The following is a 72,089-nucleotide window of genomic DNA, read 5'->3' as shown; positions in this document are numbered from 1 at the left end:
CACGACCCCTTTTCAAATAAAAAACCCTTTATGCTTCCAAGACACAAGCTCGCGTACGAGTAGCAACTGTGGTAGAAGGGCATTTTCGTCATCATAAAAATGAGAAAGTATCCTTGGGGCTAAAAAACAAAGGTTAAGTATGAAAAGAAAAGGCTAAAGCCAAGACCATGTCAAACTATGGGGTAATTGGCATTGTTGGTCCTTGCTATGTTGACCCATTATGATTCATATGTTTTATCCACACATGGCATGGAAAACAAATAATAAAAAATAAAAATAAAAAAGGCATATCCAAATATCAAGTGGACCACACCATAGGAAATAGTGGAAATAGTGGTGATTGAATGCCCACCATTAAAAACTTCTTCCGGGCCACAAAGTATCAAGTTGATATTTGTGTTTTCCCTTTGTCGTAAGTCTATGTGACCTAATTAATATAGGTTTGGTGGCAAACCAACGTTACAGTGGGCCTATATAGTTTTCAACGGTGGTGGTCGTTCAATCACCACTATTTCTTCCGGATCTGTCTCAATTCTAGGCTCATGGTGCCATAAGATAAGCTGGAAAAATGAATAGACCGCATAGATATAATAAATGCAATATAGTAGGGTTATAGAACACAAACCAATCCTAACCCTTGGCCTCATGTTAAAACTCAAGTGAGTCTACCATCGAGGCAAAAGTAAGACGACCCTATGGAATTAGGCAAGAGTGGTCACATGGCATGTAATGGAAATCTCACTAAATGCGCAGATTAGGTACCGTGGGGATTCTGCACCAGTCATCTCAAATCCAAGGCTCAAGTGGAGCACTACCGTTGAAAACTATCGGGGCCACAGAAGTTATGGATCAAGTTGATATTTGTGCCTTCCCTTCATTTAGTTTCCCGTAACCTTACGAAGAGGCTGGATGGCAAGTGAACATCCTAATGGACCTTAGGAAGGTTTCAATGGTGAGCATCATTATCAACACTACTTCCTGTAGTGTGGTCCACTCAAGGCTTGGATTTGCCTCCTTGATTGGTTTATATCTTATAATGATAGGGAAAAATGGATGGATGTGATGGATAAAACTCACACATCATAATGGCCCCTCATAGCCCCAGCCTGCGCTAGGCAGGTAGCTTCGGCCGGGGTACCCCTGAATATAGGCCCACCATAATGCATGTTTACACCCCATCCATCCATCCATTTTGACATGACTATGGGCCCACAGTAATGTATATGCCTTACACACCCACACACACGATAATGGAGCTGTACACGAATTGAGTTAGCTCGGTTAACTAGCTCAACTCGGCTCGAAAAAGCTCGATTCAACTCGGTTTGAAACTAAGAGCCGAGTTGAGTTGACTTTTGAATCTCGAACAAATTTCGAGCGGAGTTCGAGCTTGTCCGAGCTCGAATCAACTCAGATCAAACCTCAACTCAAATCAAACTCAGATCGAATCAGTTTAGTGACTCGGTTATTTTGATTTGACGTTACTCACCAAGTGTTTGATGAAATGACTCAACGAAGTGTTGTTTCGGGTGGATACATTCTCTGCTGGATCTGTTGGTGGTGAGGAAGGTATGGATACGAAACAAATTACTAAAAAAAAAGAGTTTACATGATAAAAGTAGCCGGTAATTTTGATTTTGATGCTGCCTATGAAGTGTTTGATGAAATACTTGTAAGCGACTGTTGTTGTTTTTCATTATGTGAGAAATTTAAGGTGCCCCCCATGTATTTGAGAAAATGCCGCACAGGCTCGAACTCGGCTCAAACCGGCCCGAACTGCTAACCGAACCGAGTCGATCTGGCCAATCAGGCTCAAGGACCGAGCCAAATCAAGTACGAGCTGGGGTCAACTAATGGCCGAGCCGAGCCAAGTCGAGTTCAAGCTAGGGTCAGCTATTGGCCGAGCACAGTCGAGGTGTGCCAAGCTGGACTCGGTTACAGGGGCGTTCAGCTCTACAGTCCATCATGGTATTAGAATTTATTACCACCGAGCCATGAGCAACGCCTTATCAGCGGATTGAATATAAATAAGTATTTCTAAAATTCTTTCGAGAATTTTTTAACCGTAGGCATTCAATCACCACTAATTTTTCTAATCGTGGTGTGGTGAGATTTAGACCTGCTACCGTTTTCATATTGATATTACGTCCGAACAGCGTCTGTCAGAATGGATGGCGCATATACGTACAAGATATACATCATAGTGTCCTCCGTAGTCAGGAATCCAAGGAAGCGGATTGGCTGGTGTACCACACACAAGCTATATAGCTCCTGTAGCAAGTTATGTGGGTCCTATCTTGAAGTATGTGTTATATCCAAACCGTCCATACATCTGGTGAGCTCGTTGTAAGTGCCGAGACAAAATAAAACAGAATAAAGATCAAGTGGACCACACTGCAAAAAGCAGCGGGGGATTGAACGTCTACCATTGAAACCCTTTTGGGGTCACAGAAGTTTAACAATATGAAATTTACTTTTACTGTTCATCCAGGTATTTTTGACCTTATGAACATGTTTGATGGGAAATAAACATTATTGTGTGCCCTAAGAATTTTTTTACAATGAAAATCATTATCCCACTGCTATTTTTGGTGTGGTCCATTTGAGCTTTGGATATGATTCATTTTTTTAGATAATGCTCTAAAATAATCTTGAAAAATGGATGAACGGTGTGGATATAATAACTACATCATTATGGGGCCCACGTAATTTTGATATCCTTTGAACTGTTAGTACAACTCGGAGCTTAAAAGAGCGTCGCGCTCGTTTTCGCAATACACGTATCTACACCGGCTATATAGCTGGTCTGTGGTACACCAGCCAATCCGCTTCCACTTCGGATTCACTGGAGCCGCGGGATGTTAAGAAAGGACACTTGTGGACCACGTTATGTTTATAGCGAAGAAAACAAAAAAGCAGAGCCGTAGAAAGATCACGTGATAGGAGGAACAATGGAAGCGGATCTCCACACACCACCAACTTTCATGGTGTGTTAACGTCACTAAGTTCTGTGTGCCCACCAAGATTGATGTATTATATCCATCCCATCCATTCATTTTAACATATCGTTTTAGTATATGAATGTAAATATTTGGCATATCCTAATCTCAAGTAGGCTATACCATAGAAAGCAGTGGGAATTGGCCATTTATCCTTGAAAACTTTTAAAAGGCTACAAAAGTTTTGGATCAATCACATATTTGTTTTTTCCTGTCATCCATATCTATATGGCTTCTTGAATAAGTTTACATGATTGAGTTACGAAAACTTCTAGATAGGTATCTTACATCTGAACTGAATTCTTTCTAATTAAAGAATCTCTTTCTAGTTAATGCAGGAACAATTATGAGATTCTCTAGAAGAACTACGGGGTTCTGCCTCTGGCGGCAACATGCTATTAGGTGGTAGTCCTGCTTATGGGGTCAAATCAATACATTCCAAGAAATTACTCCTTCCAATCCCTTCTAATACAATCTAATCCAATCCAGCCTGCCTGGCCAAACAGGCCCTAAACTATAAAATTATTGGGCACATGGCCCACTAATGATATCCCAAAACAACTAGATTGTCGATTGCATCATTATAATTACTTTAATATGATGATCAGCGCCATCCAAACATTGTCCATTTAAATTAATGGTTAAAAATCATTAGTTAGTCACTTGGACATAATTTTGTGTTTGGGGCCCATCCAAGACCTGAAATTTCATCATTTTTGGGAAAAGCATATATTTCAGAGGACTTATTGTAACCATTGTGTTAAAGATTAAATACGTTCCGCACCGAGATCCAGGCAAATAAACGTTCTCATGGCATGCAAGTAGTTTTTAATGTGGCTATTCGGTCTAGAAACTTATGATTTGGATCTGCTTCATTAAGGATTATACAGTAAAATGATCTGTCAAAATGGATGGACAGCGTGGATGTCGGGTACTTACATCAAGGTGGGCCCCACAGTCAGGGAACCACCCACCTCGGTGGATCCACCGAAGCCGCACACTCGCGTGGGTGCATCTCCCTCACATTTTGACGGACAGGGATTCTGTACTGCCCCGTCCTGAGCTGGGAACAGGCAGCGCTCTGTGGGGCCCACTGTGATGTATGGGTTTAATCCATACCGTCCATCCATTTTTCCATATCATTATAGGTACAAATGGAAAATTGAGGCAGACCAAGGCTCAAGCGGGCCATGCAGTGAGGATTGAATGTCCACCACTAAAAGCTTCTCGAGAGCTGCAGAAGTTTTGGTCAAAGGTGACATTTGCATTTTCCCTTCATCCAGGTATATGCGATCTTATGAACAAGTTGGATGGAAAATAAACATAACAGTTGGATGGAAAATAACAATAACGGTGGGCCCTAGGAAGGTTTCAACCGTGAGCGTCATCTTCCTTTGCGTGGTCCACTTGAGCCTTGGATCTACCTCCCTTTGGGCTTTTACCATTAAATGATATAGAAAAATGGATGGACGGTGTGGATAAAACCCATACATCACAGTGGATTCCTCAGAGGTCAGACTGTTCCGAGCTCAGAACAGTTGGGGTGGTGCCCAATCCACGTCCCATGCTCTCACATACAGATGGTCGGATTGCTAGGACAGTACATCATATAGGTGGGGCATGGCTCAATAATCCAGCAGAAAGGATGACCCTCACGGTAGTTTTGTGAACTTGGCAGGAAGAAATTTTGATTTTCAAGGGTACCACTTCATCTGCAAATTTCTGCAGTCAGCATAATTCGTTTTCCAGGGTCCACATTCATCTGCAAATATCTACGGTCATCCTGCATGGTTCGTCGATTATTGATCATCCATCGTAGCTTCAAGATGAAAATTTCCAATGATCGGTCGATGTGTGGATGTGGCTCCATGATTCATCCCAAGGTTAAGGTCCAAAACGCCCCATGTTTGGTTTTCTATACCAAAAGCCTACTTCTCTTGTTTTTATTTGGGCCTTCTCTGATTCACTAAGGCCCGTTTGGATACCACCAAATAAGTTGCTTTTCAACTCATGTTAAGTAATTTAGTTACTTTTTTAATTTAAGTTATAAAAGATGGGCCCCACATGATAATGATCCTGTATTAATGTGGGCATGGATGGTCCACATGAAAGTTTAGTCTATAATTATAAAAAATCCACGTTCAAAGTCGGCTGGTATGATGGACGGACCACTTCAAAGGTGGGGCTTAAATAATGGATGCTCCATATCTAAGGTGGACTCCACATGATGGGCAGTGGACATTGAAGTTGGGCCCACATGATGGATGGCCCATATTGAAGTAGCCCCACATGATGGATGGTCCACATTAAAGGTTGGCCCATAGTGATGAATCACCCACATCCAACGCGAGCCTTGCATGATGGGCAACCCACATTCAAGGTGGGGCCCACATGATGGACAATCCACGTCAAAAGTGGGCTCCACATGATGGGCAACTAATAATGATGGACAATCCACATCAAGGTAGGCCCCACATACTGGACAATCCACATCAAAGGTCAACCCTAATGATGAGTGGCATATATAAGGTGGGCCCTGCATGAAGGACGGCCTACATCAAACGTCAGGACCATATGATGGGCGGTGGATGTTAAAGGTGGGCTTCACATGGTAAACATTGATGGTGGGCTCCACTTGATGGATGACCAACTTCAAAGGTGAGCCCTACATAATGAATGGTGCACAGTAAAGGTCGGGCCATAATGTTGAATGGCTCACATCTAAGATGGGCCCCATATGATGGACAACCCACATCAAAGGTGGGGCCCACACAATGAATGGTCCACGTCGAAGGTTAGCCCTACATGATAGATGGTGGATGTGAGAGGGACCAAAAAAACTTGTGGGATAATTACTTATTATGTTGGAAACCAAACATGCTTTTCTACTTTTTTTGTTAATAAGCATATTTGTTACCAACTTACTTATTGGTTAAATAAGTAGAAAGCAAGATAAGCTACTTATGGTATTAGTAGCTTGTCCAAAGTAACTTACGATTCAAATGCTTTCTTACCAAACATACTTATTTGCTTAATAAGTAGAAACAAGCATAAGTAGCTTATCTTAAGTAACTTACTATCCAAACGCCCCCTTGGTGTTTGCTCGCACATAGCTGCTTTGATGTATTTTACTTGTGTCTTCTATCAAGTCTCACATGAAAATTAGAGGAGAATGTCCACTTGGTTACTTATCTACATAAAGAGCAAAGTCCCGTTGCATGTTTTAGAAGATTGGCTAACATTTGTTTCTTCTTTCGGTAGCTGACCAACTACAATCTCTTCATGCATTATGACATCTTTCACATAGTAATACTTGCCTCAACATGCTTTTATCTAGCATTTTATATGTGGTCTTTCATGCATAGCCCTCTGGAGATAGTAAACTTCTATCCTTGTGAGTATCCTATTAAGACCCTTCTCAAATTGGTAAATAAAACAGAATGCGAATGCTTACCTTCCCGAAGGCCGATGGATTTTTGGAAGAACATTGCTACAATTCTAATGGTTGAAATTGAGAGAGAAGCAGTAGAAATGCATTCTTTCATCCATATGGGCCTAAGGAAGTGTCACACGTTAAAAGTTGAGTTGTGTGTTACGGTAAAAGAGCATGCGGTCAAATAAAGACTCTAGGATTTATTTTATATATATATATATATATATTAGTTTGCTGAGTGTGGGATTCACCATTAAGCTAGACCACAGTCGCAAGTAAAAAATTTCATTGTTAATTAATAGGCCCTTAAGTTAGTTTCCTAATCACAGTGTAAAAGTAACTTATGTGATATCCTTGTTGGTGTTTAATTTTTGCTTTTCAACTTCTTACTTTTCTACTTCTCTCTCTCCATGTGATGGATGGCTCATATCATAGGAGGCTTCAGATGATGGATACTCCACATCAAAGGTGAGGCCCACATGATGGACGGTTCACATCAAAGGTGGACCTACATAATGGATCGTCCACATCAAAGGTAGGCCCCTAATGATGAATGGCCCACATCCAAAGCAAGCTCGCATGATGGATGACTCACATTAAATGTGTGGCCCACACGATGGATGTTCTATATCAAAGGTGGGCTTCACATGAAGGGCAATGGATACTGAAGGTAGCCCCACATGATAGAAATTAGCATTGAAGGTGGACCCCACATGATGGATGACCCACATCAAGGTGGACCCCACATAATGCACAATCCACATTAATGTCAGCCCCTAATGATGAATGGCCCATATGATGGATCGTTCACATCAAAGGTGGGTCCCACACAATGGATGGCTCACATCAAAGGTGGCTTCCACATGATGGGCATTGGGTATCGAAGGTGGGCCCCTTGTGATGGACGACCCACATTGAAGGTGGGGCCCACGTGATGGATGGTCCACATCAAAGTTGGGCTCCACATGATGAGCGGTGGATATTAAAGGTGGGTCCTACATGATGGACAATAACATTGATGGTGGGCCCCACATGATAGATGACCCATATTAGGCTGGGCCTCATATGAGGACAATGCACATCAAAGGTCACCTTATAATGATGAATGACGCACATCCAAGGTAGGCCCCACTTGATGGACAGCACACTTCAAAGTTGGGCCCTACTTGATGGACGACCCACATTAAAGGTGGGCCTGCATAATGTATGGCCCACATCCAAGGTGAGCCTTGCATCATGGATAGCCCACATTGAAGGTGGGCCTCACATGGTGGATTGTCCAAATTTGAGGTAGGCCCTATACAATGGACACTTCACATTGATCACAAGGCCAATGTGGGCCCAACATAACGAATGGTCCACATCAAAGATCGGGCCCACATGATGAATGTTGGATATTAAGAGTGAACCGAACAAACTTGAAGGACAAGTTCTTATACCATGTTGGCTATTTGGCCGACAAGTATGTTGTTTATAAAACATACTTATTTGCTATATAGGTAGAAAGCAAGATAAGCTACTTGAGGCATAAGTAACATGTATAAAGTAACTAATGATCTAGTCGTCCCCCTTAACTTGTCCCAAATTTTGCATTTTGGCTTCTTCTTTGTTTTTTCTTTTCTTTCTTTTTTTTCAAAATGAAAATAATAATAATAATAATAATAATAATGAAGGGAGATTTTCATAGAAGATTGCACGTGGTACCTCCCGAACCTTGTTAAAAATCCCAATGCAACCTGCATGACCAACATAGATTAAAAAAAAAAAAAAAAAAACAAAAGTATTCTTATGATCCAATCAAGAAGTGGACCACCCAAAAGTTATATCACCCTTCAAGGATAGGAAATAATGTGCAAAAGCGTCAAGTGATTGGGACCACTGATATGATGGGTCAATGCATAGATGGGCCATAGTTGAACAATTGTAGTGATTTTAGTTTAATTGAGATTTTTCCCATTTGAATGTGGAACATTGTTCTTGTACGTTTGCTTAACTTGGTATCAACCTTCCATTCTATATCTATCATCCATCATGTGACACCAACCTTTGATGTGGAACATTCATTGTGTTAGGCCCACCTTGGCCTTGCCTTGGATTTAATGTGAACCGCCATCATATGGGGCCTACCTTGAATGTGGACAATTCACCCGCGAGACCCACATTCGATGTGGTCTATCAATCATGTGGGGCCAACTTTGGATGTGGATTGTCCATCATGATAAGGTGTGCCTTTAATGTGGACCATCCATCATGCGGGGCCCAACTTCAAAGTGGGTTGTGCATCATAAGGGCCCCACCCTGGAGGTGGGCCATTCATCATCAGGACGTGGCTTTGGTGGATCCCTTACCATTGGGCTCACCTTGGTGCATGTGTCTTATATCCGCTCCATCCATCCATTTTGCCAGCGATTGACCAAAAACTTCTTAGGGGCCACAAAGTTTTGGATCAAGTTGATATTTGTCTGGTCCTTTCATCCAAGTTTGTGTCAGCTTATCTACAGGTTGGATGGCAAATATGGCAAATAAACATTCCAGCAGTCCTAGCTAAGATGTTTTTAATGGTGAGTGTTCAATCACTACCATCTCCTATGGCGCGGTCCACTTGAGATTTGGTGAAGTTTTTAACGGCAAGCATTCAATCACTAACATATCCATTGGTGTAGTCTACCTAAGATTTTGTTACGCTGATTTTTGGGCTTCTACCCTAAAACGGGCTGATGAGACGCATGGACTAAGTGGGTATAAGACACATACACGACAGTGGGGCCTATAGAAAGGAAACTACTGAAGCTGCATCCCATCATTACGGGCGACCATGGACTATCCTCATGTGGGGTCCACCTTGATATGAGTCACCCATCACGTGGGGCCACCATCAATGTTATTGTCCATCATGTGGGCCCACCTTCAACATCCACCCCCCATCATGTGGAGCCCACTTTTGATGTGGGCCATCCATTATGCAGGGCCTACCTTGGATGCAAGCCATTCATCTTTTGGGGCCAATTTTGATGTGGACCATCCATTAGGGGGCCCACCTCCGATGTGAGTCATCCATCATTAAGGGCTTACCTTAATGTGGACCATTTATCATTAGGATCCCACCCTTGATGCGGACCAATCATTTATGTGATGTGGACTTGACGTGGGCCATCCATCAAGTGGCCCCCACCAACTTGTGGAGCTCACCTTTGATGTGGACAGTCCATTTGTGTGGGCCATCCATCATATGAGGAGATCGCCTTGGATATTTGCCCTCATCATGAGGGGCTGTCCTTTCATGTGGACCTGCTAGTACGTGGGGCCCTCCATGATGCAGGTCATCAATGTGGCCTGACTCAATTTTAATTGTCCATAATGTGGGCCCAACTTCAATGTCCATTATCCATAATGTGGAGCCCACCTTTAATGTAAACCGTCCATCTAGTAAGCCCACCTTCTATGCAGGCCATCCATCATGTACAAAAGTTTAAAAGAGTAAAATGACAGAAAAAAAATTTATGATAATTATAAGCAACTTTAAAGTGATAAGTTACTTTTAGGAAGGTGTTTATCAAACTATCTTAAAAAGATAACTTTTTTTTGTTGCCATAAGTAAAATAAAAATAATTAAAAAATTAAAAAAAGAAAAAAATTCAAGAGGTGGTACACCAACTGGTCATTACAGAGCATTGATCCAAAACGAATAAACTCCACTTCATTCCAAACAACTTAAACAAGAGAGTTTTTGTTTTTTTTTTGTAATAAAAATAATAGAAACATCAGTTTAGACAGTTGGCGTCACCCAAAAAGGGTCAACCCAAGGAGGACGAACATTTCGACGAGGCAAATCAACGGAAATAGTTCCCCTATCCAAGTGAAATACATATAAATTTAAATCATCTGGCTTTGTAAAATAAATGCAATCCCTTTTCATTCCCGAATCTGTCGCTGAGCAAGATGTAGAACAGCTCCCGCCCAAGAACAGCACACGATCACCTAAAGTATCAACCTTTACCCAAGTCATTCTATCAAAATCCATCTTGTAAACCTCAACTCTCGGAACCCTTGGTACAGCAAGAAGCTGATTCCACTCAGCTTGAAAGATCTCACCACAGGATTCCACCAGAAAACGATTTGTTACTGTATACATTAGGTGCGATTCTGGTCTCTTTGGTTCCAACCATATCAATGGAGGATTGGCATTGACATCAATAATTCCAAACTCTTCTTGTAAACCATAGGCATATAATTTGCCATTGCAAGGGACCACATTCCGAATGAAAGTTTCCCCTTCTCCATTTCTATACGTCCGTTTGATCCATTTGTCACCACCCGGATGACAATATATTAAAAAATCAGTTGAACAGCCAATGGATAAAATCGCACAATCAGGATCAGTTGGAGGTGATGAGAGAATAAAATGTGCGAAATGTAGCGGACTTAAATATGGTAGCTGGATTTTCTGCAATGAGACAAAGTTGAGTAGAAAAAGGTCGCCACAAGTTTTATCCAGCATCACTAACCAGCCAAAGTATGAAGCGAGACAATACGTTCGGCGCATCTCAGGTATGTTTTTCACATTGTAACTCCCATTAGATATGTTGAAGATGGTTTTGGTTTCTTCCCGTTTTCCATGAGAAAAGACGAGCAATGGGGCTGGTCCATAGGAAGGCAGGTGGGAGTTCTTGGCTTCCATCTTCATTACCTGCATAAAATTGCCAAAAAAAAATAAAAAATTATATCGAGTGATGAGAAAGAACAATGTTCCTCAGCCTTTTCAATAATATTAGATCATTGAGTGCTAGATGTTCAACCCATAGTTTAAAATCTTGAAAGAACTCAACCCAACGGGAAAAGGGATGACTCGACTGAAATACTCATTTGCACCGAGTTTCTCAATGTCTTGTACAAAACTTGCTTGAGTCAAGTCAATTTGGAAAATTCAAATGAGTCGAGTTCTTGTTCAAAATAGCAGAACTGCATACCAGACAAGGTAAATTGGGTTGGAGGGATGGATCTGCAACTGGATGGTGTTGTTCTTCTCTTCCAGTCTTACTCCCTCTTCTCTTTCTCTTTTCTTTTTATTTCTTTCCATCAGAGTGCTGCAAAATAATGGGTACAAAGAGAGTTGCTTTTTACTCTGGCACACTGTTATGGTTGATACACTGACACTCATATAAACTGTACCATATCACACATTCATTCAACTTAAATCATAAAAAGAATTTGGAACTAGGAACAATAATAATGCTTGATTTAAGGTCATGTCTTTTCTTAATTAGAATTGTTGGCCATCATTCAGTAAACGGTTAATTAATATCCTCAAATCTGTTATTTATGGAAGAAAATCAATATAATTTTTCACAGTCCATTTAAATTGTGGATCAAAATAAGGACAGCTTCATGGTGTGATTATATGGGTAGCCTAAAGGTTTCACCCATTCTAAGGATGATGCATATACCATGTGGTTGCAGGTGAAGTCCTTCCTGGAATGATGGAAAATATTCCAGAAGACCTAAACGATCCTTGGACCAGGATCTTTTCAAAGAATGTTTCAGAATCCATGCTAGAGTAAATGATTTGACCCAATTGGCAGAATCAACAGTCTAGCCCCAAAACCGTTTGACTGGCATTCTTCAAATGAAGATCATTTATATTGCGGACATGATTTCTTCTTGCTGATTGAGAAACCCTGTGGAGTTATAAATATATAGTAAACTCTCTGACAGCTTCACGGAGTGATTAGATGGATAGCCTAAAAGTTTCACCCATTCTAAGGACAATGCATATCATGCGGTTGCAGGTAAGGAAGATCCTAGGATGATGAAAATACTTGCAGAAGACCTGAAAGACCCTGAGATCAGGTACCTTTCAATCAATTTTTCATAAACCATGGCAGAGTGGATGACTTAACACAACTAGACAGAACCAAATGTCTAGCCTCAAAATTAATTTTTACATTTCTTTTCAGTTGAACCCATTTGACTATCTGTTCACTTTAAACAGTCAGTTCAAAGCTTTAGTCCGCTTTTAAATTCATAACACAATCTCTAAAATGATGAGAATCAATAGCAAGATAACTGAAGCCCACCGGGAAGATTTACATGTTGAAGATGATGCTTTTTGTGCTAAGTTGCTTTAGTTTTGTTATCTTCTTTCTGATATTCAGCATTCAAAAATGATTCTCTCTGTCATTCAAGGGAAAATATAGCAAACACAAATGTCAGAGAATTCTTAGTGACAGCTTGTTTTAGTTTGCATGAAGATGGTTTTAAATGCATTTGTGGACTGGCAAGATAAACGAGAGCAGTTTTCTAGGTGCTCATCAGCATATTAGGTAGATTACTGATTTTGCAATGGAGGAACATGTTGTGGGGATTTCTCAAGGTGCTCTAATGAAACAAAATTTTGAATCACATTCCCTTAAAACATTGGACACTTCTTGGGGTCCACATCCACTGAAATTGAAAATGTTTGGAAATTCTAGGGTTAGCTAAGATGGCAGAGTTTTAGTAAAAAAGGTATAAAGGTGTTTGATTGGGAGGGGTTCGACCTCTCCCACAAGCCATAAAATTATCAAAAAGGCGTTAAAGACAGACTGTAGAAAGGTTTAAAGGAATGGAGGAATGGAAAGAGATCCCTAATAGTTGGATACACAAGAGCAGATTAGATGGCTATATAGATAAGAAATAAGTACAAAATTCTGTTGGACTTCCGTGATATAACTATAATGGAGGAAATCCCTTGGACATGAAGATCAAGACCCCTTTAATCAAGAGAAGGGGATCATAGCTTACTTTTCTTGACCAAATTGCAAATGGAGGAGGGTAAATGCAATAAAGGATACCAATGTGGGAGAGAATCTAACTAAAGAGAGAGAAAATAAACAAATAATCGAGTATTACAAGCAGCTTTATAGGGAGAGAGCGCTAAATTTGATCTCATTCCATCTAAGTGGATCAATTTGAAAGAGATTTCAATGAAGGATTCTCATTCGCATTGTTCCATCAATGTTGCAAAGTGGGGAAACATAATTAATTGAATAAATTCCATGAAATGGGTCTTAGGCCATAAAAGACCACATATAATAAGCTGGATGAAAGCATATTGAGGTAAGTATCACCATGTGAAAGATGTCATGATGCATGAAGAGATTGTGCTTGTTCCGCTACCAAAGAAATAAATATATATATATATATATATATATATATATATATATATATATATATATATTAGCCACATTCATCATTGTAACATCTTGAAAAAATCCGAAATGGGACTTTTGTTTTTTTATGTATATAGTAACTAAGCGGGCCTTCTGCTATAATATCCAAGTGAGAGTTGATAGAAGAAAGAAGTAAAACAAATGAAAGCAAGTATGTGTGAGCAAACACTAAATAGAATTTTTATTTTTTATTTTTTGAAAAGTAACACTAAATAGAATTAAAGCTAGCTTACAAGAGACCTCAAAAATAAATAAATTCTAACAAGTAGCAGCTGCATTGTGATGCTAATACGTGGAAAAATCGAAAAAAGTACCCTTTTTTCCTTTTCTTCTCTGCAAGTGCGTCTCTCTCACTTGTTCTTTTCTTCGTCTTATTCTTCCGGTCCTTTGCAATTGGAGTTTCTCTCTTCTTCTTCGGGGGCTTTTAAAGTGGGAGTCTCTTTCCCCCTTTTAGACGGACGCGGATTTGTTGCGAAAGCCTTTTGCAGGAAGTTCCTACGCAATGATAGTGGGTGGGGCCCACTGATATGTATGTTAGAAATCAGTTCTGTCCATCAGTTTTGCGAGCTAATTTTAGGACGTTCGAGAAAAAATGAAAATGACTTGGATACAAAACTCAACAGGAGAATTGGATAAAGAAATTCCTACCGTTGAAACTTTCTTGGGCTCCAACATGATGTTTATTTTCTATCTAAACCGTTTACAAGGTCACTCCCAATGGAATGAAGTGAAAACACCAAAAGGAATAGCCTGATACAAAACTAAACTTTTATGGCCATAATAATTCTTTAACGGTTCTCACTGAATTCCCAATGTTTCCACCTTGTGTGGCCCACTTCAATGTTGGATACATCTTATTTTTAGTCACGTGTACTAATTGAGCTCGAAAAACGGATGGACGGGGTGGATTTCTCACAAACATCTCGGTGGGCCCCACCCAACATCCTTGCGCAGGAACTTCTAAAGGCTTCGCAGGAAATCCGGTAGCGGGCTCGAAATACGCGGATTGCGTACTGGTTAAATTTTGTAGTGCGTACCGTGATGTATGTGTCTTATCCAAGCCGTCCATCCTTTTTTTAAGATCATTTTAGGGCATAAGCCCAAAATTGAAGTATATCCAGTGGTCAAGTGGACCACACCACAGGAAATAATGGGACATAAACACTTGCCGTTGAAAACTTTTTGAGAGCACTGAACTTTTAGATCAAGCTTATATTTGTCTTCTTGGGGTCCACATCCACACTACAGGAAACAGGTTCAATGACAAATAAACATCACTGTGACGTGGGCCCTAGGAAGCTTTCAATGGCTGACGTCATTATCCCCGCTGTTTCCTGTAGTGTGGTTCACTTGAACTTTGGATATACTTCAATTTTGAGCCCATCACCTGAAATGAGCTGGGAAAATGGATGGACGGCCTGGATAAGACACATACATCCAAGTGGGCCCTACAGAGTTTATAAGGTACTGAGTTATTGTGTCCACTGTCCGCTTCCAGCGTGGCACATTCTGTGGCCCCACGATGTATGTATTTTATCAGTGCCCTCCATCTATTTTTCCAGCACTTTTTAAAGATGATACCAAAAATGAGGCAGATCCAAATCTCAAGTGCACCATCCCAAGTGCTGATTAAACACCCATCATTAAAAGCTTCTTAGGGCCACGAACGCTTTATTCAATCATCATTGTGTCCTGTGGTGTGGCTCACCTGAGATTTGAATCTACATCGGTTTTGGACTCATGTCCTAAAAAGGAGTTTGCAAAATGGATGGATGGCCTGGATAAAACATTATGGTGGGCCCAGAGAGCTTTTCTAGTACAGACTTAGGAGTTGTTTTAGACAACACTCACCCTGTACTATTTTCCTTGGTTGGGCCCACCTAAATTGGGCATGGGCGTGATTTTTGGGCCGCATGTCTAAATATTATTGAGCCATCTAATTGTTGGAGTGAATTTTATATCGTCTTCGATGTACCTTGCTAAAATCAAAGGTGGACGTCCTCCTCCCAATTGTTTTCTTTAATGTGGTTCACCTGACTTAAACTTCAGATCACACCTCCAATGGTGGAATGGATTTCACATATGCATCACTGTGGAGCCCTAAAAAATCATGACGGGTGTCCATCGACCAAGTGTCCAGATTTAGGCTAATAATTTAAAAGGAAAAAAAATACAGGACTGACCCCCATTGGGGCCACTTTGATGTACATGTGAGATTTAATCCCACGTTAGGCATTAAGCCATTCTAACCTGTGATCTCAGTGTCACACCAAAGGAAACAATTTGGAGAGTGACGGACACAAGGCCACTGTAATTATCATACCAAATTCAAATCCAGATGCGAATTGCCTCATAAAGCCCCTGAAGCTCTTATGGTTGGAAGCTGTGGAGCCACAAAGAAGCCTATGAGAAATTCACTCCATTCATTATTTTCTTTCTCAACCTCCCATAGGACGGGATGCCAAAATTGAAGCAGATCCAAAACTCATGTAAGCCACACGTCAAAAACAGTGAGAATATAAATATAACATTGAAAACTTCTTAGAGCCCACCATGATGCTTATATACCATCCAAACCGTTCATAATGTTATTAACAGTAGGACAAGTCGTACAAACAAATATCATCCGGGTTGAAAACTTCCTTTTGCCACATCAAGTTTCCAATGGTAGACGTTCACTCTGTGTTGTCTTTTGTCTCGTGGCTCATGAGTTTTTAATTAACTTGGTATTAGAGTCCCATTCTATTGTGAAGTTGAGAAATTACTAAAAAAACAGAGCAACGCCGACGGCTAAAAACCGTCGGCGTAATCTGCTGCAAAAGTCATGACCCGTTTGACCAACGCCGATGGTTAAAAGCCGTCGGCGTTTCTCATTTAAAAAACATAATTACAAATTACAAAATATTGAAAGTAGATTGCCTACCCATCTCTAGCTTGTAATGGGCAGATCTTTGTGGGGTCCACCGTAATGTATTTGTTTATCCACACTATCCATCCCTTTTCTCATATTAGTTTAAGGTATGAGCCGAAAAATGAAGCAAATCCAACCCGTAATTGAAGTTCATTACCAATACAAAACAGCTTATGACTTCCAACAATGCATATAAGGCCTAACTGAACATGTATTCTAAACACAGGATCATATCTAGTGGCTAGATGACTAAGAACGTTAAAAAAAACCTATATATGTTCTTTTTTTCTTCTTTCATCAACAAAATGAATGAAACATTTCTTAATAAGAAAGTAATATATGTTTGGAACCTAGATTCAAGGATCACCCTATATTTATCTGCTGATCAGTTGTGTTTCTTAATACCGAAAATCAGTCTCTAAGGCTTGTGGTTACCAATAAAATAATAAAGATAAGACTTACTAGCATCACTTGGACAACCATTGACACCTCTACTAGTCTTGAGAGGCATTGGGTACCTTTAAAGAAAAAAAAAAAAAAGAATATATTGTTAAGATTTATGTTGCATTTGACACACCTAAAATAATGTAAACTCAAGAGACCTGATTCAATCTAAAAGAAAGCAGCAATACCTCCAAATTCAGGAATAACTCATGGTGACAATTCTGGCAAGCCAAGTTGAGTTTTTGGTGTAGCAATTCATGCAGGACATCCCTGTGGGAAGTTAAACATGAAGATCAAATTGAGAATATAACCTTGAAAACAATATACAACTACGTACCAGTAACCATAAACCATTGTCATTTCTAAGCCACCACCGAGTGTGAGTCCTTGAATAGCAGCAACAGAAGGCTTTTTGGCATCTGAGTGTATCAAGTCCATATTGAGAACACAAGCATAGATAATAACAAATTTATTTTTACTATGATAGTTACTAGGTTGGTAAGCAACACCAGAAATCTACTACCAGGTGAACATTCTATATTTATGATAATATGAAGCTGCAAAAGACCCATATAATCATTCAGGTACCTTTAATTAGGTCAATAAGAAGTTCAACAGATACATTTGGTAAAATTGAAATATCTCCTGTGAGGGCAAAAGAAAAAACTGATAAGACACCGATTGTAAGAAATAGAAGAAAATGTTAAGTTGGCATAGTTCATGTAAATGCACTAGAATGTATGAGGCCGTACTGGTCGTGGATGAAATTACAAGGCGAGCAGGGCAGCGTACTGCTTCAAGTATTAGTAAGGAATCCTGTTCTCATGCCGGCAGTTCTGAGGATACTCAAGATTGGACATCAGCTGGGCCCCATTACAAACCATAAGACAAGATATACGTGGAAAAATCTCAAATTATGATAAAAAACCACGGATGCAAACTTCCACTATGAGGAACAACGAAGATTACAAGGAATATACTAATCTCTCCCTTCGATGCACATAAAAAACCCTTTACCCACACTTTAGAATTATTTCCCAATATTCACTTTTTTTAGAATAGCCCTAGAGACCCAATTTATAGTTTTGGCAACTTCCCTATCGCACCCTTATGAAAGGCGACATAGAAATCAGCAGTCCTCATCAGATTCAAAAACAAATCTGCGTAACCACGACCGGTCAAGAGGACCCCACGACTGGTCGTGCCAGAGCCATGACCGGTCGAGCACCTCGGAACCCAAAACTGATGCTCGCTGGACTTTGAGTTGAGCCAGTCCACGGCTGGTCGAGTAGGTTCCACGATCGGTCGAGCAGGGGCCACGACCGGTCGTGCGCAGCCCGAGATGTGGCTCCACTTCTCAACAATCTCTCACTTGGAAACACATCGCCATAAACCGTTGTCTTCTTCATCCGAAGTGTACCATCTCCCCGTCTTCAAGCCTGAAGACCAATCAAAGTTGAACAGAGCTTCATCTTTTCCCGTGTGACCGCCTTGGTCAGCATGTCTACAGGATTCTCACTTGTATAAATCTTCTCTAGAGCATTCGATCCATCTTTCAGTAACGAACGTACGAAGTAGTATCTGATGGCAATATGTTTGGTCCTTGAATGAAAGGTTGAATTCTTGGCCAATTTTATTGCACTCTGACTATCTGTACAGCTTGGAATCTGCTTGCTTCTTACCCAACTCTTCCATGAAACATTGCATCTACACCATCTCCTTACACGCTTTTGTAGCTGCAACATATTCTGCTTCCGTCGTACTGATAGATACTATCTTCTGTAATTAAGAGACTCAACTAATCGCACATTACTCGAATAAAGACATAACTTGTAGTGCTTCTTCCGCTATCGATATCTCCTGTATCTGAATTCACGTAGCCTTGTAACTTGATTTCGATCCACCATAGCACAATCCTACATCCTTAGTACCTACTGTATCTAAGAATCCACTTCACTGCTTCCCATATTCCTTTCCGGGGTTGTTCATAAACCTGCTTAACAACTCTCACCGCTTGAGTAATGTCTAACCTCGTGCTTACCATAGCATACATGAGACTCTCAATAGCGCTGATGCGTATGGAACTTTAGCCATGTAGTCCAGTTCCTCCTGCGTATTTACACCTTGCTCCTTATATAGTTTGAAGTGGTTGACTAATGGAGTGCTAACCGGCTTAACACCTCCTATATTAAATCGATCAAGTACCTTGGCTATGTACTCTTCCTATGACAAAACCAATTTCTTGTTTTTCTGTCACACTTTATCCTCATGCGTAAGATTTGTTTTATAGCTCCTAAATCCTTTATGACAAATTCTCTAGAAGTTATCTTTTGAGATCCGAGATATCCTTTATGCTTGAACCGACCACAAGCATGTCATCAACGTATAGAAGAATGATGATGTACGATGTACCAAACTTCTTCAAGTAACAACAGTGGTCTGCATGACATCTCCTAAAACCGTTTCCCAACATAAAACTATCGAACTTCTTGTACTACTGCCTCGGGGCCTGCTTCAGGCCATATAAGCTCTTCTTCAGTCTGCATACTTTCTTCTCCTTTCTTGGTGCCACGTATCCTATCGGCCGATGCATGTATATCTTTTCTTCAAGGTCCCCATGAAGAAAGGCTATCTGATGTAATGTAATTTTTAATTGCCATCCAACTAGTTGATAAGGTTATAAAGTCACCGATGAAGAGAAAATGCAAATGTCAACTTGATTCCAAACTAACTGTCCAATCACCATTGTTCTTGTGATGTGGTCCACCTGAGATTTGGATCTGCCTCAATTTTGTGCCCATAGACTAAAATGATCCATAAAATTGGATGGACGGTGTGGATAAAACACATACATCATGGTCGGGCCTACAGATCTTTTCCAATATCACAAAGTACCATGGACTCTAGGATGTGCTACACTATGCAATTCGAGTCCCGTCTGCCACAATAATAACCCTAAAAGTTTACACACACAAGTACATACATAGTATATAAGTTCATATATCCATGCACATAGATCACAAGACATATTCCAATATATAATGACTTCGGCTCCACACAATTTCTACTATGAGGTGCACAAAGCTTTACTCTAGGTGGGCCTTATGATTAATGGGCTTATCACTTGTTAGTTAAGTGGGCTTATTAGTAAAGTCTACTAATTGCCTGAGACTTTAATTAAGTGGGCTCAACATATTGGCCTTTAGATCTATCTCATTATCAGGCTTAGGCACCCTTCATGAGGCGACAAAGTGGATGGTCATCACATACATATGTTAAGGTGACCTTGGATAGGTTCCAACGACAAACGTTTAATCATCACTTTTTTTCTATCTATTGCCCACATGAAGTTTGGATCTAGATTATTTTTATAATGATGCTCTAGAATGAGCTAACCTAATAAATAGATGGTTGGATACTCCATACTTCAAGGTGGCTCACACACACGACGTTGGCTCCTATTATCTAATAGACATTAAGAAAGGTGTTTATGGTAGGTGTTTAATTAGCATTGTTTACTATGATGTGGTCTACATGAGTTTTGGATATGCAACATTTTGGGGGTAGCTTGCTTGACAGACAATGCGGATAACACATGTACACTTATGTGGGCCACAGAGGGCCCCACCAAATGAGAGGTATGAATACTGAATATACTCATCAGGGTGATCGTTAGGAAGTTGTTTAACGTTGGATGTTCAATTAAGATTGCTTCCTATAGTGTGGTCCACTCAAGATTTGAATCAGCCTATTTTTTAGAAGGCCCTTAACCTATTATCAGCTGGTGAGGCTATTAGACTGTGAATTTCATAGAACAATAGGGTGGAGGCCATGGTGGGTCCCACAATTATTAATTTAAGAAGATAAGAAATTGGGGTGTTGTCTCTCTCTTGAACTCTTTTATTCACTTTTTTTTTTATATTAATTTTATTATTATTATTATTATTATTATTATTATTGTCAATAGGTTGAATTTCATATGGGAGTTACCATGGCCCTATGAAATCTTTAATAGTAAGTATTCAATCTCCTTTTGTTTGATGTGGTGTGGCCGCCTAAGCTTTGGATCTACCCTGATTGTGGGCTTATGATCTAAAATGGTTTCTCAACATGGATAGGCTTAGTAACTCTAACATAGTCAACATGGTGTGTCATGGCTGCCCCACAATCTTTTGGCTAGAGAAAGAAAGCGACTAGGGAGGGACGTTAGCTCCTTATTTATTAGACTCAACCAAGCCAATCTTAATCCCACAATTAGACCTTGCCATCCGAAATTCACATAAAATCTCAACAAAAATGGTTCCTCCCAATAAAGTTAATTAAGGATCGAGTTTATTCAAGGACACAACAAAATGAAAGTAATGTATTTGTTAGTGTTTTCAATTTGAATACGGAATTGCTCAACTTGGGCTCTTCTGTATTCTTGAACATGTTGGATATTTAGTTATATATCCCGGAGTGCAACCACTACCTCTTCAGGAGAAACGGTTCAAGAGGTTGATGCCCCTTCTTGGTCCCGTTATTAAGTGTTGAGATATTGTTCAGATTTAATGCTTCATGGGCCACTTGAATTGACACATCCTCGGTTGAAGGTGGTGTGGTTGGTATAGAGGGCTTAACCCTAACGATATTTATAGACTAAAAGTTTAGGATCAAACCGATATTTAATTTTTTCCATTATCTAAAATTTTATAACCTCATCAACAGGTTGATGGTAAATAAGAATTATGAAAAACAATAAAACGGGCTTAGGATTTTTTTAACAGTAAAGCATTTAATCACCATTGTTTTTTATAATATGGTCAACCTGAGAATTCAATATGATTATGTTTTGGGGCTCATGCCTGAAAATGATGATACGTAAAAATGGATTTACCGGGTAGATATAAAATAAATACATCAAGTTGGGCCCTAAGGTACGGGGCTGCACCGTTTCAGGTGAGTCCGGTGCCGCACCTAAACCGCGCCTCCTATCCTCGACGGAAGCGGATTGGCAGATGTTCCACGCACCACCAATATAACTAGTGTGCTGACGTCACTAAGATCTGTGGGCCCATCATGAGGTATGTTCTATATCCCAACCGTCGTTCCATTTTCGGAGCTCGTCATAAGGGTTGACCCAAAAATAAGATAGATCAAAAAATTAAGTGGACCACACTCTAAACAGGAGTAGGGGATTGAATTTCTACCATTAAAACGCTTTAAGGGTTACATTAATTTTGGATCAATGTGATATTTGTTTTTCCTCTTCATTCAGTTCTGTTTTACCTTATTAACAGATTGGATGGAAAATAAACGGTATGATAGCCCCTACTAATGTTTTAACGGTGAGAATCATTGTCCCACTTCTATTTGTGGTGTGGTCCACTTAGGCTTTGGATATTAATTATTTTTAGGTTCATGATCTATAATGATTTCAAAGAATGGATGAACGGTGTGGATATAACAAATACATCATTTTGGAGGCATGTAACTTTGATATCCTTTGAACCGTTCGTACAACTTGAGCTCGAAGAGCGGCAGCGCTCGTCTTCGCACGACACGTACCTACACTAGCCAGATCGGTGGTGTGTGGTACACCAGCCAATCCGCTTCCATCCTGGAGAGCCCCAACAGATCTGAGAACGGAGAAGGAGCGAGAGGGAGGAGAGAGAGACAGGGAGAGAGGGAGCTATTGGCGACGGCGGCTGCTGCTGCTGCAAACGCTTTAGATGCGATTTGATTTGAAAGGAAAGGTAGGCTTGCTATCAGATTTTTAATGATCCGTTGAAAATTAAGCCTATTCTTATTACAAAAATTGCATCTATACTTCGGATTTTCGTCCATTTGCTTGCTACTCATCATCATCCATCGTAACGATTGCGTCTTTTCATTATAATTGCATTTTTACTTGAAAAAACGATATATTTATATCACATCGACATTAAATCTACCGATGAATACCGATCCGCCCCTCTTCCCACTCTGGAATTTGGGCTGTTCATATACTGGTACTGATAGTGAGTTCCTCATGTGTGATGTGTCACCAAAGATTAGGCCTCTGGTTATAATCTATGGCATGACTGATGGAACTTCTGACTGTAGTTCAAGTTGTCCGTTCGTGACATGAACATAGGATTAATGGAACATGTCAAGTTAGGCCTTAAATCAAGCTAGACCTTAAATCATTGGGGATTGTAACAACTTCTTCCCAATGTTTGCTGGCCTAGAAACAAGGGCTGCTTTAATCACACACACACACACACACACACACACACATATATATTCAATCTATTTAAATTTGTCGAAAGGAAAGGAAAGGAAAGCAAACACCACTTTCCGTTGTTTGTGAAGACTTTTTTTTTTGGTTAGGAATTAATGGGAAATATCATTTCTCATTTTCTCTTTTTGTTGAAAAGTGGACAAATTGATTTTGTGACCTTCACCTCTATAGCATTTTCCTACAATTGAAGGAAGATGAATTTCTCAAAAACTAAACACATCTGCCATCGCCTATCTCCAGTCGCCTCACGTGTCACATATGCGAATGTTCCACTGTCCATCTTGCTCGCAGAAATAGGCATTATGATCTGAGAGAGCTTCATCATGAATGATCGAATAGAGGGATTTGACAGAGAACATGCCTGAGAGCAACATCAAAGGTAGGCTGGAAAGGCTGAAGCATATCCAACAAACTTGCGAAAACTCAAGCCTCTTCGTCGCTAAGACCTCTACGGCATGGGGGGCGCCAGGATCTAGCACCACCTTTAAAAGAAAAGCACGAAGCTACAGAGATGCTGGGCGATGGGGCTAGGCGAAACAAAGAGGGGAAATCCTCCACCAGAGTTCTTTTTCCACACCACCTATCTTCCCAAAAACGAATTCTAGAGCCATCCCCGAGGGAGAAAGACAAGCTAGATATCACTGAAGGGGCCAAAAGGGAAATGGATTTCCACACCCCCAAAGCCTGACATAAGGATGTTCTCTTGGTCACCCATCTGCCCGCTTCTAGGCTGTACTTTGCAGCTATAACATCCCTCCATAATTTTCCGGATTCCATTTCGAATCTCGAAACCCTCCTGCCTAGGAGGGTAGAGTTCACATCTTTTAAGATTCTAATTCCCACACCTTTGGCGCAAGGTTTACAGACATCATCCTACTCAAGCAAATGGAATTAGAATTTTTCCTTTGCCCCTTGCCACAAAAAGTCCCTTCGCAACTTTTCAAGTGTGTTCAAAACAAATTTTGGACATTTGAAAATGGACATAGTATACTGGAAGATTTGAAAGAGCCTCCTTGTTAAGAGTTATTTTGCCTTCCATGGACAAGTGTCTGCTTTTCCATTTAGATAACTTCCATTGGAATCTCTCAATGACCCTGTTCCACACAAGTTTTGGAGGTCTACCCAAGAACAAAGGCAACCCTAAAAAGGTGGAAGTGAAGGAAGCCGTGCAACATCCAAAAACCTTTGTTGAGATTAGAAAGCTCTTCCTTGGAGGTGCCAATGGCAAGCATCTCACTCTTCGAAGCGTTGATTTTTAACCCCAAGAAAACTTGAAAGCAGGCCATAATTTTCCACAAATTATCAACTTCAGTTCCGCTTCACAAAAAAGCAATGTGTCATCTTCAAGTTGAAGATGAGATAGCTTTGGCCCATATGGGGAAGGAGCAAAGCCTGCAATGAGACCTGCTTCCTGACCCTTTCGAAGCATGGCACCGAGGGTCTTTGCCACCACAATAAAGAGGTAAAGAGACAAAGGGTCTCCTTATCTTAGACCCTAAGACAAATTGAAGAATCCTTTGGGTGAACCGTTCACCAAATTCGAGAAAGAGGTAGAGGACATTATCCAAGAAATCCATCTTTCGCCAAAATCCATTCTTTTCAACATGTTTTCTAGGAAGCTCCACTCAACGTGGTCATAAACTTTTTCAATATCTAGCTTTCACACCCCTTTCCTTCCTGCTTTGTGTTTTGAATGAATGCACTCATGAGCTAGGAGAGCAATATCCAGAATCTGTCTATTAGCTACAAACACTCCTTGGTTTTCCGATATGATTGAAGGAAGGACTGCCTTGAGTCTGTTAGCTAGCACCTTCGCTAAGATCTTGTATAAGCTTCCGATAAGACTTATAGGCGAAAATCTGAATGAGATTCAACTCCTTCTTTCTTAGGAATTAAGACTACAAAAGTAGCACCCAATCCTTTAGTCAGTTTACCCTTTAGGAAAAATTCCTTAATGTATTCCATAAGCTCCTGCTTAACCATATCCCAGAAAATTTGAAAGAATGCAATCGGAAATCCATCGGGCCCCGACGCCTTATTGCTTCCCAACGAGCTGCCAACCTCCTTTACTTCTTCCTCAGACATCGATTTCTCTAAAAGGTCCCTATCCTCTGCCGAGATACAAGGGAAAACAAAATTATCCTGCGAGGGATGCAAATCCCCACCCGAAGATAGCAAATTTGAAAAAAAATCAACTATTGCTGAGCAAACTTCCTCTCTTTTCTCGAGCTTGATGCCATCTACAATGATGCTACTGATATGATTAACTCTAGCTTGATAGCTTACAATTCCATGGAAGAAAGCTATATTCTCGTCACCTAAAGCCCACGATCGTTCTCCACATACTTTCATCTTCCTTAAGGTACTTGGAGTATTCTGCTGATAAAGACAATCTTCTACTTTGGTCTTCTTCAAGAAGAGCCTTAGATTCCTCCTTAATGTCTAAAGCAAATATCTCATCAGTTCTACCTTCACTGATTTTTCAGACAAAAAATACTTTGCTCCATGCAACAAGTTTTGCTTTGAGGAACTTGAGTTTTTGCACCATCCAGAACCCTGATGTGCCAAAAATGTCACAAGATTGCCACCACGATTTAACGAGGTCACAGAAGTTCTCTTCTTTTAACCAGACCAGTTCGAACTGTAATGGCTTGGGACTCCAACTATCAACTTGGACTTCCAACAGAATGGGGCGGTGGTCAGAAGAAATGCGAGGGAGACCCCTCGTTTTCACAAGGTGGTATTTATCTAACCAGTCTCCAGACACGACGAACCTATTCAGCCTTGCCAATACTGGGTTTTCTATCCCATTGGACCAAGTTTCCTCTGCATGCCAAACATCCTTATTCCAAGCAACCAACACCCCTCCTGTCGATCCTTCTGCCTTTAACACAACCCAACCTTTGTTTTTGACTCCCCATAATGATCGCATGATGCTGTCATCCAAGGAATCCAACTTTGTTTCCAGCAAAGCAAGAATCTGAATCTTATATTTCTTACAAACTTGTTTCACCTTAGCTCTCTTGCCTTGGCTTCCCAGTCCTCTAATGTTCCAACACAAGATTTTCATTGATACCCATGACGAGATCCCCTACCCTTTATGCCTTCGCTACTAATGGCATACGCATTGTTCTTCACCGTGCTTTCCAGTCTTAGCAACTCCCTCCAACCTCTTCGAAGTTTTTGTTTATCCTTATGGATCTGAGTCGAGCTAGATTTGTTAAGGCTTCTATCATTGATAAAATTGATGAATGCGTCCACATCATCGTCTTCAACCCCAAACGAGATACCCACCGACTTCCCCACATGCTCTAGCATATCTCTGAACCATGCCCGATTTTCTCCGGACACAGAACCTGCTTCAAGGGGCGATGGGAGAGCTGCCATAGGGATCGATTCAATCGGAGAACCTGGGATCTCTTTCGTTGCTTGGAGGGGCGTAATGTCAAGAGCATCATCGAAAAGATCTGTGTTGGAAATATCTTCGGGATGAAAGGACAATTCTCCGGCTTCAAAACAATTCTCCTTGGCTTGAAATGCAGGATCTTGAGCAGAGTCCCTCAACTGCAACAACTCTCTTCCATCCTGATGGAGTTTGGGTGCCTCTAACAGAGAAATTGTAGAAGGCGATCTTCTAGGGGTTGGAGAAGAGCTTGGACAAGAAACTTCTACACTAAAAAAAGGGAAGAAATCCAATTCATGAAGAACAAAAGAGGGCTCGATCTGGTATGCATGAGGGCCAGGCACGCTCTGGGGAGAACACTCCTAGTACACAAGCTGCGGAGTCGGCACGAGTGCCAATTCAATTAAGTTAGAATTGGCACACTCCGAGCATGGGGACATGTGAGGCACTTTGAAACCACTCGTGACACCAAATGGGCTAGGATCGGACGTCGAACCTAAGAAGCAACAATCATCCTTGCATTCCGAGACTCCACGCGTCGATGAGATGGAGGATGGAGGACTCCGAAGCAATAGGTTTGGCATAGATCTAGCTCCAGAGCTACTAGCATCTGTAGGAAGAGAGGCAGGTGGCATCCAACCTTGGTCCCAAATGAAAGGCTCGACCTGATCCTCATTCATTACCAGACAGTGGGACAACTGTCGAAACACTGCTATGGGACTGATGCATGTCCAGATGTAGCCACATCGCTACTAAAAATGTCAGTACGATCATTACAGACCTTGAGTGGACGCGATGGTGCCATGCAACCGCCCAATTATGCATCTCGCAGCTCCTGCTGTCACGTGTTGTTCTCCTTTGCTACCTTCTCCGGTACTCACCGAGGGACGAAAATAGATAGTCCATCTTCTTTGCTTTCGCCATGGCCACCATCTATTGGGCATCGACCGCCATCTCTCGATCCATCTGAATGGAGTCCCCTGAAACTTCTCTTGCACCACCCCTATTGAAATTTTTTCACTCCCTACCCATAAATCAATTGATTTAGGATCCGGTTAGATTACTCGTTTTCTCACATAGCTATGAGCAACACTGATCTCAGATTACTTGTTTTCTTACATAGCTACGAGCAACACTGATCTCATCTCCATTCACCGTCGCGGGATCAAATGCTACCACCGCTCCCAGGCAGGATCCAAGCGCCTTGAAAATGTCTTTGATCCACAACTCCAAAGGGATTCCCCAAAGAAGAAACCACACCTCCACTTCTCCAAAATATGATATCTCCTCCCAACGACGAACTTCCAGCATTGGTCCATCGTTAAATAGAGTACCAGTTACTACTATTCAATTAATGTTGATGTCCGGCCTAACAGAGACCAACAACTCCCCACCCATGGGCTTAATGATGTATCTTCCTTCCCAATCTGGTAGCACGCCATGAGCAATGCGAATATATTATTTAGGGAAGTGTCTGTCCTAGTTCTGAAGAGAAGGGAGCGACTTAGATGATCTCGGGACTTGCTAATCATTTCAGAATTAACCTTAACTAGCAAGGAGATTATGTTGATCATCTGGCTTGTCTTTGGCACCCTCTCTTTAACCTCTAACTGCTTCAATGAAAGATTTGGGAACCCAGATAGTCTTTGATTTTCCTCTTTCTATAGGCTCTCTCCCCCTGATCTTCCTTGCCATTGGTAGCATGAGATCTCCCGTGAAATTAGATTTGAGTTTTGACGAAACTCTTTGTTCCTTCTGCGAAAGATCCGCAATGGGTGTATCACTGCGACGTTGTCGAGGAGAGTCGGAAGCCATATCTGGGCCAAATTGAGCTTTCTGGACTACCATAGACTTGCCCTGGAGAGTTTTTCCCATTAGGATTTTTTACTGTGGCTCATAGTTCATCCTACGACTTGAAGCAGGTGAAGGCGAAACCCCTTGGATGCTTCGACTTTCAATCCCTTGGGATGACAAGTTCCATAATAGACCCAAAACAGTGGAAGCTATGAGCAAGATTTGCCTCTCCCCATCCTGCCAGGAAATTTTGCATGAATAGGATTGGAAATCCTCAGAGATGGGGTCCTGGATTTTTCTCACTTCTTAGTTCTTACCTTCTCTTCACCAACGTCCACCCTCCTTCCTCAGATGCATCTTCGGCGCAATCAATCTCCTCTGCTGGAGCCTTCACTTTCTCTTTAGATGCCTTTCCTCGTTCTGTGTTCGGCTGCACTTCACTCCCTTTCCTTTCCGAGGGATTCGAGGCTCGACTATGACTGGGGATGTAGATCTTCTCTCGAATGCGAAGGTTTCTCAGTCCCCACAATGGGTAGAATTGTTGATTGCTCGATTTTTTTTTTCAAGATGAGAGATGGTGTAAGCGCTTCATGTGACGAGTTCCATTGCCCATCTTCTGTTGTGTAGCACACGTGCCACAATGCTTCATGTGCAACCATCCATCTTCACTTGGGCCCCACATGTTTAAGCGTCTTAACATGTGCTGCATGTGCCAACTTTCTATTTTCCTTCTCTTGTTGCATCATAAATGTGTCACTATGCTACATGTACCAAAATCCATCTTTCGGTTGCCTCCCACATGTGCCATTATCCATTTTCAATCACTTCATATGTGCCAAATGTGATGACATACCACACGTGTCAATGTGTTTATATGCACGTGTGCCACCATATACCTTCAAGTGCCCGCATGTATCAAATGTGCTAATGTGTCGCTTGTGTCACATATGCCACCATACAACCTCAAGCACCCCTCACGTGTCATGTGTGACAACCCCCAGCTAGAGTTACTCCAAGTCACGACTCAACTGGAGACTGAACAAGTTGATCCGAGTCTTAAAACCATGCTGATAACCAATTTTTTTAAAACAAACCGGAGATAGGGCAGGACCTATGAAGATGCCAGTTTGGTTCAAACTTCAAATCAGTTCAACCCCCACTTCAAATCAGTTCAACCCCCAGTTTGAACCATTTTAAACTGTGACACAATCATCATTTTTAAATAGTTGTGATAATGTCTTTGTTAAAAACCAGCCATTCAAACCAGTCCAACTGCCAGTTCAGACCCAATCTGAATGATGTTTTTGAGGTTTTAAGCTTAGTTGCAAGATCCTTCTAATCAGGCACCACTCTTGATTTGAGTTGTGTTTTCAGACTCACTGTCCTATTCCTGCTTCCTACTGTTTATACTTGCTAACATTTTGAAACAAGCGCTTCGATGCTCTTGCAGTTGAATCTATCGTCTCTGTTTCATGCTTCATGCAACTATAGTTTTAAACAATTTTTTTTTTTTTTTTGAAACCTGGACCTTTTTGGTGGGAAGTTCGTTCTAAATGCACGTGGTTGGCAGGTGATTGTGTGCAACCGCAGGGAATAGTCTCACTTCAAAAGGTGTCGGGGACACCCTGTTGTCATAAGAAAAAACTGCCCTTCCAACCATTCAAGAGTCATCAGACCTGTGTTGATCCTTCTGGACCGGGACCCTAGTTGATTTAGATTATTTAAAATGAAAAGAATTACGTGTCATTTGGTAAACTGAAAAATAAGCTCTCAGAATTAATTTAACCCTTGAAAACTTGAAGTGCTGAATTTTAGTACTTACAACTACTGACAAATCTGTATGGTAATTTATCTGAAAAAAGTCTTAATGTCTGAAAGTTAGTACTTCTTTTTTTTTCGCAAAAGCATGTTTGGCAAACACAAACTACAAATGTCTGAAAATTGAAAATTTATCAGATTTGCTCCTACTGTCCCAATTTTTACCTTTGGTTGAGCATAAGACGAAACTTTTTATTGTCATGCCTCCAAATTTGGCACATCTTTGCGCAATCCAATAAAATTTTAATACTTTCCCCACCAAATAAAGCCAAGTAGATGAATGATATGGATTTTTATGTTTGCCATGTGCATTAATATGAATTGATTGTGTAAGGAGGCAGCTAGATGATACTTGTCCCAAGGATATGCACTATATGTTTAGATTTTTAGTTTTTACATGTGCGGCCTTTAGTTCTGTGGTCAAAGCGCATTGGTGTGACGGGCCACACCATTGATGGACTCCATTTTAGATGGAGAAATAACTCGAAGATCATATTGATTGGATGATTTTAATCCATCCGATTAGCACATTGATATTATATTTTAACCAATTTAGTTTTAACCATCCATTTGACAATCACAAATTGAATTTTTAGATCTCTAGATGACCTTGAATTTGAGCCTATGATCCATTTACAACAGGACCCACAGTTTGGACTGTTTGGATAGGCATACATCTGTGCAATGCCACGCACATGATAGATGAGTCGCCACCATTTTAATCATTGTGACAACTATAAAAATTAGTCTTCAATGAACCAGTTCTAGCCAGGTGGGTGTGACCCTGACTGTGGGCCCCACCTTTATGTATATGTTGTATATCCACATCGTCCATCTGTTTTTCTAGTTCATTTTAGAGCATGGGCCTACAAAAAAAAAGCAGATCCAAATCTCAGGTGGACCACATCATAATGATGCCCACCGTTGAAACCTTCCTAAGGCTGACCATGATATTTGTTTGCCATCCAACCTATTCATAAGGTCACACTGACATGGATGAAAGGAAAACACAACTATCAGCTTGATCCAAAACCTATGTGGCCATAGGAAATTTTCAATGGTGGGCATTGGATCCCCACAGTTTTCTGTGGTGTGGTCCAGTTGAGCTTTGGATTTGCTTCAATTTTTGGGCCATGCCCTAAAATGATATGAAAAAAATGGATGGGCAGCATGGATATAACCCATATCATGGTGAGGCCAACCCTGTGTTTTACAAGGACTCAAATTCGGCAGTGATACCATTGGTACCCACCTTGGTACTTCTTGGTGCAGGAAAAGCTCTGTGGGCCCCACCATGATGTATGTATTTTATCCATTCCATCCATCTATTATGTGAGCCAATATTAGGCATGAGCCTAAAAATGAGGCATATACAAATCTATGGTGGACCTCACCATGGGACATAATGGTGATTGAACACCCACCATTAAAAACTTCTTAGGGCCCTTTGTAATGCTTATTTACCATCCTTCTTATTGATTCGGTCACATAGACCTGGGTGAAGGGAAGACACAAATATCAGCTTGATCCAAAAATTTTGTGGCCCTTAAGAAGTTTTTGACGGTGGGCGTTCAATCACTTATGATATAATCCACCCGAGATTTGGATCTCCTTCCTTTTTGGGATCATGCCTTAGAATGATTTGGAAAAACTGATGGACAACTTGGATATACATCATGTACATCAAGGTGGGCCCTGGTTAGGGAAACATCCACTAACATATTATCAGGTAACAGCTCACCCGAGCTCTTTTTACTCGGATTGCGTGCCGTACAACTAGGTACCTAGGTAGGTACCATCTTGACATGGCAAAGTTCTGTGGGCCCTACCATGATGTATGTGTTATATCCACACCATCCATCCATTTTTGCAGGTCGTTTTAGGGCATGAAACCACCCATCCATTTTGTCAGGTCATTTTAGGGCAAAGTTCTGTGGGCCCTGCCATGATGTGTGTTGTTTATCTACACCATACATTAGTTTAAACAGCTCGTTTTATGGCATGGTCCTAAAAACTAAGCGTATCCATATCTTGAGTTGTCCACACCACAGGAAACAGTGATTATTGACCACTAAAAACTTCTTTTGGGCTACAAAAGTTTTGGATCAAGATGATATTGTTTCTTACCTTGGTCTAGGTCTTGTTACCTTATCAACTGGTTGGATGGCAATAAAACATTATGGTGGGCCCTAGGAAGTTTTTAATGGTGGGCGTTCAATCACCACTACTTTCAGTGGTGTGGTCCACTTGAGATTTACATCTACTTCATTTTTGGTATCATGCCAAAAAGTAAGCGGTAAAAACTCGTGGATATACAACAAATGCATCAAAAGTGGCCCCCCGGTTAGGGAAACACCCACTAAGAATGTTACCTGGCTATAACACCTAATCCGTTCCTGTTTGGTGCATGGTATCAGATGGGATTAGGTGGTATGGAATTGCATTTGGTACTATGCAAATTCCATCCGGTGTTTATAAAAACTGAAAAGATTAGATTAATCCCGGTATCACATGTTCCAATACCAATGGTGGATATTGCAAGATTTTCAATGGATTTCGAAATCCACTACAATTGTGGGCCCCACATTGATGAGCAAGTTTTATCCACATCGTTCATCCCTATGTGCCTTCTACACAAGACATTCAAGCTGCACATGCACACAGGTGACCAAACTCGATTGTGAAATGTGGTCCATTGATTACAATTCCATCCCATGATGCAGACTTCACATAATACAACATATTTCTCAAGGGATGAATTTAATCTGAAACATAGGATTGGACGGTGAAAATGAAATGGTATTTCCAGACATGTAATCACGATGTTAATTTCATACTATTTAATACCAATGTCCAAACAGATTCACTTCAACAGACACCACTCCCCTCACTCCTACCAATCCTCTCCCCCAACACTCCCCTCACTCCAACCAATCCTCTCTCCCCAACCTCTTCCATCACTCCCCTGACCCTGCTCTCCCCCCAATCTCTCTCCAGACACCGCCTTCTCTCCCAAACCTCTCTCCCTCTGTTCCAACCCTCTCCCATCTCTTGAACTTCTTGTCTCTCAAAAAGTGTCAATATGCCAGAAAAATCCAAGAACCCTAAGCAATCCTCCAGACCCCTTGACTAAACTTGCAACCAATGCAAAAGCCATTTCAATCACTTGACTGAGCTTACAGAACATCAATGCAAGAAAACACAAGGTGGCAAGAAAACGCAGGGCGGGAGAAGGAGGCAGCAGCATCAACCGTCAAGACGCAGGTAACTGCATGCATGGCATTGCAGACCACCATCCCCAACCTATTCCATCTCTCCCCTGACCTCTTCCATCTTTCCCTCGACCCTTCTCTCCCCCCAACCTCTCTCCCAACATCCCCTCTCCCATCTGTCCTGGCCCAACCCTCCCCTCACTCCAACCAATCCTCTCTCCCCAACCTCTTCCATCTCTCCCCTGACCCTTCTCTCCCCCCAATCTCTCTCCAGACATCCCTCCCTCTCCCAAACCTCTCTCCTCTGTCCCAACCCGCTCCCCATCTCTTGAACTTCTTGTCTCTCAAGAAGTGTCAAGATGCTGACGAAACTCAAGGCATCCTCCAGTGACCCTAAGTATTTCTGCAAGCGAAGCTCGAAGAAGTTCCATTGCTTGACTGAACTTACGGAGCATCACCAAAAGTGCGGGAAAATGCGGGGCAAGAGACGGAGGCAGCAGCGCCAGCCGCCAAGAGGCAGGTAACTATATGCATGGCATTGCCGAAAACCATCCCCAACCTCTTCCATCTCTCCCTTGACCTCTTCCATCTCTCTCTTGACCCTTCTCTCCCCCCAAGCTCTGTCCCAACGTCCCTTCTCCCATCTGTCCTGGCCCTCTCCCACCTCTTTAACATCTCATCTCTCATATACAACTGTCAAGATGCTGAAGTCCAAGATTCTAAGCCATCCAGTGTCCGTGAGTACCTGCAGTTTCTGCTGCTAGAGTCATCTTCTATAGCATCAGCTAGGGGGGCAAGTAATAGCATGCACAACATCGCTGACGACCGTGATGCATTTTTCTTCTAAGGATTGATTGATTCTTTTTTTTTTTTTTTTTTGGAGACAATCCAATTGTTTCTTTCTTCATTTAGCGCTGTGATGATCACTTTTTTTCCTGCAAATATGAGTAACGTGATGTGTGTGGGTGCAAGTTTATATTGTGCTTTTTTCGTCTTGAAAATCATGTATGTTGCAAGATGTTGACAAAGAGATTTTCTGACCCTTCTTTTTCCTCAGCATGATGATTAGACCAGCTTGATATTTGGGCTAGGTCACATATGCAGTGGGCCCACATAATGCATGGCTCAATGTCCCTGTGCCATGTTGAAATGTGTGTCCATGTGTAGAGATGTGTAGGCTTAGAAAAATCAGATTGTATAGGCATGTGAGAGATGATGAATGACATGAGAGGATGATAGGTAAAGTATTCATGACCAATGTTGTCAACAATGTTCCAAATATCGGTATCGCACCATGTATCGCACCCTTGGGATACAGATACGTATCGGTTATCGCACGGGATATATCGTTTGTATCGCATAATTTATCGCACTTTTTGGGAAACATGGGGAAACATTGAGAAAATGGTTGAATTTTTTAATGAAACTTTGGGGATTATTAAAAAAGCCCTTAATACACACTTTTAAATCATAAGATCTCAAAAAAAAAATTTTTAAAAATGCACATAATAAATTTCCTTTGTATAGGGTCTTAACCTATGTGTTGCTTAACTGAACTAATGCAACTATATTTAAATTGAATACATGATATACATTTGGCCCAATAGATGATGGTACATGGTGATCCAAATCGTTCATGTGGTGGGCTCCAGCTTGGATGGGAAATAGCCTGAAAAATCTCTCCCATTGATCATCCTGGCCATTTGATTTGGCTCCCATTAAATGTGGACCCTTGGATGCACTGTTTCTGGGGTGAATAATAGATCTGCACCACTCTCTTTGGATCTTTTGATCCATATATGCTGACACATTTACTATCCATTCAGATGGTTGAAATAGACGTGGCCCATGAATTATTTTTTGTATCCACACCGTCCATCCATTTGAAGAGATCATTTTAGGGCATGACCCATAGAATGAGTCAGATATAGATCTCGAGTGGACCCCACCATAGAAAATAGTGGAAAGTGACGCCTATCATTTAAAACTTCTAAGGGCCACGAGTTTTTCATCAAGATGATATCTGTGTTTTCCCTTATTTAAAATATTATTTAATTTATCAACGGGTTGGATCTCCAAAAAAAAAACATCACAGTGAACCTTAAGAAGGTTTTAACGGTGTGCGTCACTCTCTCCCCAGCGTACGAGAACGGATTGGCTACTCCCGTTTCACGGGGCTAGTGGTCGGTGCTCTTGGGCCCCACCATGATGTATGTGTTTTATCCATTACGTTCATCCATTTTTACAGATCATTTTAGGGGTTCATCTAAAAAATGAGAGGAATATAAATCTCAGGTGGACCACACCACAGGAAAACAATAGTGATTGGATATCCACCATTAAAATCCTCTTAAGGCCCACTGAACTGTTTATTCGACATCCAACCTATTGATTAGGTCATATAGACTCAGCTGAAGGGAAAAAACAAATATCAGCTTGATCCAAAACCCTTATGTCCCCCAAAAAGTTTTTAATGGTCGAAGTTCATTCAACACCGTTTCTTGTAATGTGGTCCACTTGCGATTGTTATTTACCTCGTTCTTGGTCCCATACCATAAAATGATCTATTAAAATATATGGATGGCATGGATTAAACACATACATTATGGTGGGGCCCACAGAACACCGACCACCAACCATTGGCTGGCTGGCAGGGGGAGTAGCGAATCCGTTTCCCTAGCGTACAGAGTAAATTCTATGGGGCCCACCATCATATATATACATTTGATTCACCCCGTCCATCCATTTTACCAGATAATTTTAGGGCTCTATCCCAAAAACTGAAGCATATCCAAATCGCAAGTGGAACACACCACCAAAAACAGTGTGAATTGAAATTCTACCATTGTAGAGTTCTTGGGGGCCACAGAAGCTTTAGATCAAGCTGATATTTTTTATTTCCATTTGCAAGTGGAAGATCCCTGTCTGTGTGATCTTATGAATATCTTGGATGACAAATAAACATCACTAGGGGCCTTAGAAAGGTATCAACGGTGGACATCAATACTTCCACTCTTTCCTGTGGTATAGTCCACTTGAGGTTTGGATAAGCTTCAATTTTGGGATCAACGACTAAAATGATCCTTAAAAACGGATGGACGGTGTGGATAGACAACATACAATCAAGGTGGGGCCCAACAAAATTTACTCAGTACAATCCGATTTCTTCAAACGGAAGCAGATTTTGTACTGAGTAACTCAGTACGATAAGCGTAGTGAATAAACTATGTGGGGTCCAATGGTATTTATGTATTTTATCCAATCTGTCCAACCATTTTACCAGATAATTTTAGGTCCTTAGATTGAAACCTAAGCGTATATAGAGCTAAAATGGACCACACCACATGAAACAGTGTGAATTGAATGTTTACCGTTGAAAAATTCTTGGGGCCCATAAAAGTTTTGGATCAACATTATATTTGTTTTTTACCTTCATCCATGTTTAACGTGATCTTATGAACCGTTTGGATGACAAATAAACCTCGTATATCGGCCTAGAAAGGTTTCAAGGGTGGAAATCATTATTTCCACTGTTTCCTGTGGTATGGTCCACTTGAGCTCTGGATAAGCTTCAAATTTTTTTATCAACCCCTAAACTGATCTGGAAAAACGAATGGACGGTGTGGATAAACCACAAACATTTACAGTGGGCCTAGCAGAGTTTAGTCAGCACGATAAGAGCTTACTGAGTAACTCAGTACCTGACCCAATTTCTCTTCTGAAGTACCCAATCCGATTTCTCTTCAAACGTCAAAACCTAATCCACGTCCCTCTCCTTCCCTTTCGAATTGAAAGAGGGCCGCAAGGGTTCCGGAAGCAAGATTTCGGCAAGGGTTCCGGAAGTGGAAGGTTTCGGAAGGAAGAGGGTTCCTCAATCACATTCAATCCGGCTCAATTTCTCGCCGGAATCTCCGAGATATCCTATTTCGAAGAAAATATAGAAGAAAATCGGCAAAAGGAGGGAAATCGAACTTACCTCCGTCAATCGATGGAATGGCCCACCTCCGAATCTCCGATCGCTATGACCACAAGTACTCTCCGATTTTTCCTCTTTTTTCTTCTTTTTTTTTTGGTAAACATGCAGCCCTTTTTATCGTTGTTGTGGGTTGTTGGCTACAGTGGACTCGTGAGTCCTCTGCAATGAACTCGTGACTCCGTCAAGCTGAGGATATCATGCGGATGTCGAGGATATCGCAGATACCGCACGAAATCTGCAATATATTGCGTGATATCGGCCGATATATCGCGCGATAACTGAATTTGCGGAGTTTTTTAGGCTTCCAATGGAAATATTGTGGGTTTCGTATCGCTGGGCTGCGATACCGATATTATCGGCTGATATATCGGCCGATATTATCGATATTGAGAACACTGCTTGGCCCAATCGCTTATGCCATCGCATAATCAATCTCTCAGGCTGAGCTTCTTCTTTTTTCCTTCTTTTTTTTTTCCTTTGTTGAAAGATCAAAGAAAAAAGAAAAAAAGAATCATAAAATTTTCTTTAAAAAAAATTAGGAAAACTGTCTAATTATTACAAGTGATTGGATTGGGTTTATTTACCTATTTCATTGTAGTTTGACAATTAGACCACCTATACGTTAAGTTATAGTATATTATATATAACAAAACAAATTTAAACAATCAACAAGTTACACTAAGAAAAAATGAATTATTGAAAACTATAAATCATACAATATGAGTTATTATAAGTTGCAACTTATTATAATCTGCAATAAATTTGACCGTGGGCCGTTATGCCAACTAGAGTATGCCATGGTTATGCGATTATGCATTGCATAACCATTGCATACTTCCTACATGGCATATGCGATCTGAGCCAATGTCTGTGATTGTGCAATTGCATAATCACTTGTGCGATCGCAGATGAAAACACTATTCATGACTAAAAGTTGAGCCAGATATGAATGAAGCTTTGCAATGATAGAGTTGTTACAAACCATAATACAATGAACACCTTATCTAGAGACTGGTCATTGCATGTTCTTAGGGCTGCAACCGAACCTGATTGACCTAACCTGAGTTTGGGTAGTGTTAGTGTTGGAAAACTCCGGTTGTCCCAGACTACTTCTCCTAGACTATGTTTCATTCGGGTGAATTCTCCTGCACACCATTTTTCCTGGTTGTCCCAGACTACTTCTCCTAAACTATGTTTCATTTGGGTGAATTCTCCTCCACACCATTCTTCCCAGTCGTCAGAGGAAGTCCTCAGCCGCTGTCTGGGTTCCCCTCCTTTTGGTTGTACGGTGCCCCCCTTAAAGTAGTGGCCTTCGCTTGGCTTCTTGCGAGGGAGAGAACCTTGACGATAGACAACCTCCAGCTTAGGGGCCATATCCTTCTTAACATATGCATCCTCTGCATGCATTATGTGGGCCCACTGCATACGTGACCTAGCCCAAATATCAAGCTGGTCTAATCATCATGCTGAGGAAAAAGAAGGGTCAGAAAATCTCTTTGTCAACATGCTGCACCATACACGATTTTTAAGAAGAAAAAAAAAGCACAATATAAATTTGCACCCATACACATCACATTACTCATATTTGCAGAAAAAAAGTGATCATCACAACGCTAAATGAAGAAAGAAACAATTGGATTGTCTCCAAAAAAAAAAGAATCAATCAATCCTTAGAAGAAAAATGCATCACGGTCGTCAGCGATGCTGTGCATGCTGTTACCTGCCCCCTGGTTGGTGCTATAGAAGATGACTCTAGTAGCAAAAACTGCAAGTATTCATAGACACCGGATGGCTTAGAATCTTGGACTTCAGCATCTTGACAGTTGTATATGAGAGATGAGATGTTAAAGAGGTGGGAGAGGGCCAGGACAGATGGGAGAGGGCATGTTGGGACAGAGCTTGGGGGGAGAGAAGGGTCGAGGGAGAGATGGAAGAGGTCGGGGGAGAGATGGAAGAGGTTGGGGATGGTTTTTGGCGATGCCATGCATGCAGTTACCTGCCTCCTGGCGGCTGGCGCTGCTACCTCCGTCTCTTGCCCCGCGTTTTCCCGCACTTTTGGTGATGCTCCGTAAGTTCAGTCAAGTGATGGAACTTCTTGGAGCTTCGCTTGCAGAAATACTTAGGGTCACTGGAGGATGCCTTGAGTTTCGTCGGCATCTTGACACTTCTTGAGAGACAAGAAGTTCAAGAGATGGGGAGCGGGTTGGGACAGAGGAGAGAGGTTTGGGAGAGGGAGGGGATGTCTGGAGAGAGATTGGGGGGAGAGATGGAAGAGGTTGGGGAGAGAGGATTGGTTGGAGTGAGGGGAGGGTTGGGCCAGGACAGATGGGAGGGGATGTTGGGAGAGAGGTAGGGTGGAGAGAAGGGTCGAGGGAAAGATGGAAGAGGTCAGGGGAGAGACGGAATAGGTTGGGGATGGTGGTCTGCAATGCCATGCATGCAGTTACCTGCGTCCTGGCGGCTGATGTTGCTGCCTCCTTCTCCCGCCCTACGTTTTCTTGTCGCCCTGCGTTTTCTTGCATTGATGTTCTGTAAGCTCAGTCAAGTGATTGAAATGGCTTTTGTATTGGTTGCAGTTATAGTCAAGGGGTCTGGAGGATGGCTTAGGGTTCTTAGATTTCGCTGGCATATTGACACTTCTTGAGAGACAAGAAGTTCAAGAGATGGAAGAGGGTTGGAATAGAGGGAGAGAGGTTTGGGAGAAAAGGGGGTGTTTGGAGAGAGATTGGGAGGAGAGTAGGGTCAGGGGAGTGATGGAAGAGGTTGGGGAGAGAGGATTGGTTGGAGTGAGGGGAGTGTTGGGGGAGAGGATTGGTAGGAGTGAGGGGAGGGGTGTCTGTTGAAGTGAATCTGTTTGGACATTGGTATTAAATGGTATGAAATTAACATCGTGATTACATGTGTGGAAATACCATTGCATTTTCACCGTCCAATCCTATGTTTCAGATTAAATTCATCCCTTGAGAAATATGTTGTATTATGTGAAGTCTGCGTCATGGGATGGAATTGTAATCAACAGACCACATTTCACAACTGAGTTTGGTCACCTGTGTGCATGTGCAGCTTGAATGTCTTGTGTAGAAGGCACATATGGATGGACGATGTGGATAAAACATGCTCATCAATGTGGGGCCCACAATTGTAGTGGATTTCGAAATCCATTGAAAATCCTGCAATATCCACCATTAGCATTGGAACATGTGATACTGGGATTAATCTAATCTTTTCAGTTGTTATAAACACTGGATGGAATTTGCATAGTACCAAATGCAATTCCATACCACCTAATCCCATCTAATACCATGCACCAAACAGGAACGGATTAGGTGTTATAGCCAGGTAACATTTGTAGTGGGTGTTTCCCTAACCGTGGGGCCACTTTTGATGCATTTGTTGTATATCCACGAGTTTTTACCGCTTACTTTTTGGCATGATACCAAAAATGAAGTAGATGTAAATCTCAAGTGGACCACACCACTGAAAGTAGTGGTGATTGAACGCCCACCATTAAAAACTTCCTAGGGCCCACCATAATGTTTTATTGCCATCCTACTAGTTGATAAGGTAACAAGACCTAGACCAAGGTAAGATACAATATCATCTTGATCCAAAACTTTTGTAGCCCAAAAGAAGTTTTTAGTGGTCAATAATCACTGTTTCCTGTGGTGTGGACAACTCGAGATATGGATACGCTTGGTTTTTGGGACCATGCCATAAAATGAGCTGTTTAAACTAATGTATGGTGTAGATAAACAACACATACATCAAGGTGGGCCCCATGGTCAAGGAAACCCCCACCGTAGAACACGTTGGCAAATCCAAATCTCAAGTGGACCACACCACAGGAAATAGCGAGGATGTTGACACCCACTGTTCAAACATTCGTAGGGTCCACCTTGATGTTTATTTGTCATCCAATCCGTTCACAAGGTTACTCCAACCAGGATGAAGGGAAAACACAAATATCAGCTTGATCGGAAACTTCAGTTGCCCCCAAGAAGTTTTTAATGGTGGGTGTCCAATCTTCATTGTTTCTCATGGTGTGGCCTACTTGAACTTTGGATATGCCCTATGCCCTAAAAAGGGCTGTCATCCAAGTATGCCCTATGCCCTACTTGAACTTTGGATATGCCCTATGCCCAGCCAGGAAGAAGGGAAAACGCAAATATCAGCTTGATCAAAAACTTCAGTTGCCCCCAAGAAGTTTTTAATGGTGGGTGTCCAATCTTCATTGTTTCTCATGGTGTGGCCTACTTGAACTTTGGATATGCCCTATGCCCTAAAAAGGGCTGGCAAAAGTGGATATAACACATACATTATGGTGGGCCCCACAGCTTAGGGATGCAAGAATCTGCATCCCTCGTATTCAGGCCACACAATAGAAAATAGTTGGACTGAGAAATCTGCCCTTAATAGTTTTTTTTTTGTAGGACCCACCGTCTAGGAATTTATAAAATTCTAGTGGCCCATACCACGTGAATTTAGAGGTTCTATGTATAGTTTTATGATGTGGCCCACCTCAGTATTGAATAAGCCCGGTTTTTTAGACAAAGGACAAACATGAGGTGGTGGACCTGATGGACAAGTGGACTGAGTGCTTTCACTGATGGATTGTTATTATATTTTAATCAATGTTTTAAACTCTGAATAATGTGTAGTGTTTCATATTTGATGTAACCAAACATAGCATAAAATAATAGGAAAAATAGGGCTAAGACTAGAGATAAAGAAATGACAAAGTAACTGATTTAACACTAACTAATTTTTTATTGAAAATATAAAAATGTCAAAAACCATTCAAAACATTAATCAATTTTAATATTTTATTGAAAAATAGCTTTTAGTGTAAGTTAAGTAGCATGTAGCGTAGGTTACGTGCTCAAGTAGCATATGCAAATTAGCATATGCTAAGCTACGTAGTATAATTTACATGCTACATAGTGTAAGCTATATAAAACACTGATTTTAATTTAGTTTTTGGCTAGGCATGGGGTCAATACTTTGCTGAATGCCCTTTGTAAGATCTAACCCTACTTTGCGTCAATAGAATATAACCCATTACCGCCAGTATCCTTGGAGATATTATGTATTGACGAATTTTATTTCTCAATGGTGAGAGGAGTGGAATAGTGTTTTTTTTTTTTTTTTTTTTGTTATGGTTTAGTTGCATCATGCATTATCCTCTTAACCTAATACTTGCTAACATTTTGAACCCCCACCCTATAGGGCATTGTATGTGCACAGTGGCACACGTCTACTGAACAACATGGATCAATGGACCAGTCAGGCAGAGATGGGGTCTAGGTTTCACTTGCTGCTGGGCTTAGATAGACATTGACGAAGATCTAACATGAAGTGTGAAGCCCATGTCTCAATGGATGGGATTTTTTTTTTTTGATTTTTTTATTTGAAAGATGACGATTATATTAAAAGATGAAAAAAGATTACAGCTACAATGGAAAGGTCTGCTGAGATAGCAGACAAACACCTAAGAAAAGGAAATCATAGTCCTTCAGGGCTTCAACATGAATGGCCCATTCGATCAAACTTCTCTTTGCCTTCAACGAGACAACCCCTGCGGAATTAGCAATGTCCCTGAAACATTTGTTATTTCTTTCTTCCCAGACTGACCATTAGACTGCAAGAATAACCAGCCTCCAGATCTTTGTTCTAACCTTACCAATGTGCACACCACGCCACACTTGAAGAAGGACATTAGCCTCGTTAGGGAAGCACTAGCTGATGTTGAACCAGAGATGGAAATCAGACCAAGTAGAAGATATGAATGGACAGTTCACTAATAGATGGTTGACAATTTCTTCTTCCCGCATACAACATAAACAAATATTGGGAAGAATCATCCCTTTTCTCCTCAATAGAAGGTATTGCAACGTCCGGCAAGGGAAGCATCTCTCCTTTCCTATTGGTGTTGATCACAAGGCCCCTAAATGAGTGTAGGCATAGCAAACCTCACATGGATGGCATGTACTTAGAACACTGACGGCAGTCATTATGGTTGAAGGGCTTCGAAGGAGGATGGGTGATACCTATAAGGACTCGGTTTTTGGTCATTCGAAGGAATAGGAAGGCTCTTTTGTTTGCAAAATATTAGGCCCTTGGATTATCAATGTATTTTGGATTGCCCCCCTTCCTCGAATTGCAACGATAGTAGCTCTAAATGGCAATGGCACCAGCGGTTGTGATGGGGACATCATGCGCACGCCCCCCACCCTATGCACATATTCAAGGAGGAGGAGGGCCCCATTTTTGATTTGGATCGACGACGACATTTTTAGAGAACCTCACAGTTAGGGGCTATGCTATGGAGCGTTGGAGTGGACCCGATCATCATATAGATTCTAACATTGGATCTCATGATCGTGGCCCACTACCCTAGATGATCTAGGATTTTGAGTTTTGACTATTCTCGTAATTAGAAACATCATGAATGACTTTGATTGCGTAGATTTTATTATTTTATTTACGTAAGCGTTAAGTATTAGTGTGCGCACATGGCGCAAGGGTAAAGTTGTCTTTTGGGGTTTAGAGTTTTCTTATAAATAAGCAACCCCATGTAGGTATTTTTCAATGAAGTTTATGAATAAAAATTCTGTGTTTTTCTTCTTCTCTATCTCTTTAGGTTGAAGAATCGAATGGGTGCGAAACCCTCCCTTCCTTGAAGGGCTAACTACCGTGGTGCGAAGCCACAACCATCCCAAATCATCCCTACTTCTTTACACCCCACATCCATCATCTTCTACATCCCTCCCATCTTCAGATTCACCCTTTCTCGTACTGAAGTTCTCTTCTACCACAGATTTTCAGATTTTGATCCATCAGAGGGGCTAAAACTTCGGCGGAGCACCACGCACAAACCGTACATCGGATTGACATGAAATTTGGCATGGAGGCAGTCCTACCTTGGTCGATCCTAGCGTAAGAGTCGCTTTCCAACATTGTGGGCCCCACACACGTGCGCTCAGGGCCAGCTGTTGTCCACGTACGTGGATCATCTCAGGTTCTATCTTTCCTCTATTCTCCTCCTCTTTAACCTTAAATCTAGGTCCCTAACCTAGAGAATCAAAAATCCCAATTATCCCCAAATTCGCTAACCCTAGGTTTTCCCCCGAATTGGAACATGGTGAATCTCTTGAATTGGGGAACAATCCTTTGCAAGAGTGGATGAATCTTACACTCTTGTGGGCTTGTTTGGTTTATAATTTTATTTCATCCAGCCCTAAACTTGTGTAAGCTTGGACCCCCATAGATTCTCCTTTTTGAATATTTGATTGTATGTAGGATGTGAAATTTTGTGATTGTTTAAAATTAGTATAATCTAAAGGTTGAACTCTTACATGTCATATTTAATTTCATGTCCTGCATCAAATTTGGTATCAAAGCTTAGGTTTTTATAGGGGAATGCATTGCATGTTTAGGGTTCAATTTATTATGTCCATTATGCATCAAATCTTCTCATATAGGGCTGTTTAGGACCCATAATTCACAATATGGGCTGTTGAATTTTCTGTTGTCAGAAAATCTACAAATTTCATAGCTGAATTTTCTGTTAACAAATTATTCGGGCAGTTATATTGCTGGAATTTTAGTAGCGTTGTGTAGTTTCCCTCATATAGAGTCCTATAGGATCATTTAGTCCCATTTAGACGCATATAGTTGCATTAGAGAGTCTTTGAGTTAAGTGAGTGGTTGTATGTCCAAATGTACTAGTCGTGGTTTTGGTTTGCACCCCATGCTAAACATAGAGAAATTACAAGAGTCAATGGACAACATAACCCAGTAGTTTGAGTCTTTGGGTAAGCGCTTGGAACAACATATTGACCAGCACTTGGATCAGATCAATGTCCGCGTTACCCAACTAGAGACCTCCGCCGGGGCAAACCCCGCCATGAGGGAAGATGCCCAATCTCAGGCAGGTGGTCAGGAGGACCGACAAAGGAATGAGGGTGGCGAAAGGAATGGTCATGGGCGAGCACCCGTACACCCACACCGCGAGGGGCATCATGATCATTATGACCCAGATGAGCAACTCCTCAAGGGAGTTAGAATAGAGGCCCCTACGTTTGATGGTTACTTGGACCCTAAAGCTTTGCTAGATTAGTTGGCAGATATGGACCACTATTTTGAGTGGTATGACATGTCGGATGCTCGTCGAGTCCAATTTGCCAAGACAAAGCTTGTGGGCCAAGCAAAGAGGTTTTGGGCTACTGTGGAGCGAAAGAAAGAAAGGTCGAGGGAGCCCCCAATAGTCCATTGGGGAGAAATGAAACAAATTCTAAAGGAGAAGTACCTCTCTTTCTCTTATCACATGAGGTTGGTTGAAAATTGGTAGTCTCTTCGATAAGGTTTCATGAGTGTCACTGAATACATTGAGAAGTTCGAAGAGTACTTAACCCGGTATGAAGTTTAAGAGGATCCCGTACTCAATCTTACTTGATTTAAGACGGGCCTCCATTCTGACATTATGAGAGAGTTTGCTCGCCAAGGACATGTACACTCTTGAACAGATGTATCAAGTAGTGTTGGAGGTCGAGTAATATCTCAAAGCATCTGTGGGAAGGCGGTTTGAGTCTCGTGATTTTGGCGTTAAGGCCAACCCTTCTGGGGCTAAGCCTGACACTGGATATCAATATAAGCCTTCTAGTAGTTCTCAGTCTAGGCCCAAGGATGATAAGGGTAAAGGGGTTGTCGGGTTTAACTCGCGCAAAAGCGATGCGACTAGGTGTTTTAGATGTCAGGGGTTTGGTCACTTTGCTCACCAGTGTGGCACGAAAGAGGGCACCAAGGTGTTCCTTATTGATAGGCAAGTAGAAATAGTGCTCCCAGAAAGTGACGGTGAAGGGGAAGAATACGAGCTAGCAGAGATCCCTAGATGAGGAAGAGGGAGCGCAAGAGTCTGCGACCCTTGTAGTCGTGTTGTGCCTTTGCCCAAGCAAAGAATACCGACGATTGGCGCCGCAACACGATCTTTTATACCTACGCAAAATGTGGTGATAAGAGTTGCAAGATGATCATGGATAGTGGTAGTTGTGCCAATGTGGCATCAACTGGCACTGTGAGCCGTTTGGGCTTGAAGCTTGAAGCCCATCCTCAACCCTATAGAGTGTCTTAGGTTGATGAGACTTCCATTCTAGTTTCGCACCGTTGTCTTGTTCCTATTTAGTTTGAATAATATAAAGACACTTTGGTGTGATGTTGTTCCCACGGATGTTAGCCATATCATTTTGGGTAGGCCCTGGCTCTATGGCAGGGATGTCACCATATTTGGTTCAAATGTGTGTACATTCTGGTTTGAGGGCAAGAAATTCAAGTTAAATCTACTTCTACCCAAGAACACGACTGGAAAGGAGTCAGTTTACCACAAAGAGTGGTGTGAGCAACATGGAGGAATTGAAGGAATCGAAGTCCAAGTCTAAGCCTCTCCATATTCTAAATGCCAAAAACTTTGAGCGAGAGACTGAGTCGGACTCGATGATGAACGCCCTTTGTGGCTAGGGAAAGTGCACTAGAGGCTAGTGTAGAGTTACCCAATGAGGCCATTCCGGTAGTGGATGAGTTTCGTAATGTCTTTCTTGATGATCTACTGGATGAGCTCCTCCCTATGAGGAATATACGGCATGCCATTGATTTAGTCCCTAGGGCGACTCTATCAAACCTCCCTCATTACAGAATGAACCCAAAGGAGTATGGAGAGTTAAAGAGAGAGATTGATGAGCTCCCATTTAAGAGAGCATGAGTCCGTGTGTTGTGCTTGCCCTTCTTACACCTAAGAAGGATGACACATGGAGGATGTGTGTTGATAGTAAGGCCATCAACAAAATCACAATCAAGTATTGGTTTTCCATTCCGCGTCTTGATGATATGTTGGATATGATAGCCAATGCTACTATCTTCTCAAAAATTGACCTCAAAAGTGGTTGTCACCAAATTCTTGTACACCCTGGTGATAAGTGGAAGACGGCCTTCAAGACGAAGGATGGACTATATGAGTGACTTGTCATGCCTTTTGGGCTAACTAATGCCCCAAGTACCTTCATGTGTGTGATGACCCAAGTGTTGAGGCTCTTCATGGGGAAGTTCTTGGTCATCTACTTTGATGATATCCTGATATATAACATGACCAAGGAACAACACCTCAACCATTTGAGGCAGGTTTGTGGGATCATTAGAGCCGAAAAATTGTATGCCAACATAAAGAAGTGTGCATTTATATTTAGCAGCATTATCTTCTTAGATTTTGTTGTGTCAGTTGAGGGTGTGTCGGCCGATCCCGAGAAGGTCAAGGCCATCATCAATTGGCCTGAACCGTACAGTATTCATGAGGTGCGCAGCTTTCATGGCTTGGCCATCTTCTATAGACGGTTCATTCGAGGCTTTAGTTTCACTATGGCTTCCATCATGGATTGCATAAAAAAGGAGAGTTTCAATGGACGAAGGTAGCCTCGAAGGCTTTCAAGGAGATAAAGGTTAAGATGATCGAAGCTCTAGTCATGCGACTTCCCGATTTCTCAAAAACTTTTGAGGTTGCATGCGACACGTCAGGAGTTGGCATAGGATGAGTGCTTAGTCAGGAAGGGCACCATGTCGCCTTTTTTAGTGAAAAACTGAATGAGACGAAACAAAAATAATCCACCTATGACAAAGAATTCTATGCGGTTGTGCAGTTGTTGCGCCATTGGCGTCATTATCTACTACTGCAGGAATTCGTCTTGTTCTCAGATTACGAGGCCCTGCGATATTTGAATTCTCAGAAGAAACTAAATCCTAGGCACGCCAAGTGGGTTCAATTCCTTCAAGAGTATACTTTTTTGCTTAAACATAAGGCCGGTGTAAAGAATAAGCCCGCCGACGGGTTGAGTTGTCGAGTTGCATTACTCAATTCCATGAGTGTTGAGGTTACTGGGCTTGAGCGTATCAGAGATGAATATCTTGAATGCCCAGATTTTGGAGTTGTGTGTGCATCGTTGTTAGAGAGTCCGTCAGGGGCTAGCGGTGAGTATTTGATATTGGACGGATATTTGTTTAGGAGTGACCGTTTGTGCATACCTCACACCGCCCTCCGCGATTTTCTTGTCTGGGAGTTACATTTAGGAGAGATCGCGGGTCATTTTGGTCGAGACAAGACCATTGCCCTAGTGGAGGATAAAATCCATTAGCCAAGCCTCAAGCGAGACGTGGCCAAAATTATAGGGTAGTGTTGGTAAAGCAGAAAAAGCAGAATACGGGGCTTACACACCTTTGCCAGTTCCATTCGCCCTTTGACAGGACATTAGTATGGACTTCGTGCTTGGGCTTCTAAAGACTATTCGGAAACACGATTTCATATTTGTTGTCATGGACCGTTTTTCTAAAATGGCCCACTTCATCACTTGTTCGAAGACCTCTGACACATCTCATGTTGCCAAGTTGTTCTTTAGTGAGGTAGTCAAGCTTCATGGGTTACCCAAAACCATAGTGTCTAACTGTGACGTGTGATTCATGAGTTATTTTTGGAAGACACTATGACATATAATGAATATTAGGCTCCAATTTTTTTCTGCCTACCACCCTTCGACCAATGGTCAGATTGAGGTGGTCAATAGGAGCCTAGGAAATTTGCTTAGGTGTTTAATGGGAGCACACTAGGATGTGGGACACATCACTACCTATCGTCGAGTTTGTATTTAATAGTTCTGTCAATAGATCTATAAGTTTAAGTCATTTTGAAGTCGTTACTAGTTATAAACCTTGGAAGCCTATTGATCTTGTCCCTATGTCCCTGTCACATAGGCCATCAGAGTCTGCAGAGTCCTTTGCACATCATATTCAGTCATTGCATCAAGAAATCAGACGAAAGATCAATACTAGTAATGAACATTGCAAAATTTCTGCAGACCAACATAAATGATTCAAGGAATTCAATGTAGGGGACTATGATGGTCTGCATTAGGCCAGAATGGTACCCTTAGGGAGCCGTTCGTAAATTACACGCGCGTAACGCTGGACCATTAAAAATTATAAAACAAAACGGTCCCAATGCATATGTGGTAGATCTTCCACTTTCTATGAGAATTAGTTCAACATTTAATGTGAAGGATCTAGTTGCATTTCAGGGGACCATTGATACATTGTCCAACCTTTCACCTAACCATCCTGATTCCCCAGGCCTTTCCCTTAATCCATGGCCCATTCCTGACCCATCTTCTCTGCCTCTACCTCCCATACCTGAGGAGATAAAGGATATTCTAGACCATCAGATAGTATTGACGTTGGATGATGGCTTTCAAAAGTTCCTTGTCAAATGGAAGTCACGCCTAGCTTCAGACAGTACGTGGCTCACTGACGAGGAGCTTCAAAGACTTAATCTTGACATCTTGGAACGGTTCAAGAGTTTAGTTTAGCAAGTGGCGAAATCTTCGCAGTTGAGGAGAGTTGATGGGGACATCATGCGCACGCCCCCACCCTATGCACATATTCAAGGAGGAGGAGAGACCCATTTTCGATCTGGATCGACGACGATACTTTTGGAAGGCCTCACAGTTAAGGGCTGTGCTATGGAGCATTGGAGTGGACCCGATCAATATAGATTCTTCCATCAGATCTCATGATCGTTGCCCACTACCCTAAATGATCTAGGATTTTCAGTCTTGACTATTCTCGTGATTAGAAACATCATGAATGACTTTGATTGCGTAGATTATTTATTATTTTATTTACTTCAGCTTTAATATTGGTGTGCGAACATGGCACAAGGGTAAAGTTGTCTTTTGGGGTTTAGGGTTTTCTTATAAATAAGCAACCCCATGTAGGTATTTTTCAATGAAGTTTATGAATAAAAATTCTGCATTTTTCTTGTTCTCTATCTCTTTGGGTTGAAGAATCGAATTGGGTATAAACCCTCCCTTCCTCGAATGGCTAACTACTGTGGTACGAAGCCACAACCATCCCAAATCATCCACACTTCTACACCCCACATCCATCATCTTCTACATCCTCCCATCTTCAGATTCACCCTTTCTCGTACCAAAGTTCTCTTCTACAACAGATTTTCAGATTCTAATCCATCAGAGGAGCTGAAACTTCAGTGGAGCACCACGCACAAACCGTGCATCGGATCGACATGAAATTTGGCATGGAAGCAATCCTACCCTGGCCGATCCTAGCCTAGGAGTCGTTTTCTGACTTTGTGAGTCCCACACACGTGCAGACGAGTGGTCACGCACGTGCGCCCAGGGCCAGCTGCTGTCTACGCACGTGGCTCATCTCAGGTTCTATCTTTCCTCTATTTTCCTCTTCTGTAGCCTTAATTCTAGGTCCCTAACCCAAGATTTTCCCCCGAATTATCTTAGGTCCCTAACCCAAATCCCAATTATCTCCAAATTTGCTAACCCTAGATTTTCCCCCGAATTGGAACATGGTGAATCTCTTGAATTGGGGAACAATCATTTGTAAGAGTGGATGAATCTTACATTCCTTTGGGCTTTTTTGGTTTATAATTTTATTTGATCTAGCCCTAAACTTGTGTAGGCTTGGACCCCCATAGATTTTCCTTTTTGAATATTTAATCGTATGTAGGATGTGGAGTTTTGTGATTGTTTAAAATTGGTCTAATCTAAAGCTTGAACTCTTGCATGTCATATTTAATTTCATGTCCTGCATCAGGTTGTTACTGATAATTGTAGTGATTACATGATTTAGCTCCTTATTTGCTCAAGTTAAATGGGGTCTATGGCCTCATTGTTCATTGGTCCTTACTGTAGCTTCTTATAAAAAATTGGCTAGTTATCGTGAAGAAAAAACCTGGTTAGTTAATCTTTCAACCAATTTTCATAGGTTGCAATGGCAAAATCTCAACTTTGGACAACTCGTAGAGAATTTTTCTCTTGAACATTTGCTTTGCATTGGGATTACGTGGAGTCAGTTGACCATCTGTTTTGAATTGCCAGTTTCTAATGGATGCTTGGAGCCATTTCTAGTTTTCTACTGTTCGAACTTGTCTTAAGCTTGGCAAGGAAAGACCTTACTCAAGTTTAAATGAGAAGGGACCTCATTCTAGGGCTCTCTCTCTCTCTCTCTCTCTCTCTCTAAGGGAACACGTGTTGCTTTTGCTATCATTTGGTGTGTGGAATTAAAGAAAATGGTAGGATTTTTTATTTTTTAAATTTCTTAAACAGTAATATCTCCTCCTGTGAGGTCATTAAGAGTTTTTTCCTCAATGGCGTATTCTTCTATGAGGTTGGATTTTAAAGGGATAACTGCACACACACACACACATCGCCAATCTCTTTATCTGGCTTTTGAGGTCTCTTCACCAGTAAATGCGCAGATTAGAAAAATGAAATAAGTGACGTTTCAGACTCCGAGAGAGAGAGAGAGAGAGAGAGAGAGAGAGAGAGATCCTTGAATTTTTCATTTTAATTAAAAAAAAAAGTTTGGGAGTTGGGCCATCTCATATGTGATTATGCTATCGCATAGGTGCACTACCCCCTTGGGTTGCATGGAATCGCTTATGCCATTTGACAATATTGGTTGCACATGACCAAACTATCTAAGTCTACTTTCCCTAATCTCATTACCTTTTGAAGGTCCCTTGAATGTATTCATCTCTAGTTATATTCTTCATCCTTCATCATATTTCCACTCATCCATCTCTTATCTCATTTTAGCTATGCTTAACATATGAATAGATTATTCCTTTGACTTCCCAACACTTTATCCCAAGAAGCATGTCTGGTCTTGTAGATGTCCTCTAAATTTCCCCTTCAATTTGATTAGTATGCAACAATGACATAAAACTCCACCACACGTGCTGTGGGAGCACATTGCACAAAAAATATGATAACGAACCAACAACAGCAACGCCACCTGCAACACACACACACACACACACACACACACACACTCTTGCTGTGGGAGCACATTGCACAAAAAATCATGATAATGAACCAACAATGGTGGCGCCACCTGCAACCAGAATCCCTCCCAACCACCCCTGTCAATCAAGGGAAAAAAAAAATAAAATCCAGATCTTCAAAACATGACACCCCACACATTTAGACCGAGGCATCTCACATCCACTGCCAACTGTCACGTAAACCCAAGCAGCAGTTCTCCTCCCTATGCTGCTGCTGAACAACAGCTGAGACCTAGCACAACACACCATAGTGAGCATTTCCTGAGCAACAGAAGGTGAGAGACCTGCTTCTGTTGCAACAGAACAAAACTAGCTTACCTCAGCCTGAATCCTTGTAACCCAACAGCAGATCAACAGAACACAAGAGACAACAAGAGACCTCTATTAGTGCAGCAGCAGCACATAACCAGCCATTATGAACCACCCACAACACCATGCCACACTCTACCATCCTCGCACTGAAACAGAGTCACAATGCTGGCAACTACCAGAGGCCTGGGAGAGAGGCTGAGGACCAGCCTGCTAACTAGAGGATCAAAATCAGATCTGACAGAGCTGGAAACACCAAAAACACAGGAGGGCGTGGCAGAAGCATGGAACAACCAGAGTGACATGACAGAGCTTCACTGCGAAGGGAGCTTGGAGTATGCACCATCAGCATTGGGATCACATTGCTTCAACGAGCATTAGAACTAGGAACAACATTCAGCTACACAATGCTGTAGATAGCTCCAACTGAGAGCAGATCAACACCAAAATAAGGCAACACAAAGCTGAGACAAAGAACACTATCAAAGGCGGATGGGGGAGAGACAGGGCCGGGCCTGCATTCTACAAGGTCTGGAATCATCATCACTGAGACCCAATTAATAGCACACAGAGCAGACAAGGAGGGCCAGTTTCATCGCCTTCTCATGGAACCAATATCTTCTCCATAAGGGAGAGAGCTCCCCTGATTTCCCATGAAGAATGGGCCTCAATCTATATATTATGAATCCTGGATTGGAGCTTCTGAAGCTGGCCAGATATTCCACCACCAAGTTCCGGTCCCTAAAGATATGCATAAATTTGAAGCTTGGATTAAAAGTTTCTGCTTTGATATCTTCTATGATATATCATAGATTCCACAGCACAATTGATCTAGGGCATTTTAGACAGTCCACAACCATCCCAGAATCAGATTCAACTCTTAACTTTGAGAAGGCCAAGGCACCTGCATAGGCTGATGGCGTCCAATATCCCTCTAGCTTCCACAACAGAGTTGGAAACCATGCCGTAGGATTTATGGAATGTGAATAACATTTTGCTGTTGTGATCCCTGCAAATGCCACCCCCTCCCCCTTGCCTTGGATTTCATCCAGATGAGCTGTACGTGTTTAATGTTACTCATCCACATTCCAGCTGCTTCCATTTAACAATTTCCATGACATGCCTCTCTATTTTGAGCCATGCACCCCAATTACTTCCCAGGCCATTTCTTTGATGAAGTTGCCATTTAAAGTTTCCCAGGGTTCTTCCTAGTCAACAATCTTAACTAATTCCTTGTTTCCACTGCTATTGTTAATATGATTGCATCCTATTATTCCATTTCCATATAATCTGTTCTAGTGCAATTAATTTTAACACCTTTAGATTCTAAAGCACCACCCATAGATTTAGCTTTGTGTTTATCCACTCCCTCATCTTGTCAATCAAAATTATGTTACCTACAAACAGCATACACCCCCAGACCTTTTGTTGTAAATGCCTCATTAACTCATTCATACCAATGCAAAAGGATACAGGTCAATGCTAATCACCAGAGTAAGCCTACGTTAATTGGAAACTCACTTGTCTCTCAACTATTGGTCTTCACATGTGTTAATCATGTCAATTTATCCTTTTGAAACTCCCTTCTTTCCCAACACCCACTAGATTAGCTCACTAACGACCCTCTCTTATACTTTTTATAAGTCAATAAAAACCATGTGGAGGTCTTTCCTCTTCTCTCTATATGTCTCCATCAATTGTCTAGGAAGGAAAATAGCTTTAATGGTTGACCTTCCTAGCACATCCAAACTTACTTTCTGATACATTCATCTCATTCCTTACTCTCTCCTGAAGTTTCATACTATGACTAATAAGTTTAAACTTATTAGTCAGATTAAACTTGCTTGTCAGTTTCTCCTTTATTCTTCTAAACAGGAACCCCACCTTTCCTCCTGTCATTGGGCATTTTCCATGATCTTACAACCTTGTTGAATAACATTGTCAACCAAAATAAACTAGTATCTCATGTGCATTTCCAAATCTCTACCAGTATACCATCTAAAGCTAGGGCCTTTCCTGTCTTCATATTTCCCAAAGCTTCCTTTACTTCAGATATTCTACAGAAGTATCTATAGTTGGTGTCATTTTTGGTCATGACTCCTTTTATCTTGATGCTCTTGGAGCAGTCATCATTTAACAAGTTTGAAAATCACTTCTCCACCTTTCATTGATTTCATTGCCTTTAACCAATAGCATCTAGTCATCACTCTTAATGCATCTAACATAACCTAGGTCCTACCCTTCTCTCTCCTTTTTTAAAGTTTGAAGACATCTTTATCACCTTCTCTTGTTCCTAATCGATTACACAGATCATGCCTTAAGTTTAGCCTCAGCTACTACTCAGCGTTCCTTTTGGCATTTCTATATATATATATATATACACTTTTTCTTTTTCATTCTAGTTGCTTTTGAGGCCCAGAAAAATGATTGTTCTTCACTAATGGCCTTTTGGACTTCATCATTCCTCCACCAAGCAATCATAATTTTCCAATTAGATATTTATCAAGATAGTTAAAAGTAACATAGTGAGTGGTTCAAATTCAAAAGGGAAAAAAATTAGATGGCTATTATCATCTTCTTTGTTTAATTTTGGACTATATACATCTAAAATTGAGTCATCAATTTGAATGGGTTATCTAGATCCTAGACGCATCCTCTTCCAGAAACTCATTCACAAGAGCATCAGTATTTACATCGTGATTTTGTGCAATGTGATCCCTAGGCAGATCAATGCCAAACCAAATGTCACCAATAACAAACCTTGTCTGTAACCATCATCCACTGCATGTTGCAGAAACCCTCACCCAAGACGTCGTGTAAACTCCTCTAAATATTAGAGCTATTAGCTGCAACTCCAGCAACACGTCAATGCGATCGCTTCACGTACTTTGTGTAGCGTATCATTTTTCATCCAACACAATGGTTTTTATTGAGAATACAATGTTTCTTATTAAATTCCATCTGCTTCTCCCCCGTAGAAAAATTGCAAACACAGATTCGATATGCTATAGGCTATAATACTTCAGCAGCAACAGGGACAAAAACCATCAAATCAACCAGACACGAACAATGGAAGAGTGAACCTTGGATAGTGGAACATCCAAATATCTAATGGGAAGATAAGATCTCTTTAAGTTAGTGGTATGGGCAATAATTTGAGTCCGATACGGAAAACTTTTTCCGATGTGACAAAGCTGCTCTTATGCTAGTTAAACAGTTGACCAAAGCACTAGCATAACCTTAAAGGAGCTTCATTTGCCTTGACAAAAGCCAGTGTATCATTCGCAATGAGGAAATGAGGGAAAAAAAAAAAGGGCCAATCCAACTCCCTCGCCATCTCATGGGCCAATCCTATATTTTCAGAAATGCTTCTTCTACTAACGAAGGGACCTTGCTCATGTGATATGAGTTTAGGGAGAATCCTACTGAGTAAGGATTTTTAAAATATCTTATAGATGCAATTATATGGACTAATTGGTTTAAACTCCGAAAACTTGGATGGATTCTCCACTTTAGGAATAAGTGCAAGCAAGGAACTTGTAACTTCCTGAAGGATCTTCAAGCCCATAAATTGAACACACACTGTTGAAAAAAACATGCGTTAAATAAATGTCTACTAGCAGGAAAGAAAAAATTCCCAAGATACAATCTTGGCTTGGCACACTATCGATTGGAATATTAAATGTTGCCAACCTAACTTAATCAGGATGTCTCATAAGCATCAGTATTCCTTAGATACCAGCTTAGGAATATGATAAATAATACACTGCACTAGAGCACATACTTCAAAAGTAAGTATGTAATTGAAAATTCTAATGACCTCTCTTGCAATCAAAGTCTGATCTTCAACACTAAGCCCAGAATTCAATTTTATTTTGTTAATCATACATATCTAATAGCGTTCCTTGTCTTGTAGATGATGAACTCAAGCAAAAGCAAATCATCGATGAGCCCCTTTCAAGGCCAAGGGTAACAGGTTATGCTATAAGTGAAAAAGACTGGTCACTTTGCAACTCTACTTTGTGGATTCTTCCTCTCTCTACCACTGAAGCATGGGAAAATTGTGTTTCTGCCCACGTTTTCCAGTCATTTGTTTCTGGTTATTTTTAGAAATTTCTTCCTGATTGAATTTTGGCCAACTGCTGCTTGGCTTCCTCTTACAGAAAATCCCCCATTGAATCCTTGTCACCATGCAATGCATATTCAGTCTGCAAAACATTACCTTCAGCTGCCTCTTTTCCAACCTTTAAGAGCTTCCTTTAACCTTGCCATCTTTAAGAATATAACATCACAAGAATGCAACCACAGTAATATTCCAATTGGCTAATAAAAAGACGAAAAACTCAAGAAAACCATCATGAAGGGTCCACATCCTTAGAACTTTAAATGGCTTGAGGAAGTTACAAGAATCATCTTGCAAGGAGAAAAGCAAAGGAAAATGATTCGGTTAAACTCGAGTTTCACCGAACCCACTTCATATTAAACATCGCCTATCTTATCGAGCCATATTTGCCTATTCCCATACCGGTTATTATATCAAGTAAACTTGCATCAATCAGGCTAACACCATCCACTACATTTCAAAATTCTATTATAGCATTAGAATCCAGATGATTTCCGGATTTATATTTGCAATGACATTCCCCCCAAAGAAGCCAATGACCAGCTGATAGAATTAGCTCATGTACCTTGGAGTACACTGAATCAGTTAGCAACATGGGATTTGTAGCCCATCCCTGATGAGGAACAACATAATCTGAAGTGTGTAATCACCCCTCCCCCTCAACTCACTTAGGTAGAAGCTCCCAGCCTTAACTGTCCCTTGCTTCACCTTGCTTGCCACAGTCCTACAAGAAACTCACTGCTTCCGGAACTGGAAATGGGACTGATAGAACTCTTTCCCCTGCCTTGGGGGAGGAGCAAGGAAAAAGTTCTATCTGATGAACCGGGAGGATACCGGAGCACATCATGTTTGAATCTGTTCCATATACTTTATACTCTTAATCATCTCACAATAATTGTCACAAACATCTCTTTCCATAACTGCTTATTTTCAGCTGGCTGGGTTAATGCAATATCTTTTGATCACTTATAATATACTGAAACGCTTTATTCCGGGTTCAAGTCGTTACCTCAGTGGTAGACTCTTAAGGAGTTTCAAAACGGGGTCTTGGGTTCGATACCCATAGGTGGTGAAATCTCACTATGGCGTGTGTGTGGTGAAATCTCACTACGGCGTGTGTGTGTTGGGTGCATGTGTAAAAAAAAAAAAATCCTTTATTCAGCACATTTATTGGCCCAGTCTGATTTACTGCATCTCCAACCACCTCAATATGTGTATCTAGAGCATCAATCTTCTGTATGCCCCTATATGAAGCCATAAGCCTCTCCCAATTTATTCTGCTCGGACTGCAAATTCCAGCATTGATCTCAGTTAACCTCACTTCCAACATATAAAAGTGCATTACTATCAACAGTATTCCCCGACTTGCCAACATCTGCAATTCCTGCTATGGATGGCAATGGGCAGGTAGGCCCAACTGGCACACAAACCCACTTATATTATAAATTACAGAGAGACGCACACCACAAGGGCCCCACATGCAAAGTGCTTCAAAAAGTAACGGGCGAGTCGAAGAGAAAAACTTTGATAATCCAGAAATTTTGACTGGTGGTTGATACACAACACTGATAGTGATGGTGGTACAAGTTATCTTTAAGGGGACGTTTGGACACTTGTAAGTTTTTAAATTGTAAGTGACTTTTAGCTGCAAGTCACCTGCAGGGAAGTGACTGCTAACCCCAGCCCCATGAAGTTTCCTAGCAGTTTTGCACCCCTAGCCCCATGAAGTTTCCTAGTAGTTTTGCTTGTAAATGACTTACAAGTGAATTTCCTCCCCCAAACACCATCTGTAAGTTGCTTCCCAAGAAATTCCAGCCATCCAAATTACCCCTAATCGCTGCTCAAGAAAATGATTGATATCCTCCACCAATCATGTTTCCATTTCTTCTTCATTAGAAACTGATTAACAAAACAATGATGATCAAGAACCACCCTTCCAGCATGGGAGCTGCCCTTTGCACCCCAAGAAGATAAGACGGCTACCGTAGTATTGTCCAAAGAAAAAATGACCCACCAATGAGAACTTCCAAGGTTTGGAAGATCTGATGGCCTCTGAACATCTTCAAAGGAAAACATCCTGATGCCAGAGAGAGGGAGGGATTGGCGCGAACCCTTATTTCTGTGCTCTGCATAGAGCGTCCAGGTCGACTTTGAGATTTAATAGGGATTTCCAACATGGGATTTTTCACATATCTTGCCATGCAAGCAAGTAGCCCCCCACCCCTTCTCTCTGCATATAATCTGCTTCACCCACAATCCTACTCTACGTTCGCTGTGTAGCATGCATCCCCCTCTCCCTGTCCATCTGCGTGTATGTTTAACTTAACAATTAACATAGAGTTTTTAGTTCCCCTGAGGTTTCAATTTTGTAGAACATCCAAGCGGTGAAATGGTTGGTCAAATCATAAAGATCGCCTTTAACAAAAACTAAGATATTCCATTCATCAAGCTGGCTACATACTTGAATCAATATATAGCTGATGCTCATACTCAATGTATGCTTGTGGCCCACCTGATGAATGGAAAGTAGTGACAAATCTTCTTGGCAATTCCGGAGGATGAGAATTTCGCAAGAGAGATTTAGATTTTGACATTTTCTCCGGATATTAGTAGAAAATTTGGTTGAGAATAATCAATTTTAAAGATCTTTGTTATAAATTAATAAATAATTGGAATTTTTACCACAAAATTCTTCAAGGAATTTGATTTTACCAAATACTGCCTCTAGTAAGAGGCATTCCAGGGCTGTTCTTTTTAAGATGAGATACTACATTATTGCCCTCCTTTATTTTTCTATACAACAAAGTGGAAATCGAAAATTGTGGGGCCCACGTACCATATATCTCACATCCAACCTGTTTAATAGATGCACACCAACATTATTATTAGACTACCCAAAATTATAGCACACCCAATCTTAAGGTGGGTCAATTCATAAAAATAATGTTCGCCATTCAAAATAACCTAATTCAAGTGTAGTCGTAAAAAGACCTTCAATATAGATCGAACATCTTTCAATATTATCGCTACAATTTTCGATACACTAGCTACAGATTATAACAGCAGTAGATTACTTTTTTTTTTTTTGCTGCATTGCTTTTGTGGCTCTGATCATGAGGTCTGTATTATATCCAAACCGTCCATCTATTTGGAGAGATCATATTAAGGCTTGATATGAAAAATAATATAGATCTAACTATCAAGTGGATCACACTGTAAAAGGCTGTGGGGAATTGAACGTCTACCATTGAAACCCTTTTAGGGGTTACAGAAGTTTTGGATCATTATGAAATTTGTTTTTCCTCTTCATCCAGGTCTTTGTGACCCTATGAAGGAACTTAGACGTGGAGGATTTCTCACAAACATCACCATATGAGTTTTGCCCTGCTAAAAGTTTTTAATGGTCTACGCTCATTCAACACTGTTTCCTGTAATGTGGTACATTTGAGTTGTGGATATACCTCATTTTTTGTCTCATACCATAAAATGATATGGAAAAATATATGGACGGAATGGATGAAAAGAATACATTATGGTGGGGTCCACAGACCACCGACCATCCGCCATTGGCTGGTGGCAGGTGGAGTACCCAATCCGTTTCCTTGAAAGGAGGGGAATTTTCGTCCTCAAATTCGCTGTCCGTACGAGCAGGTCTAAGTGGCAAAACAAAGTTTGTATTCTTTCATAAAAACAGCTGGATAAAAGGTGGGGTCCACGGTACTAAATTTCTCGATACAAAACTCAACAGGAGAATTGTATAAAGAAATTCCTACCGTTGTAACCTTCCTGGGCTCCAACTTGATGTTTATTTGCTATCTAAACCGTTTACAAGGTCATTCCCAATGGGACGAAGTGAAAACACCAAAAGGAATAGCCTGATGCAAAACTAAACTTTTATGGCCATAAGAATGCTTTAACGGTTCTCGCTGAATTCTCACTGTTTTCACCTTGTGTGGCCCACTTCAATGTTGGATACATCTCATTTTTTAGTCGCACCTACTAAACAGAGCTCGAAAAACGGTTGGAAGGGGTGGATTTCTCACAAATATCTCGGTGGGCCCCACCCAGCATCCTTGCGCAGGAACTTCTGAAGGCTTTGCAGGAAATCCGGTAGTGGGCTCAAAATACGCGGATTGCGTACTTATTAAATTTTGTAGGCCTACCGTTATATATGTGTCTTATCCAAGCTGTCCATCTTTTTTCCATATCATTTTAGTGCATAAAACCAAAATTGAAGTATATCCAGAGGTCAAGTGGACCACACCACAGGAAATAATGGGACATAAACACCTGCCGTTGAAAACTTTTTGAGAGCACAGAACTTTTAGATCAAGCTTATATTTGTGTTTTCCCTTATCCATGTCTTTGTGACTTTCTAACATGAACATCTTCAATGACAAATAAACATCCCTGTGACATGGTCCCTAGGAAGCTTTCAATGGCTGACGTCATTATCCCCACTGTTTCCTGTGGTGTGGTCCACTTGAGCTTTGGATATGCTTCAATTTTGAGCTCTTCCCCTGAAATGAGCTGAGAAAATGGATGGACGGACTGGATAAGACACATACATCCAAGTGGGCCCTACAGAGTTTATAAGGTACTGAGTTATTGTGTCCCCTATCCGCTTCCAGCGTAGCACATTCTGTGCCCCCACGATGTATGTATTTTATCAGTGCTCTCCATCTATATTTTTTCCAGCACTTTTAAAGATGATACCAAAAATGAGGAAGATCCAAATCTCAAGTGTACCATCCCATATGAAAGAGTGATGATTGAACACCCATCATTAAAAGCTTCTTCCGGCCACAAAAGCTTTAGATCAAGTTCATATTAGTGTTTTCCTTTCATCCATGTCTGCATAATCAAATCAACAGGTTGGATGGCAAATAAACAGTATAGGAGCCATAGGAAGTTTTTAATGGTCGGCATTCAATCATCATTGTGTCCTGTGGTGTGGCCCACCTGAGATTTGAATCTACATCGGTTTTGGACTTGTTCTAAAAAGGAGTTGCCATAATGGATGGATGGCCTGGATAAAACATTATGGTGGGCACAGAGATCTTTTCTAGTACAGACTTGGGTGTTGTTTAGGCAACATTCACCCCGTACTATTTTCGTTAGTTGGGCCCACCTAAATTGGGTATGGGCCTGGTTTTTGGGCCACATGTCTAAACATTATTGAGCCGTCTAATTGTTGGAGTGAATTTTATATCGTCATCAATGTACCTTGCAAAAATCAAAGGTGGTGACGTCCTCTCCCAATTGTTTTCTTTAATGTGGTCTACCTGACTTAACTTCAGATCACACCTCCAATGGTGGAATGGATTTCACATATGCATCACTGTGGAGCCCTAAAAAATCATGACAGGTGTCCCTCAACCAAGTGTCCAGATTTAGGCTAATAATTTTTATTTTTTTAAAATAAAAAATACAGGACTGACCTGTGAGATTTAAACCAACGTTAGGCGTTAGGCCATTCTAACCTGTGATCTCGGTGTCACACCAAAGGAAACAGTTTGGAGAGTGACGGACACAAGGCCACTGTGATTATCATACGAAATTCAGATGCGAATTGCCTTATAAAGCCCCTGAAGCTCCTATGGTTGGAAGCTATGTGGAGCCACAATGATGCCTATGAGAAATTCACTCCATTCGTTATTTTCTCAACCTCGCAATAGGATAGGATGGCAAAATTGAAGCAGATCCAAAACTCATCTAAGCCACACGTAATAAACAGTGAGAATATAAATGTAACATTGAAAACTTGTTACCATGATGCTTATATACCATCCAAACCGTTCATAATGTTATTAACATTGGGATAAGTTGTACAAACAAATATCATCCTGATTGAAAACTTCTTTTTGCCTCATCAAGTTTCCAATGGTAGGCATTCAATCTGTGTTGTTTTCTGTCCCGTGGCTTATGTGAGTTTTAAATCTGCTTGGTTCTAGAGTCCGATTCTATTGTGAAGTTGAGAAAATATTATTATTATTTAGTAATAAAAAACAAAAGAACAACGCCGACGGCCAAAAACCGTCGGCGTAATCCTCATCTGCTTTCACTAGGCAAAGGAAGCATTGGCATTGCTCTTCGACGGCCTGTTTAACCAACGCCGGTGGTTAAAAGCCATCGGCGTTTCTCATTTAAAAATCAATTAAAAATTACAAAATATTGAAAACAAATTGCCTACCCATCTCTAGCTTGTAACGGGCAGATCTTTGTGGGGTCCACCGTGATGTATTTGTTTATCCACGCTGTCCATCCCTTTTCTCATATCATTTTAAGGTATGAGCCCAAAAATGAAGCAAATCCAACCTTAAGTGAAGTTCATTTCCAATAACAAAACAGCTTATGACTACCAAGAATGCATATAAGGCCTAACTGAACATGTATTCTAAACATTGGATCATATCAAGTGGCCAGATGGCTAAGAATGTTAAAAAAAACCAACGTTCTTTTTTTCTTCTTTTTATCAACACAATGAATGAAACATTTCTTAATAAGAAAGTAACATGTGTTTGGAACCTAGATTGACTAAGAACGTTAAAAAAAACCTATGTTCTTTTTTTCTTCTTTTTATCAACAAAATGAATGAAACATTTCTTAATAAGATAGTAACATATGTTTGGAACCTAGATTCAAGGATCACCCTATATTTATCTGCTGATCAGTTGTGTTTCTTAATACCGAAAATCAGTCTCTAAGGCCTGTGGTTCCCAATAAAATAATAAAGATAAGACTTACTAGCATCACTTGGACAGCCTTTGACACCTCTACTAGTCTTGAGAGGCATTGGGTACCTTTAAAGAAAAAAAAAATGAATATATCATTAAGATTTTATGTTGCATGTGACACACCTAAAATAATGCAAACTCGAGAGACCTGATTCAATCTAAAAGAAAGCAGCAATACCTCCAAATTCAGGAATAACTCATGGTGACAATTCTGGCAAGCCAAGTTGAGTTTTTGGTGTAGCAACTCATGCACGACATCCCTGTGGGAAGTTAAACATGAAGAGAATTAATCAAATTGAGAATATAACCTTGAAAATAATATACAACCACGTACCAGTAACCATAAACCATTGTCATTTCTAAGCCACCACCTAGTGCGAGTCCTTGTATAGCAGCAACAGAAGGCTTTTTGGCATCTGAGTATATCAAGTCCATATTGAGAACACAAGCATAGATAATAACAAAATTATTTTTACTATGATAGTCACTAGGTTGGTAAGCAACACCAGAAATCTACTACCAGGTGAACATTCTATATTTATGATAATATGAAGCTGCAAAAGACCCAAATAATCATTCAGGTACCTTTAATTATGTTGATAAGAGGTTCAACAGATACATCTGGTAAAATTGAAATATCTCCTGCGAGGGCAAAAGAAAAAACTATAAGACACCAATTGTAAGAAATAGAAGAAAATGTTAAGTTGGCATAGTTCATGTACGTGCACTAAAATGTATGAGACCGTACTGGTCTTGTGGATGAAATTACAAGGCGAGCAGGGCAGCGTACTGCTACAAGTATTAGTAAGGAAGCCTGTTCTCATGGCAGCAGTTCTGAGGATACTCAGATTGGACATCAGCTGGGGCCCATATAATCAGACTGGTCTAGTCACCAGCTGTGCCACATACTTCCAATGGATCTTAAGTCAATTCTATCTAATCAACGATTTTCCATCAGCATGACCTACCATATGACTGGACTCAAATCTGTTGGTCAGGCCATGGAAAATACATAGCCATGGTCACCCAATGAATGGCCACGACAAGCACGATACCATGAGCATTGTAATTTACAAAGGTTCCTAGAAAATATCGGAGTTAAAAATCTCCATGCATACAGACCCATGAAGATAGCAGAAATGAGAAAGCAAAGCAGCTTCTAGATGTTCAGTGCTAGTCTTACTGACTTTGCCGGTTTATTTCCCCTTGTCCCTTCCTGCTAAGCCACACCATAAAACAATGCCATATTGACAGAAGTGGACCTGGCAAAGCTGTGATTGATGGTTCATATTCATGACTACATTACAATCATTAGAATACCACTCCCATTTAAATTTCTACGATGAAACAGGCATTCTTTCAGCTCATGATGCCCTAGTTACCAAAACCATTAGGACACAAAGTTGGATAGATTAAAAAAATTGGCAAATTTCAGGAAATGCTGAAATCAAGCAACTACAAATCCAACCCTACTTTCCACTTGCAGTGGAGAAGACCCAGTCACCATGTTCAAACCAGATCAGTACTCTTGCAAAAATTCACTAAAACTAATCTCTAGTTACAACAAATCACCAAAAATATTTTTACACAGTACTTGAGACCCTAAAACTACCGGTCTTTTGCCATTACCCCACTAACATCTAACTGGCTAGAACATCCAATTCATCTCGATGGAGCTGAAACCCACTGAACTCCAAGGCGGCAGATTGGGTTGGTCTGGATTAGACCTAAATCCAACAGCACAAATAAATTCTTAGGTATGATGAAAATAACAAATAATGAAATGCTTTTATTGTGACTTGAAGTAATCTTGGCTTACCTTGTGTCCAAAAAGATCTCGTAAGTCGTCAATTCCATACAGAACCATGGTGGGTCTGGTTTGCAAAGAACACAAAAATCAACACCAGACAATGACTAAGATATTATCATTAGGGGTGGCAGCTGATCAGGACTGGTCCTTCGGGTGTCTGGGCCAGGCCTGGGAGGCATGTGGGTCAGCCCCGTGGGACTGATTTTGAAGCCCATTTGATATAAGGGTTGTTCTGAGGCCTACCGCCTACATTTTGCAGATATTTTCTATTGAGGCCTGAACCAAACCCAAGAGCAAGCCCTTTTGTGATGTTAATGGATAGGCTTTTATGAAATGGGCAGGAGCAGGCCTAACTGTTAGGCCAGGTCAACAATCAAGTAAGGCTTGGGCTGATCCTGTCCTATCTCAGACCTCTCCCACTGCTACAATTTTCATTGAAGCAAAGACCAATATAGCAGGCACTAACAAAATAGTTCTTACCTTTCAAGAGAAAGACCCCACGCAATCACACTAACATCCTCCAGGAGCCACATCGGAAGCAGCATTTCAGGCCTAAACATTCCCAATTCCCAACCTCCTCCCATTTCTTGAAACCCTCATAACAACTGGCCAACAGAGAAATACCAGGCCATCAAACGTGAAGTGGTGTAAGTAAACCCATAGTCTGATGCTTGTGACCAGAGGCAGCAAGCAGGAGTGGGCTTCACAATGGAAAGTAAGAATAAGCAATTCTATAACTCCAAGAATCTGTCACATATTCTAGAGTGGGAGCAGCATCTCAAACGGAAAAATTTTGACGGAAAAAAAAAAAAGTATGCACAAAAGCAAGATTTCGACCTGAAAATTTCCATGCTGGGCTTTGTGTATGGATTGTAAGCAGGTTTGAAATGCAGCTTCGACATACCTAGAACAAGACACAATTCATAAGATGGGAATGAAAATTTTCAAGGATGGGTTCGTTTATAAAATGATGTAGAACGCTTGAACATGTATAAAGAATAGAACAAGGATGGTGCACATGCTTAGCGAAATGCTGAAACAGAGATGCAAAACAGAGTCCAGAATTCACTAATTGACTAGGAGCCCAGTCTAGCATGTTTCAGTTCAATATAGACACACACATGCGCAGGCATGCATGCTTGCATGTTTATAAGTATGTTTTATGCTGAATTGAGCAGGTCAGAGTCAGACTTAGGAATGGATATCTATAGATTACCATTGATAAGGATCTATAGATTCTATACATAAACTGAACAAGCCCAAGTAGTCTATACATTTCATGTATAAGGAGATTTGGACTCTAGATAAATTGAACTCTTTATTTATGTTTCCTTGTTAGATGTTAGTTTCTTTCTTTATCAGCAATTGGAAGGATGTAATTGGACCATTTTAACAAAATTATATGGGGCCAATAGGAGATTAGAACAGATATATTCTAGATGCTTTTTTATTTTCCTGGATGCTTCTAAGGAGGGATTGGAGCCTATAACTAAGCCGATTAGGCCATACATAGGAAACAATGCTTGATACTTGAATATTATTTGGATAAGAGCTATATTTTAGTTTGTTGTTATGGGATCTAGTGTAGGAGTGTGATTCTTCTACAATATATTAGCAATGTTTTGAGTATGATATTACCCTTGGTGTCGCACCTTCAAGAATGGGAAATATTTGGGGAAACATCGTAGATATCACAAAGTATAACAGTCTGTGTAAAACTTTAGGAAAATTGTAGAATTTTTAGTGAAGCTTCAAGAGATATTAAAAGGCACATGATTACACACTTAAAACATTACAAAAAGCTAATAATAGTTTTTTCCATTGTCTAGGGAACAAAACAATGTGTTGTTCGCCATAAATGATGCAATTATTTCCAAATGAGTTCATATCATTCTAGTGTCATACAATACAAGCAATGAAGCACAAACCATAAAAAGAAAACACAAATATATATATATATATATATATATATATATATATATATATATATATATATATATATAAAGTATACCTTGGTCTTAAATCGAAGAGCAGTTACAGCAGAGCAAACTTAATTAGATTTTCAGTTCCTGATGTCTGCTAATTTTACCACAAACACAGCCAACAACAAGGACCAAAGAATGGACAGACTGATGTAAGAAAGACATACCAAATTTGTTTCAAGGAAAGATTGTATTGTTCCATTGACATCTTGAAGAAAACAGAAATACCTTTATATGAACTAATGGAAGCTTCAGGTCTGACCTACTAACAGCCTTTCTACTACCTTTCTCAATCATATTTCTAACTTGAAGCAGTATGAACTTATTAAAATACACTTACTAGTATGTAGCCATCAAGGTATTACCAATGACCAATTAATAAGTAAGCACAGGGTGCTGAGGTTTTGTTGGTCTTAATAAAAATGAGAAAGAAAAATCCATACAACTTTGTCCAAATGCTCAAGAACAGATAATTGATCATTGGTGTCATTGTCAATGTCCACCTTGTCCTTTAAAACAACCTGGTTAGAAAGCATGACATGGTATGAAAATAAGAAAGTCTCCAAAATAACCTTGAACAAGCCTGCACTAATTGGAATAACTAAATGCATATGAAATTATACATGAATATTTTCCCTTTTCTTTTGCTATGCATTAATTTGAAGAACTAAATGCATAGAAAATGCAGATGATATATATTTGACTAAGTTGCAAACTAAGCTCCTGCTGAATTCATATTGACATACATGGGTTGCATGTGATCATTTCTTTATCTATATATGCTACATTGGCATCGAAAAAGGGTGAAAGCTTGGATAGCTAGGATATTTCAATCTAAAAGATTTTTGGGACATTCCCATAGTTACATTGCGACCCATCAAATCAATCATCTGGATCAACAAACCATGCACCCTTGTACGTAGTGGGCTAATAAGGATGTTATACACATCTCGATACATTGAGATCCTAAACTGTCATTAAAAAGCAAAAAAAAAAAAAAAGAAAAAGAAAAAGAAAAAGAAAACAGTGAAAAAAATGCAACTGTTTATACCCATACACCTACTTACATTGTCAGCACTTCAAAGAAGAAAACAAATCCAAGAACTAAAAGAGCTTATTGCAATTTGTATTCCTAGCACATTAAAAACTTTACCAAAATTCCCAACAATCCAATTCAAAGCAAACCAGACCCAACTCTTAAAGCGCTTTCTCACCCAAAATCCCAATACATAGAATAAAATCCAACCTTTTAAAACCAACCAAGTTCTGACCATTTCAATCAGAATCTAATCAAATCAGTTCAAAGTTCCTTCCACACCAGATTTCAGATATAGAAACAGACCAACATTCCCAACAAGTCGATTCAAAGCAAACCAGACCCAGCTCTTAAAACACTCTCACCGCAAAATCCCGATACATACAATGAAATCCAACACACCCAACACATGAGCAATAACTCAGGCCTGTGAGATGTGTGTGTGTAATGGATAGCATTGCTTTATTGAAGGGAGAGAGAACCACCACTGCTTTATTGAAGAAAGACAGAGCTAAAATGGTACAGGTCCCAACACAAATAGCCTCCTGCTGCATAGGAGTTGAAAACAAATAAGCAAAATGTGTAACATTTCAGCTAGATCACAGATTTTAAAGGGCTGCTTATCTCATTAGCTACTCTAGAACCCAAGAGATACATGTGCCATACGAAGGAAACACATGTTGAGCAGACGAAATCTGTAGGGGCATATAAGTCCATCCTGATGACTGCAAAAGGGTTTTAAGTGGGTACATATCATGTCCATAAAAGAAATGATTTCACATGCCAAAGCAAAAAATCTACATGAGTCTTATGAGTTGCTTTCATGCATCAATACATGACTAGATTTGTTTTTCTATTTTGGATGATCAACTGTCTGAATGCCAGAGACCACACACACTCAATGAGTCAGATGAAAGCAGCATCAATAATACATGCAAACAAAACTGATTGGGGTTTGTGCTGTGGAATCGCAAAGATTTGGATCTAGGATAACAATCACAAGAGAACACAAAAATTTAATGTGAAAAACCCTTTCGGGAAAAAACCACGGCACAAAGCGACAGAATTCTACTATGAAAATAAAAATTAGAGAGAGGACTTACTCAATTCGAACAACCTCGAATCACCCTTGCTACACCCTTTGAAAACCTTAAAACCCCTTCTAGAAACCCTTAAAATACCTTTAGGAAGCCTTAGCATGCCTGAGAATGGCCCTAGGGACTCCTATTTATAGATGGGACAACCCCACTTACGCACCTCCCTAGAAACCGCCTCAAATTTACGCAGTCCGCGCATAAACCGTGCACCGTCTGCGTAACCCTCGACTTGTCGAAGAAGGGCTTCGACCAGTCGAAGGAACCTTCGACTAGTCGAGCACCTCGGAACTCCAAATACACCGTCACTGGACTCGAGTTGAGCAGGCTTCGACCAGTCAAAGGGACCTTTGACTAATCGAGCCAGCCCCTCGACTGGTCGAGCAGCACAGCGAATAAATTTAAGACATTTGTTTTACAACAGAAACCACATTGATTGTTACTATTTTTGGATACTCTCTACAATAATAAAGTGATTTACCTGGAGTACCAAAGAGAAGAATAATACACGAGATACAACTGGACTCATTCAAAATACAGTGAAAATCACAAAGTGGATAGCAGCCTCTTCGAGTTGCACAGTATTATTATTATTATTATTATTATTATTTAATGAAAGGGTCAAATCTACCATAAGAAGCAAATAGAACTATTTAATTTCCAAGGAAGAAAGAAACCCGAAACAAAATAGAAGTTTAACATGACCAAAAAGAATTGGAAACAAGCATTATACAGAATAAGATGCTCCCATAGGACGCACAGAAACACAGGATTTTTAAAGAAAACAGAAGAAAAGAAGAATGGGTGAGAGTGAAAATCAGGCTACCTTCTGTTTGAAAGTTTCTTCATGCTTTAGGACAGCCATCTTCATGGATTCTTTATCATACTGCTTCAGGTGCTTGTCCATTAGCTTTGCTTTGGCTAAAACCAGCCCGTGAATCTTCTTTCAAAGGAACCTTCCTAAGATAACCTCTAGAAAGTTCCTTCGAAAGAAGATTCCCCATTTTTTTTCTCCTTATTAATTAACTCATCACATACATGTTTTGATTCATTTCTCCATACGCATTTACCTTACTACAAGAGGAAAGGAACTGATATAATTCCAGTCTTGGATATGCAAATGACATTAGGAAAGGAATTACTTAAACAACATATAGATAGCCACAACAACAACTTTGGTCTCCTTCATGGAGAAGGATGAAATGATGAATTAAAACCAACATCTTCTCAATTTTGAACTCTTAAAAACTACACAAAATCTGCATCATCCAAAGACCAAATAAATATCCAGCAATTCATAGTAGCAATAATTGCAACAAATGGGTGAGAGTAAAATTTGAGAATCTAAACTAAGAACCCGCGAACTAGCATTGATAGATCATGAGTGTCCAATTCTCTAAAAACATCAAGGACCAAGCCACTAGAAGCTTAAAAGAAAAGAAAAGATAAAGAAAAGAAAGAAAAAAACAAACTCCTTGTCTATTTCCCTGAAAATATGAAATAATGTAAACATGTTAATGGCAGTATTTTTTTTAACCATCAAAGACTAGAACTAATTGAGTAACTCACAAAGAGAAACTCACACCTTATCTCATGTCCCACCCCTGGGTGGTCTACCTGTTGGGATTTGAGCTGCGGAATCACACAGATCTAGATCTAGGATAGATATCCAAGAGCACCAAGCAAACACGAGAAAAGAGCGATTTTACGTGGAAAACCCTTGCAGGAAAAAACCACGGCATAAAGCGACAGATCTTCACTATGAAAATAGAAATTACAAAGAAAAAGGACTTACTCGATTCGAATAACCTCGAATCTCACCCTTGCTATACCCTTTGATAACCCTAGAACCCTTTTAGAAACCCTTGGAATACCTTTAGGAAGCCTTAGAATACTTTAGAAAGACCCTAGGGACCCCTATTTATAGTTTAGGAAACTCCACTTACGCACCTCTCTGAAACTGCCTTAAATTTACGCAGTTCGTGCGGAATCCGCGCAACATCTGCGTAACCTTTGACTGGTCGAGCCTGTCCCTCAACTGGTTGAAGACCTCAGGATTTTCAGAGACATTGTTGCTGGACTTCGAGTCGAACTTGCTTCGACTAGTCGAGCCAGTTTCTCGACTGGTCGAGCATCTTAGTGAAACAAGATTTAAGACATCTGTTTTACAACACTACCATCACGTGTTACTAAAGCATGTTTATTCCTAGCTATCTGGAAGTTGCATCTTCCACTTGCTTCGATAAAGCTCTTGCAGGGCAGTACCATTTGCAACTTGAAAATCCAAAGACATGCAAAGATTCACAAAAATCAAATATGATATGAAATTTTTTTCTTTTTTCCTTTTTTTGAAGGATCAGATATAATATAGGTAATGTTTGAGTATACAATATTCATTGTACACATATTAGAGTATATATGTGTGTCTGACTGCATTTTCAGTACCACCAAATGACATTTTGTGCATGAAATGCAGCCTATTTCAGGCACTCAAAGAGCTTACACAGAGTTCCAGATTGCATACCAATTACTGAATGTATGTAGCTTGCCAAGAAGGTGGCTTTCAGCCCTCCAACTAAAGTGTAGACTATCACACCAGGAGGTATTAGAAAGCTTGCGGCATAGAT

The 72,089-nt window shown here is 40.7% G+C and overlaps 2 long non-coding RNA genes across 2 annotated transcripts; one reads left to right on the top strand and one right to left on the bottom strand.

Moving 5' to 3' along the window:
- Positions 1-17,207: 17,207 nt before the first annotated feature.
- Positions 17,208-17,644, bottom strand: LOC131227964 (uncharacterized). The gene is made up of 3 exons (XR_009162654.1): positions 17,584-17,644; positions 17,347-17,414; positions 17,208-17,265 (listed from the first exon to the last, which is right to left on the bottom strand). It is a non-coding gene; the product is annotated as an uncharacterized LOC131227964 (long non-coding RNA).
- A 4,826-nt stretch (positions 17,645-22,470) lies between these two features.
- LOC131227629 (uncharacterized) lies at positions 22,471-56,907 on the top strand. The gene is made up of 2 exons (XR_009162389.1): positions 22,471-22,730; positions 56,597-56,907. It is a non-coding gene; the product is annotated as an uncharacterized LOC131227629 (long non-coding RNA).
- The last annotated feature ends 15,182 nt before the right edge of the window (positions 56,908-72,089 follow it).

The sequence above is a fragment of the Magnolia sinica genome, chromosome 15 (genome assembly GCF_029962835.1).
Source record: "Magnolia sinica isolate HGM2019 chromosome 15, MsV1, whole genome shotgun sequence".
Classification (NCBI taxonomy): Eukaryota; Viridiplantae; Streptophyta; class Magnoliopsida; order Magnoliales; family Magnoliaceae; genus Magnolia; species Magnolia sinica.
The sequence above is the reverse complement of the archived record's forward strand: the minus strand, read 5'-3'. Positions and strand labels throughout refer to the sequence as shown.